Below are 72,089 nucleotides of genomic sequence, written 5' to 3'. Positions count from 1 at the left end.
AACAATGCACCCTTAACATGAATTACTCAAAAGACAATTCAAAATAAACTTCTTTAAAGCAAAAGATAAATGGCAATAAATAAAAGAAGTTTAAAGGAAGAGAGGAATGCAAACTTGATTTATACTGGTTCGGCCACTTCCCGCGCCTACGTCCAGTCCTCAAGAAACCCACTTGAGATTTTCCACTCTCTTTGTAAAACTCCTTTTACAAAGTCTGAACCACACAGGGACAACCCTTCCCTTGTGTTCAAGAATCCTCTACAATAAGAGACTCTCAGTCTCTTAATCCCTTTTCAGAAGTAAGAAGAAGAGAAGAAGAAATCTCTCTTAAAAAGGATAGATTGTACAATGAAGACCAATCAAAATTCCGTATTGAATATGCAAGTGGTTGACCAAGGAATCTTTTTGAGAAGATAAGACATTTCAGTTCAGAAAAACTCTCTTAATCTTTTGAGAGGATAAAACCATTTTGGGCAATGAAAAACTCTCTTTAAATTCGTGCTTCCAAGCCACCTTTGATGGCCATTCATGAACCATTTGAATAGATGTGACTCTTGGAAATTATTTTCCAAAAATCCCCTCTGGTAATCGATTACAAGACTAGTGTAAACGATTACAGGTTTTGAAATTTGAGTTAAAACGTTTAAAAAAAAAACTGCTGGTAATCAATTACCATCCGTGTGTAATCGATTACACTTTATAAATTTTGAAATTTCAAGTGACTGTTATAAACATTTTTAGCTGCTGGTAATCGATTACCAGAGAGCAAATCTCAATTTGAAATGATAGAATTCTTTGGTCAAACCTTTTGTTTTTCAATTTGGGAACTTCTTCCTAAGATTCTAGAGATCAACTTGATCATATATCTTGATTTTCTTGGATTCTTGTCTTGAATAAAACTTGGAAGCGCTTGATCCTTTGGCATCATCAAAACATCAAAACATCTTGCTTCTACATAGGAGTCATTTGACTTAATCCATCAATCCTTCAACTATTTCTCGTCCTTGGAAAAATTCTTTTTGCAAGAATCAACTGCTTCTTTCATTCTTCCTCACTACGAGGCTATGAAAACAAGACAACGATGGTTACCTCAAAGCCCTACACTGGGGCAATGAAAGGCACCATGCATGAACCTCAAGCGAACCTAAGGGCAGATTAGAAGTTCTCACCCAGTAGGTTCCCAGCTACAAGGTCATCAAACAAGACAACGATTGGTACCTCAAAGCCTTACACTGGGGCAATGAGGGGCATCGTGCATGAGCCTCAAGTGAACCTAGGGGCAGATTAGAAGTTCTCACCCAATAGGTTCCCTCCTACAAGGTCATGACGAAAGACAACGATTGGTACCTCAAAGCCTTACACTGGGGCAATGAGGGGCACCATGCATGAGCCTCAAGTGAACATAGGGGCCGATCAAAAGTTCTCACCCATCGATGTTTTTAACAAAAAAAGGGGGACAAACCCTAGGATTTCAATGGATTGATTAAACATCAAACGACTCCATTGCCGTCACTCCAAAATGGTCAAATGACTAAATCAAACAGAACAACACTCAGAGGGAGTTCTCGGAGAGATTTGCAAAAGATAGGATAAGGTTGCATGGACTATCACCTCTTTCAAAAGGACAGTCAATTTGTGTTTTCCAAAAAAAAATTAAATCAAAATCAAAATCACAAAATAGGGAAGGAATGTCATGAACATTGTACAACTTTCTATTGCATTGCATTGTTTCATATGAAGTCCGCATTTACCAAATTTCACGACAAAGGTTGCATGCATCTGCATCCCTAAAAATCATGTTAACTGCATAGATTTCCTACATCTAATGTCCAAATCTTATGGATTTGGGATGACCAGCCCTCTCGATGAGTCGATCTCTTGCTTTCTCATAAGGGTGGACCCTTGGGTACTTGTACCTATCACCTTTAGAGGACTACACGTCCTCGCCAACAGAGGGCTGCACGCCCTCATCTTCAGAGGACTACACGTCCTTGCCTTGAGAGGACTACACGTCCTCACCATCAGAGGGCTGCACGCCCTCACCTCCAGAGGACCACACGTCCTCGCCTTGAGAGGGCTACCCGCCCTCGCCTTGGGTACTAGTTACCCTCACTTCCAGAGGGCTACACGCCCTCGCCATCATAGGACTGCATGTCCTCACCTTCAGAGGGCTACACGCCCTCGCCATTAGAGGACCACACGTCCTCACCTTCAGAGGGCTACACGCCCTCACCTTTAGAGGACCACACGTCCTCACCTTCAGAGGGCTACACGCCCTCGCCATCAGAGGACTGCATGTCCTCACCTTCAGAGGGCTACACGCCCTCGCCATCAGAGGACTGCATGTCCTCACCTTCAGAGGGCTACACGCCCTCGCCATCAGAGGACTGCATGTCCTCACCTTCGTAGGGCTACACGCCCTCACCTTTAGAGGATCACACGTCCTCACCTTCAGAGGGCTACACGCCCTCGCCGTCAAAGGACTGCATGTCCTCACCTTCGTAGGGCTACACGCCCTCACCTTGAGAGGACTACACGTCCTCGCCAACAGAGGGCTGCACGCCCTCACCTTGAGAGGACTACACGTCCTCGCCAACAGAGGGCTGCACGCCCTCACCTTGAGAGGACTACACGTCCTCGCCAACAGAGGGCTGCACGCCCTCACCTTGAGGAGGACTACACGCCCTCGCCATCAGAGGACTGCATGTCCTCACCTTCGTAGGGCTACACGCCCTCACCTTTAGAGGACTACACGTCCTCGCCAACAGAGGGCTGCACGCCCTCACCTTAGGAGGACTACACGTCCTCGCCAACAGAGGGCTGCACGCCCTCACCTTGAGGAGGACTACACGTCCTCGCCAATAGAGGGTTGCACGCCCTCACCTTGAGAGGACTGCATGTCCTCGCCAACAGAGGGCTGCACGCCCTCACCTTCAGAGGACTACACATCCTCGCCTTGAGAGGGCTGCACGCCCTCACCTTCGGAGGGCTACGTGTCCTCATTTTCAGTGTGCTCCACATCCACACCTTAAGAGAATTTAAGGTCCTCTGTCCTTAAATGCTTAACCGAGACTTGCACTCCCGGTTAAGGGGCCAGTAGTTTCCTTTTAACGGTTCCTGGGCCACCCCCTGATATTGGAGGAGGGCCAACTGTGCGAGCACAACCAGAGAGGGAGGCTATCACACAGCTACTATGCATACCGGGGCAAGATTTCACCCGTGCCGCTGCAAAGAGACGAGTGCGGATCATGCGCACTAACATGACCACTCTTACACAGATATAGATGACATTTCTACTTAGCAACATTCTGCCCAGCGACCGCAATGCCAATCTCCCCCTGCAAAAGTATCAGTTGGTCTGTGTCGTCCCGACGTGGGTAAGTATGCATATGGTTCAACTGATTTCTGATACCATCTATTGTTTGCAGGGATCGTACCCACAAAGACACCCAGTGGACCTGAAGAAGTCCAACAGGGCCCTGGGGTTTCCAGCTCTGGTTACGGGCCTATGTCGGCCCTACAGGGCGCCCGTTCCCCCCAGCAAGTTCATGTCTTCGTGGCATAGGTAAGTACGCACCTCCCCCCATCTAATTTCGGATGTCATCTATTGTTTGCAGGGATCGTGCCCGCAAAACACTCTGTGGACCCGGAGAAGTCCAACAGGGTCTTGGGGTTGCCAGCTCTGATTACGGGCCTCTGTCGATTCTACGGGGTGCCTGTCGCCCCCAGCAAGGTCATCAGGCCCCCTATTAACCGGGCTTTCATCAAGAAGTACTGCGCCCCCAGGCAGGCGCAGGGCGAAACACCACAGCAGCATTGGGATGGCCGGTAGCTGGCAATAGACACATCGCCACCACCTCTAGAGTTCACCTCAGCTCATCCACAAAAAGGTTAGAGCGTTGCCTACAACACATGGCCGACCAGCAGGCTACCAAGTCCAAAGCCAAAGATAAGCAAAAGTACTAGGTCCGTGACAAACAAGTCATCAGGCGTCCAGCTCAAGACGTTAAAGAAGCGCTACTAGGAGGCAACCTAGTAACTTTTAAATTTCTCCTTGCTATTTGATCACCTTTTGTTTCTCAAGTCTTATTGGCACACACCTAGTTGCTCATGATCCTAAGAATTTAAATAAAATGAGCACAAGCTCGAAAGGTAGTCATACCTCACAAAATATATGTATGCGTGTTTAGGTAGTGAAAGATACCTTAGATATGCATGTATGTAGCAAAAAGATACCTCACAAAATATATATATGTATGTTTAGGTAGCAAGATACCTTGGATATGCATGTATATAGCAAAAATACCTCACAAAAATATACACATGTTTAGGTAGCAAAATACCTCATGAAAAAAAAAACAACAAAAACAAACGAGAAAAAGAAATGAATAATGATGAAAAAAAAAGAGAAAAAAGAAAAATAAGTTGTCTAGCTGAAAAACCGACATGCTTTTGAAAAGAAATGATTTCCAACTTTTCTTTGAAAAAAATTCATTGATCATAACCAATTTTTGGAAAATGTGGCTACACCTGAAGGGTGAATGCTGTGAAATTTCCCCGGATGCCCGAAATGGACTCGGATGAATGCACAAATTGATAAAAGAACATATTTTGGAAACATTGGGTTGAAATAAAGGAAATGAATCCTGAGCCCTAGCATCACATGACCATAAAAATTTGACACTTGAGCGTCCACATAGGTGCATGCATGACCAGTTTTGCATAAAATTTCCAAATCATCATTTTTGCATTTGTGTCATGGAAATAATGTGGGGCATCCCTTTTATCCTTGAACCAAACCAAACCCTGACATGTATCATGTCTAGCCATTCTACAAGCTTTGAGCCAAAATCCTGACTCACCATAAACCTTGACCCAGGGTGAGAATGCCAATCCTTACCCTCGGAAGCAAAAAGAAAAGAAGAGAAGGAAAATTTCCAATCAAAGGAAAAAGGAGAAGGAAAATTTCCAATCAAAGAGGAAGCAAAAAAGGAGAGAAGGAAAATTTCCAATCAAAGGAAAAAAGAGAGGAAAGGAAATTCCCAATCAAAGAGTGGGAGAAAGCAAAAAGAAAAGAAAGAAAATTCCCAATCAAAGAATGGGAGAAAGAAAAAAAGAGAAGTAAAAAAGAAGAAAGCTCCTGGTCAAAGAAACCAGAAGAAATGTGCCGAGAGGTCCTTGGACCAAACGATATCTGAACAATACAGAATTGTCACCAAATGAACAAAAGAAAGAAAAGGAAACCATGACCTAAAAGTGGTCTTCTCCCTTTGATTACCAACCAAAATCCTGTGCGCTAGCGACTTTTTCGCCCCGCACTACACAAAAACAGAAAAGGAAAAAGCCAACCAAAAATCAAAAGCCAAAAACACACAAAAGCCGAAAAACCCACCAAAAGAACCCATTTCCAAGGGAAGTCCTATTGATCCATGATCACACGTGTAATCTTTGATTTGATAGGAAATAATTCGCAAAGTCAAGTCGTGACATATCTATGGTTCGGAACTAGGATAAACCACTTACCTGTGCGAGATTGATACACTTTGAGTGGATTTCTTCTATTTTTGTCGAACCCAGTGTTTCCTCTAAATGGTCATTTAGAAACGAAATGCTGACATCCAAAATCTCATTTATGGTTATGGGGGGTTTCATCAGCAGACTCTCCTTCCCCGGTAGACGCATTGTTTTTCACTCAAAAAAGCATATGCTGCTCTAATCAGTTGGAATATTTGCCTCTTTACTAAAGCATGTTTGCATTTTAGTGGAGAAAACACCAAGACTTTTTTAAGTCTCACAAGTTATCCAGAACTACGTAGGTCTGAGTTCCTCATTGGAGGATACGTAGGAGCAAGAGCCTTGCTTTTGTCGACCACACCACCTTTTGCTGTCATGACCCAAGAGCTGGTAACCCGCGGAGACACCTTACGGTTATCCGCACCTCGTCATTCAGTGACCCCAAGTGTGATTGATGAGCAAAGGCCAGTGTGGTCATTTGCACCCTTTCCGGAGATGTTGACATCTTCCGGTCGAGACTTTTTCAAGTCTCACAAGTTATCTAGAACTACGTAGGTCTGAGTTCCTCATTGAAGGATACGTAGGAGCAAGAGCCTTGCTTTTGTCGGCCGCCCCACAAGATCTGTCATACTGACCCTGAGGTCATGTGACATGCGGAGACAAAATTTGGTCATTCCGCACCCCTTTGCCATTCAGACACAGTCGTGTCCGATGGTACGCAGAGACAAAATTTGGTCATTCTGCACCCTTTGTCATCCAGAGGCGGCGGGCCCGATGACATGCGGAGACAAAATTTGGTCATTCCGCACCCCTTTGCCATTCAGACATAGCCGTGTCCGATGGCACGCAAAGACAAAATTTGGTCATTCTGCACCCTTTGTCATCCAGAGGCGGCGGCCCGATGACATGCGGAGACAAAATTTGGTCATTTCGCACCCCTTTGCCATTCAGACACAGTCGTGTCCGATGGTACGCAGAGACAAAATTTGGTCATTCTGCACCCTTTGTCATTCAGAGGCGGCGGGCCCGATGACATGCGGAGACAAAATTTGGTCATTCCGCACCCCTTTGCCATTCAGACACAGTCGTGTCCGATGGCGCGCAGAGACAAAATTTGGTCATTCTGAACCCTTTGTCATTCAGACACAATCGTGTCCGATGGCGCGCAGAGACAAAGTTTGGTCATTCTGCACCCTTTGTCATCCAGAGGCGGCGGGCCCGATGACACGCGGAGGTTTACATCATCTTCCGCACTCACAAGATCTGTCATACTGACTTTTGAGTCACGCTGACGGGCGGATATACCCGAGTGGTTATCCGTATAAACATTCTTTTGCTATCTGTAAGACAGAACGCTTGATAGCATGCAGAGACTGACGTCGTCTTCTGCACCTTTTGTTCCCTCGGGAACAACAAGTCATTTGCATGTGGAGATTTTATGGTCACCCGCGACTCTCGTCAAATCGAGAGGAACGAAATTAGTGTCTTATCTTTACTTTCCTTTTATCTCATATAAAAGACAAGTAAAGAGGGGCAACTGTCATACCCTAATTTCGTCCGGGGACCTTTGCTTGATGACATGCGACTTTTCTTTGGTCCTTGTGACGTGCTTGGCACCCATCATTAGGCAATTTGTGAAATTCCAGGACATGCCAGAAAACCAAAAAATATTGATGCACAATCCGTAAGTTTCCGTGACACACCGGAAATCAAATGGAGGCATCGTTGCATAATTAAGTGAGGTTCCGTAACATTCCGTAAGTCAAAAAGGGGGTGATTATGTAATCCGCAAGAATCCGTAACATTACGGAAAGAAAACAAGTATCCTTACGAAATTCGTAAGTTTCCGTAACAATACGAAAAAAGAATCACCAAAAAAAAAGCAGAGGGGGTGTACTTAGTAAAAATGGGGGTGCAAATAGCACCCAGGCCCACTTGGGCCCTCCAGAAGATTCCTCCAGAAGGCTGTTGCTTCTGGAGGAAGCAACCTTGCTCGCCTGGGCGAGCTGGGCGGCAAGCATCTCCCCTATTTTGCTATAAATAGGGGAGGAAGTGAAGAAGAAAAGGGTTCAGCCCCTTAGGCACTTCTCTCTCTTTCGAATTTGCTTGGAAAAATTTTTTCTGTGAAGAAAATCTAAGCCGAGGCGCTTCCGAAACGTTTTCATAACATTTTCCGTGAAGAATTTCGCAAAGGTTTCAACCGTTCTTCGACGTTCTTCATTCGTTCTTCATCGTTCTTCGATCTTCAACGGGTAAGTACCTTGAACCAAGCTTTTCGATTCATTCTATGTACCCATGGTGGTCCACATTGTGTTTCGTGTATTTTTATTCTCATTTCATTTACTTTTTATACCCCCTGTATGATCCGTAAACTTTGGTTAAAATAAATTCTGACCGTTCGGTCGTGCCGTAACCACGTTGGAAATCAAAAAGAGATAAAATAATAATATAATAACAAAAATATACCTTTTAGTAAAATAAAGCGGAAAATCAACCGGACATTTTCTCTTTGGGATTTCTCATTCTTAACCGAATTGACTAATAACTAAGGTGAAACTAAGGCTAAAATCAACTCGCCTAGTCAAGCTTGTCCACAAAAATAGGTTTTTGAAGTTTGTCATTTCAATTTCTCACTAAGTAAAATGGATCATTTTCAAGGTCCAACGCCTTAAAATGATCACCTCTTAAAGTAAAAAAGAATCACTTGATAAGAAAGAACTACGTAGGTCTGATTTCCTCATCGCAATTGAGGAATATGTAGGAGCAAAGGGAAACACCCTTGTCGACCACAAAAAGAGAAAAATATAAAAAGGGTATAAAGGATATAAGGACTTAAAAGGGAACATAAAAAATCAAGGTCATGTTTGCACATTCGATTAAAGGCTGCCGTCCCTTGGGACGGACGTGTGGGGTGCTAATACCTTCCCTGTGCGTAAATACAACTCCCGAACCTTTCACTTAAAAGTTCGTAGATCGCGTCTTTTCCGGTTTTTCCGACGTTTTCCTCAAATAAACGTTGGTGGCGACTCCGCGCGTATTCCTTTCGTGGAACACGCATCCCGCGAGTCACGCGTCGCCCTCCCGCCGAAGGGTAGGTTGCGACACACATCAACAGATGTGACTCTTCATTTTGAATTTTGAAAATCTTAACGTTTTAAAACCACTGGTAATCAATTACTATAATCTGGTAATCGATTACCAGAGAGTAAAAATCTTTGGTAATGATTTTGTGAAAACTTGTGCTACTCAATGTTTTGAAAAACTTTTTTAATACTTATCTTGATTAAGTCTTCTCTTGATTCTTGAATCTTTGAGTCTTGGATCTTGATCTTGATTATTCTTGAATCTTGAATCTTGAATCTTGATTCTTGAAATCAAATTTTCTTTTGATCCTTGAAGTGTTCTTGACTCAATCTTGAACTCAATCTTGAATGTCATCATCTTTGTTATCATGAAGTGATCTTGACTTTTGAGCTTTTTGTCATCATCTTTTTTATCATCAAAACTCCTTGAATCAATCTTGATTCATCATGAAGCTTGCTTCTGCAATCTCCCCCTTTTTTATGATGACAACTCTGAAATCAAAAAACACACACACACACTTTTTCCTAGTTGATCACTCACATAAATTTCCATTCTCCCCCTTTGTTTTTGAGTTTATGATTCATTTGAAATTAAGTTAATTACTTATTTGAGTTCTTGATTTATTCCCTATTTCTCTCCCCCTTTGGCATCAACAAAAAGCCAAAATGCGTAACAAGTATAAGACAAACATTTACTATTAATCATTCACAAAGCATACATTGAAGAATATAAACCAATCATGAAGCAAGAAACACTAAATTATATAAAAACCACATAGTCATATAATATAATTCATAATTGTTCATTCAAACCATGCAAATAAAGAAATACTAAATTATCCAAATGTCATAATAATATAGATTATTTGGATAAGTCACTAGCATCTAACAGTCCTAATTCTCTTCTAATGTTGTAGAAGGTATCTTTACTTAGTGGTTTTGTGAAAATGTCTGCAAGTTGATTTTTAGTATCTACAAATTCTAAAACAACATCACCTTTTAGAACATGATCTCTAATAAAATGATGTCTAATTTCTATATGCTTGGTTCTAGAGTGAAGAACTGGATTTTTAGATATGTTTATGGCACTTGTGTTATCACATTTTATAGGAATGTGATCTAATACTATTCCATAATCAGATAGTTGTTGTTTCATCCACAGAATCTATACACAACAACTACCAACAGAAATATATTATGCTTCTGCTGTGGATAATGCTACACTATTTTGTTTGTTGCTATTCCAAGAAACAAGAGCGGACCCTATGAATTGACATGTGTCACTAGTACTTTTCCTACTAGATTGCATAAAGAATTCTTAGGGTACCATAATCCTAAATTAACTGTTCCTAATAGATATCTTATGATTCTTTTTATTGCCATTAAATGTGTAAACTTTAGATTTGATTGAAATGTTGCACACATGCATACACTAAACATAATATCTGGCCTACTTGCAGATAAGTAAAGTAGAGATCCAATCATACCTGTATATTTCTTTGGATAAACAGGTTAACCAGATTAATCTTTGTCAAGATAACAACTGGTGTTCATAGGGGTAGCCAAGTGTTTTGAGTTTTCCATTCCAAATCTCTTAATGAGTTCTTTGCAATACTTTTCTTGGTTCACAAAGATTCCATCATTTGTTTGTTTGATTTGTAATCCAAGAAAGTAATTGTTAGACAAGTGGCCTCAGATATCTTAAGAAGGGGGGTTGAATTAAGATATTCCAAACTACTTCCCCAATTAAAAAGCTATTTCACTTTTTATTCAAGTTATGAATTCCCTTAATGACAATCTTCTTAAATATTGATTCAAATAAAACAATTTGAATATGAATATAAAGCAATAATAAATAAAGGAGATTAAGGGAAGAGAAAGTGCAAACTCAGATTTATACTGGTTCGGCCACACCCTTGTGCCTACGTCCAGTCCCCAAGCAACCCGCTTGAGAGTTCCACTATCTTGTAAATTCCTTTTACAAGTTCTAAACACACAAGGACAATCCTTCCTTTGTGTTTAGAATTCCTTTACAACAAGAGACTCACAGTCTCTTAATCCCTTAGAGAATGAGGAGAAGAAGAAGAATAAATCTCTCTAGAAAGAGATGGATTTTACAGATTGAGTACTCAAATAATTCCTTAATGAATTGCAATTGAATTGGCCAAGGAATTCTTAAGAGGATAAAATGATTTTGCTCTTTGAGAGAATAAACACTTGTTGTTCTAAAAAACTCTGAGCAAATTCGTGTTTAAGTCACATATATATAGACCATTGGTGGTCATGAATAAAGCCTTTGAAAAGTTGTGACTCTTAGAATTATTTTTCTGAAAATCTTATCTGGTAATCGATTACAGTAATTGTGTAATCGATTATAGCTTTTAAAATTTGAATTAAAACGTTTACTAACTGCTGGTAATCAATTACCAAAATTGTGTAATCGATTACACAGTCTAAACTTTCGAATTCAAATTTTAGTAGCTGTTATAAAATATATTTGGCCACTGGTAATCAATTACATCCTCTGGTAATCGATTACCAGAGAGTAAAACCTTTGTAAAACACTTTTTAATTTAAATTACTTGGCCAAACCTTTTGCTAATTCAATTAGGAATTCCCTTCCTAATATACTAGTGATCATCTTGATGCTGTGACTTGTAATCTTGAAGTATTGTCTTGAATTTAATCTTGAAAAGCCCATTTACATCAATTGCATCATATCATCATGATCATCATCAAAACATCAAAAGCAATTGCATCTACAGTAATTTAACTCACCCATCATGGACATCTCAAACTCACTTTGCATATCAATAGAAAACTCCTTGCACAAAGATTCATTAGTAGATCCAAAAATTATATCATCAACATAAATTTGTACCAACAAGATTGTTAGACAAATGGCATCAGTTATCTTAAGAAGGGGGGGTTGAATTAAGATAACAAGAACTATTCCCCAATTTAAAATTTCGCTCTCTCTTTTTAGATTAACAATGCACCCTTAACATGAATTACTCAAAAGATAATTCAGAATAAACTTATTTAAAGGAAAAAGATAAATAGCAATAAATAAAAGAAGTTTAAGGGAAGAGAGAAATGCAAACTTGATTTATACTGGTTCGGTCACTTCCTGTGCCTACGTCCAGTCCTCAAGCAACCCACTTGAGATTTTCCACTCTCTTTGTAAAATCCTTTTACAAAGTCTGAATCACACAGGGACAACCCTTCCCTTGTGTTCAGGAATCCTTTACAACAAGAGACCCTCAGTCTTTTAACCCTTTTCAGAAGTAAAAAGAAAAGAAGATGAAATCTCTCTTGAAAGAGACAGATTGTACAATGAAGATCAATCACAATTCCTTATTTCAATATGCAAGTGTTTGACCAAGGAATTCTTTGAGAGGATAAGACATTTCAATTTAGAAAAACTCTCTTAATCTTTTGAGAGGATAAAACTTTTTGGGCTATCAAAAACTCTCTCTTTATTCGTGTTTCCAAGTCACATATAAATAGACCTTTGATGGCCATTCATAAAACATTTGAATAGATGTGACTCTTGAAAGTTATTTTCTGAAAATCTCCTCTGGTAATCGATTACAATAATTGTGTAATCGATTACAGGCTTTAATATTTGAATTAAAACATTTATTAACTGCTGGTAATCGATTACCAATATGGTGTAATCAATTACACAGTCTAAAATTTGAATTCAAATATTTAGTAGCTGTTGTAAACCATTTTTGGCCACTGGTAATCGATTACATCCTCTGGTAATCGATTACCAGAGAGTAAATCTCTTGAAAAACACTTTTTAACTCAAATTACTTGGCCAAACCTTTTGCTAAATCAATTACGAATTCCCTTCCTAAAATACTAGTGATCATCTTGATGTTGTGGCTTGTATTCTTGAATCATTGTCTTGAATTTAAACTTGAAAAGCCCATTTGCATCATTTGCATCAAATCATCATGATCATCATCAAAACACCAAAGTCATTTGCTTCTACAAAGATATCATTATCCTTCTTTTTTATGAATAAGGTGGTATCTACTTTCCCTCGAGTGAAATTCTTTTCTAATAGGAATTTACTTAATCTTTCATACCAAGCCCTAGGTGCTTATTTTAAGCCATAAAGTGCCTTCTTTAATCTATAGACATGGTCTAATTTTTGTGAGTCTTCAAACCCAGGAGGTTGTTCCACATATACCTCCTCTTGAATCAGACCATTTAAGAAAGCACTCTAGACATCCATTTGATATAGTTTAAAATTCATAATAGATGCATATGCTAATAGCATCCTAATGGCTTCTAATCTAGCTACAGGTGAAAAATTTTCTTCATAGTCTATACCTTCTTCTTGGTTATATCCTTTTGCTACAAGTCTAGCTTTATTTCTAATTACTATACCATTTTCATGCAATTTATTTCTAAATACCCACTTAGTTCCTATGATTGGATAATCTAAAGGTTTTTGAACTAATTCCTATACATCATTTCTTTCAAATTGATTTAATTCTTCTTGCATAGCCACTATCCAATGGTCATCTATAATAGTTTCCTTAAAGTTTTTAGGTTCTATTAATGAAACAAATTCCATATTATTGCATAAATCTTTGAGAGAGTGTCTAGTTTTTACCCCTTTTGAGATATCACCGATGATGTTGTCAAGAGGATGATTTCTTGAAGTTTTCCATTCTTTGGGAAGATTATCATTTTCTTGTGCTGTGTCGACTTGATCATCCTTGTTTTCATCATGTCTCTTTCTTTTTAAATTTCTTTCTTCATGTTGTGTATCTTCCAAAGAATCTGCAATATCATCAAGAAACACCTCTCTCGGGGAGGTAATATTAGTTTCATCAAAAGTAACATCTATTGATTCCTCAATTGTCATGGTTCTTTTGTTGTATATTCTAAATGCTTTACTATGTAAGGAATACCCAAGGAAGATACCCTCATCTGCCTTAGCATCAAACTTTCCTAGTCTCTCTTTACCATTGTTTAGAACAAAACATTTACATCCAAAAACATGTAAATGAGAAATGTTTGGTTTTCTATTGTTAAAAAGTTCATATGGGGTTTTCTTAAGAATGGGTCTGATTAAGGCTTTGTTCATAATATAACATGCGGTGTTAACCGCTTCTGCCTAAAAGTATTTTGGAAGTGGTGTGTCATTTAAAAGAGTTCTAGTAATTTCTTCTAGGGCTCTATTTTTCCTTTCTACTACTCCAGTTTGTTGGGGTGTCCTAGGTGCAGAAAAGTTGCGTTCTATGCCATATTCATCACAAAACATTTCAAAATGATTGTTTTCAAATTCACCTCCATGATCACTTCTTATGGAGATAATTTTGAGATTCTTTTTGTTTTGAATGACTTTGGCAAGTCTTCTAAATGCATGAAATGCATCATTTTTATGAGTAAGAAATATAGTCCAAGTATATCTAGAATAGTCATCAACAATTACTAATGCATACTAACTTCCACCAAAACTCATGACTCTAGATGGTCCAAACAAATCCATGTGCAATAATTGTAATGGTTGAGTGGTAGAAACAATATTTTTAGATTTAAAAGACACTTTTGTTTGTTTACCTTTTTGGCAGGCATCACATAACTTATCTTTTTCAAATTTTAATTTTGGTAAACCAATAACTAGATCTTTTGAAATTAATCTATTTAGATGATCCATGTTAATATGAGCAATTCTCTTATGCCATAACCATGGATCACAATCTTTACTTAAAAGGCATCTATCATTTTCAGATTTTTGTTTTAAATCAATCATGTAAACATTATTTTCTCTAAAACCTATATGCTCAATATCTTTGTCATGCTCATGCTTGATAACACCTTTTTCAGAATCAAAAGATACTTTATATCCTCTATCACATAATTGACTAACACTTAATAGACTATGCTTCAAACCTTCAACAAGCAACACATTTTCAATAGGAGTAGAAGAATTCATAACTATTTTACCGATTCCAATAATTTTGCCTTTGTTGTTGTCACCATATGTAACGTGTCCACTTTTCTTAGGAGAAATGATTGTAAATTTGGATACATCTCCCATCATATGCTTGGAACATCTACTATCGATATACCACTTCTTCCTTACAAAATTTTCTTTGTTGTTTTCATGAGATTTTCTCATGAGACACAAGTTGGCTTGGTCTTCATCATAATCTTGAAATGATTTCAGATTTGACATGTTCCTGAAAATACTTTTGAAAAACAAAGAATTTAAAGAGGCCATGAATCTTGAAGTTGTTAAACTTTCTCTAAGATACCTGCTCTGATACCACTTGTTGGATCAAGTGGCCTCAGAATAATTAAGAAGGGGGAGTTGAATTAATTATTCCAAAACCTTTACTAATTAAAAATTTACTCTTCTTAGGATTTTACTATGTTGTTAAGAAAATAAAGAATAGAAAAGAAACTTAACCAAAAGTAAAAGGGGAAATTAAAGTGCACAACGGAAACTGAAAGAGTAGGGAAGAAGAAGACAAACACACAAGAGTTTTATACTGGTTCGGCAACAACCCGTGCCTACATCCAGTCCCCAAGCGACCTGCGGTCCTTGAGATTTCTTTTCAACCTTGTAAAAATCCTTTTACAAGCAAATATCGACAAGGGATGTACCCTCCCTTGTTCTCTTTGAACAACCTAGTGGATGTACCCTCCACTAGAACTGATCCACAAGAGATGTACCATCTCTTGTTCTCAGTCAACAACCCAAGTAGATGTACCATCTACTTGTACCACAAAGGATGTACCCTCGAATGTGTTAAGACAAAGTTCTCAGGCGGTTAGTCCTTTGAAACTTTGTGAAGGGGGAAACAAAAGAATTCTCAGGCGGTTAGTCCTTTGAAATCTTTTGTTTATGGGAAAGGGAAGAATCAAAAGAATTCTCAAACTGTGTCGTTTTGAATTCTTTGACAAGGGAGAACGGAGACACAAAAGAATTCAAGCGGTTAGTCCTTCGTTCTTTTGGAAAAGGGAGAAGAGAGATACAAAAAGAATTCAGGCGGTTAGTCCTTGGCGAATTATTTTTGGCAAAGGGAGAAGAGAATGAAAAAGATGAATAGCACAAGTTTTTTATCAAAGAACATTTCTTGAAAGAAAAATTTTTGAACAAAAACTTTTAGAAAGATAAAGAGAAATGAAACCAGAAAGTTCTGTTGAAAGAAATGAAAGAAGATGTTGAAAGATAGATTGAAAGATAGAATGATTGAAATAGATTATTGATATGAATGTAATTGTTGATCTTTTGTTTCATGCCAAGGTCACATATTTATAGTTTCTTGATGAATCAAGTCAAAACTTGTAACTCTTGGCAATTTCTTTAAAAACAAATCACTTAAAAACATATGGCTTTTGAAAGAATCTTCAGAAATAAGTCACTTGAAGAAATGTGACTTTTGGAAATGAATTTTTTGAAATCAGTCACTGGTAATCGATTATCATAAAGGTGTAATCGGTTACACATCAACAGATGTGACTCTTCATTTTGAATTTTGAAAATCTTAACGTTTTAAAACCACTGGTAATCGATTACTATAATCTGGTAATCGATTACCAAAGAGTTTTACTCTTTGGTAATGATTTTGTGAAAACTTCTTGTGCTACTCAATGTTTTGAAAAACTTTTTAATACTTATCTTGATTAAGTCTTCTCTTGATTCTTGAATCTTTGAGTCTTGGATCTTGATCTTGATTATTCTTGAATCTTGAATCTTGATTCTTCATTCTTGAAATCAAATTTTCTTTTGATCCTTGAAGTGTTCTTGACTCAATCTTGAATGTCATCATCTTTGTTATCATGAAGTGATCTTGACTTTTGAGCTTTTTGTCATCATCTTTGTTATCATCAAAACTCCTTGAATCAATCTTGATTCATCATGAAGCTTGCTTCTATAATAGTATGAGTTCTTGTGTTGTCCCAGTGATTTTGGTCCCTAAAAAGGATGGGACATGGCTGTAGAAGCAAGCTTCATGATGATGAATCAAGATTGAGTCATGGAGTTTTGATGATGCCAAAGAATCAAGAGTCAAGCAAATTCCAAAGATTCAAGAATGAAGCTCCAAGAATCAAGATCAAGATTCAAGACTCAAGATTCAATAATCAAGAGAGGACTCAATTAAGATAATTATTAAAAAGTTTTTTCAAAAACTGAGTAGCACATGAATTTTTCTCAAAACCTTTTACCAAAGAGTTTTTACTCTCTGGTAATCGATTACTAGATTATTGTAATCGATTACCAGTAGCAAAATGGTTTTCAAAAAGCTTAAAAACTGAATTTATAACGTTCCAATTAATTTCAAAATGCTGTAATCGATTACAAGTATTTGGTAATCGATTACCAGTGTGTTTGAACGTTGAAATTCAAATTCAAATGTGAAGAGTCACATCCTTTCACATAAAAGCTTTGTGTAATCGATTACACTTATTTGGTAATCAACTACCAGTGACTGTTTCTGAATAAATCAAAAGATGTAACTCTTCAAAAGGTTTTTGACTTTTTCAAATTGGTTTTAAGTTTTTCTAAAAGTTATAACTCTTCTAAATGGTTCTCTTGGCCAAACCTGAAGAGTCTATAAATGCTAGGCTTTGATTTGCTTTCCAATACACTTTTTACACTTATTCATACAATCCTTTACAAGCCTTGAATCTCTTTGAACTTCTTCTTCTTCTTTGTACCAAAAGCTTTCAGAAGTTTTCTGGTTTTCTAAACCTTGAAAACTTGTGCTATTCATTTTTTCATTCTCTTCTCCCTTTGCCAAAAAGAATTCGCCAAGGACTAACCGCCTGAATTCTTTTTGTGTCTCTCTTCTCCCTTTTCCAAAAGAACAAAGGACTAACCGCCTGAATTTTTTTGTGTCTCCCTTCTCCCTTGTCAAAGAATTCAAAATGACACAGTCTGATAATTCTTTTGATTCTTCCCTTTCCCTAATACAAAAGTGTTCAAAGGACTAACCGCCTGAGAATTCTTTTGTTTCCCCATTCACAAAGTATCAAAGGTTTAACAGTCTGAGATCTTTGTCTTAACACATTGGAGGGTACATCCTTTGTGGTACAAGTAGAGGGTACATCTACTTGGGTTTGACTGAGAACAAGAGAGGGTACATCTCTTGTGGATCAGTTCTAGTGTAGGGTACATCCACTAGGGTTTCAAAGAGAACAAGGGAGGGTATATCCCTTGTGGATCTTTGCTTGTAAAACTCTTGTGTGTTTGTCTCCTTCTTCCCTACTCTTTTACTTTCCGCTGTGCATTTTAATTTCCGCTTATACTTTCTGTTAAGTTTCTCTTCTACTCCTTATTCTCTTAACAACTTAGTAAAAGCCTTAGAAGAGTAATTTTTTAATTAGTAAAGGTTTAGGAATAATTAATTCAACCCCCCCCCCCCCCCCCGTTCTTAATTATTCTGAGGCCACTCGATCCAACAATGACGCACGTGTTCCGATTGTAGAGTCCTTAATAACATCACCATTAAATATAGGCATCCTATACCCAGGCTTGATGAATTTCATGGTGCATGTTACTTCTCTAAAATCGATTTAAAAAGTGGATACAATCAAATTAGGATTAGAGAAGGGGATGAATGGAAAACTGCTTTTAGAACAAAATATGGTTTATATGAATGGTTGGGTATGCCTTTTGGCCTAACTAACGCTCCTAGCACTTTCATGAGATTAATGAACCATATCTTGAGAGAGTTCATAGGAAAGTTCATTGTGGTGTACTTTGATGATATTATTATCTATAGCACTTCACTTGATTTGCATATTGATCATTTAAAATTTGTCCTGTGTGTGCCTAGAGAAGAACAATTGTATGCCAATCTTGAAAAATGCATCTTTTGTACTAACCATGTTGTGTTTCTTGGATTTGTTGTAAGTTCAAAAGGAGTGCAATTTGGTGAGGAGAAGGTTAGGGCTATTCAAGAATGGCCTACACCTAAGTCTGTGACCGAGGTGAGGAGTTTTCATGGCTTAGCAAGTTTTTATAGATGATTTGTGAAGGATTTTAGCACGTTGGCAGCACCACTCAATGAAGTGCTCAAGAAAAATGTTGGTTTCAAATGGGAAGAGAAACAAGAAGAAGCTTTCAATGTTTTAAGCATAAGCTAACTAATGCCCCCATACTTGCGTTGCCAAACTTTCAAAAAATCTTTTGAAATTGAGTGTGATGCTTCAAATATTGGGATTGGGGCTGTTTTGATGCAAGAAGGTCATCCAATTGCTTATTTTAGTGAAAAGTTAAGTTGTCCTACCCTTAACTATTCAACTTATGATAAGGAGTTGTATGCCTTAGTACGGGCTTTGAAAACATGGCAACACTACCTTTATCCCAAGGAATTTTTCATTCATAGTGACCATGAGTCCCTCAAATATATCAAGGGGCAAGGAAAGCTTAACAAAAGTGATGGAAGCTTGCTTGTGGAGCTTCTACGGAGGCTGGATCTTTGAGCTTCAATGAGGTCCTTTAATGGTGGTTTTCCACCATGGAGATGCAGCAGAAGACAAAGGAGAAGAGGTGAGAGGAGGCGCCATCCACTAGGGAATAAGCCATGGAAGAAGGAGCTTCACCACCAAGATGAGTCTTGGATAAGAAGCTTGGAGAGGATGCTTCAATGGAGGAAAAGAAAGAGGGAGAGAAAGAGAGAGGGGGGAGCACGAAATTGAAGGAAGAAAAAAAAAGGGAGAGAAGTTGAACTTTGAGTTATGTCTCACAAGACTCTCATTCATCAAAGTTAAAACAAGTGTTACACATGCTTCTATTTATAGACTAGGTAGCTTCCTTGAGAAACTTTCTTAAGAAAACTTCCTTGAGAAGCTTCTTTGAGAAAACTTCCTTGAGAAGCTAGAGCTTAGCTACACACACCCTTATAAAAACTAAGCTCACCTCCTTGAGAAGCTTCCTTGAGAAGCTAGAGCTTAGCTACACACACCCATCTAAAAACTAAGCTCACCTCCTTGACAAAATACATGAAAATACAAAAAAAGTCCCTACTACAAAGACTACTCAAAATGCCCTGAAATACAAGGCTAAAACCCTATACTACTAGAATGGCCAAAATACAAGGCCCAAAAGAAGGAAAAACCTATTCTAATATTTACAAAGAAGAGAGGACCCAACCTTGGTCCATGGGCTCAGAAATCTACCCTGGGATTCATGAGAACCCCAAGGCCTTCTTTAGTAGCTCTAGCCCAAGCCTCTTGGAGTCTTCTATCCAATACCCTTGGGGGGTAGGATTGCATCATCCCCTCCACCTTGGAAAGGATTTGACCTCAAATCCCGAGGTTTTTCATACTCTGGGCTCCTTCCCTCGACACCTGTAAAAAGAATAAAAACATATGTATTAGTGGTGTTGGGTATGTTAGAGTTGGGTAAGGTTTGAAAACTCCTTTCATGGACATCTTTCCATGAGGGAACATGGTTCCTCACCAACTCAATGAGTGGTGCTACAAGTATAGAAAAATATGGGACAAACCTTTTGTAAAAGTTTGTTAAGTCATGGCAGCCCCAGATTTCCCTTATATTTGGTGGAGTGGGCCAATCAGGAATGACCTTTATTCTCTTAGGGTCCGTGGGAACCCCTTGATCACTATTTAAAAAATTAAGGAATGTAATGCAATAAAGCGTACCTTTTTCTGTATTTTAATGTTGATTATTCCTACAAAAAAATATGACAAACCTAAGGTGTCCCATATGAGCACCTAAGTTTGTATTAAAACCAAAAATAAGAACAAACCTACCTAATGAGTCCCTATGTACATGAATCATGAAGACGTTGGGTGCATGAATGATTTTACAAAAGAGGGTTGCAACACTCAACAAATTCATCATATCACTTATTGTAGGGATTTGGTGCCTAATAATACCTATTTTGGGCACCAACAAAGCACAAGGATTTAAGCTCTTACGAACCAAACCCTCATCCAACAACTCCTTTACTTGAGGAATAACCTCAAGCCCAAGAGGTGTGGCAATGCTAACAAGTGTCTTTTTACAAAGGAGAAGATGTGGAGGTTGTCTAAGAGGGGAAGTTTCTTTAATATTTGTCTTTATTTCAAAATGACTTTCCTTCTTAACTAACCTCTTGGAGGAGACACTTACCTCCTTACACTCCTCATTAACCATTACAGGTTGTCCTTCTTCTTGGGGGTAGATTTCTTCACTAGACTCTTCCCCTTTTGCTTCTTCACTTTCACTAGAGGAAGGTGATGTAGTAGCCTCATCTTGGCTACTATAAATGTCTTGGCTCCTCATAATCATGGTTTTTGTGGTGGGGCATTGAGAAGTAATGTGTCCTCTTCCAAGACATTTAAAGCACTTTATAGAGCTAGTATTCTCTTGCATACTAGCCTTAGGGGCTTGCTTTTCTATTGTCTTCCCCTTATCATCTTTGGGCTTAGAAGGTGTCACCCCTAAGATGCCTTGACCTTGGTCTTTCTTTGGATAAGAGTGAGAGCCATAAGATTTTGATGTAGACTTCTTTTTAAGTTGTTGCTCTACCCTTATTTCCCAAACTAAGTTAGCCTCTGCATTGTCCTTCCCATGGAAGTATGGGAGGTTAATGTTAGCCTCTTGAGGCTTTCTTTCCTTTTCTCTTCTATGGGAGTGAGGTCTAAGATGTGACCTATGCCTTCCTTCATAATAGTCACGAAGTTCTTCACTTAGGCTCTTGCAAGAGTTATGACTACTATAGGAGGCATGTTTTTCTCTTTTCATTTCTTTCATTATTTTTCTTCTTTCTTCCTCTCTTATTTTCTTTCTTTCATCTTGACTTATTTCTTCCACTCTTTTTTTTCCTTTTTCTTTTCTCTCTTGTTTTTCTTTCCATAACTTGAGGGAACTCAACTCATCTAAGATTCTAGCTAAAGGGTCTTTATGACAAGTACCCTCGCCATTAACACTAGATGAATGATGACTCATGTTGGTTCCTAAGTTGTGGTTCTTTCTTGTTTGAGGTTTGAAAACAAAAGGTAAAAGAAACTATGGTTGAAACTAGCCAAAATAAACACTAAAAAAGGTGTGAAAGATAAGGGAAAAAACTAATTGGTAAAATGCAAGCTATCTAGGTGGTTTGACAATGGAAGGTAAAGGAAATAAGCTATGAAAGTAAGCAAGAAAAGTAAACTAGGTGAATCCTAAGAGTGTTTGGATGACTACATTCAAGGTTCCCAACAAAACACTCACTATCCTAAGGAAAAATTGCCTAAAATTATTACACACAAATGGAAGTTTGGTAACCTATTGGAGGCTCCCAACACACTTCCAATGAAAGGCCTTTTTGTTACAAAACTTGAAAGCAATGAAGGTAAGTAAATTTAAAATTACAAAATTACAAAACGGTCCTCAATTTTGGTGGTTGTTCTCTTTTTGGTGATTCACTCAATTTGGAGTGCTTCTTAGTCCAATAGCTCTTAAGGTGGTTGGCCCCTTTCTTCTTGACTCAAATTCTTCAAGGGATGGCACCAATCCTCCTTCCAATTCCCTATATGGCAACCCACAAACAAGGAAACAAAGAGACAAGCAATAACCAAAGACAAAAAAAAATGAAATGAAAGCTAAACCAATGGAATTTTAACAAGCCAATTTTTCAAGGATTACTCAACAATTAAAGCAATGAAAAGGACATAGAAGCAAGCTAGGACTCAAAGAGAAACTTAGAATGGCTCTAGAATAGAGTAAAAAAACTATAAAAAAAATGACTCAACAAACCTCTAGCTTTGCCACTTGTTTTCACAGTAATTTTCAATTGAAATTTCGGAACTAAGACTAGTATAACATAGGCACCAATTATAGAATAAATTTTGAGCCAAAACAACAAGCACACTTCCCTTTCACTTTTTTTTCCTGGATACTGATTTTTCTGCCAACTTGTGTGATTTTTATTATCTTTTCCTTTTATCCAAATCACTTGGTTCTTTTTTTATAACTTTTTCCAGATGTCTAGCAAATTCATTAAAAATTTCAGCTCAAAATTCGAAGTAACCAATTCTCAGTAATTTTTACAAGTTTGTATGTCCAAGCTGCCAGCACCAGCGATTTTTTTTTTAAGCATGGTATATTGATTGCCTTGGGCTTACTTTCAACCTTCCTATGTATGTTGAACTCACTAGGATTGTTTACCACAGTTTTAGGAGTTCAATATTCACTTAGGATCAACATTTCAGCCAGCAATTCAATCACCAAAACTCAAATTCACAATAGACACAATCAAAAGGAAACCTAAAAGTTCAAGAAAAGATTCTCAATCAAAGACTCTCTAAGAATTTTGCATGAACATGTTAAGGACTAATTAACATGAAATATTTGACTCAAATCAAATAATAAGCTAAATTAATTTCATACACTCATGAACAAATGAGTTAGACAAAGAAACAAGAAAAAAAAATTCAGCACAACATAAGAAATCTTATGTGACAAGTTTCATGACTAGACATGACTTCTATGACAAAACTGCAATAGGTGAACAAGTCACTCTAGATTTTTGAGATTTTCTTCTACTTTAATATTTTTGTAAGAATTTTATGGTTTAGGTTTCAGCCACAAAAAATAACAAGACAAAACTCAAAGGAACCTAAACTCAACACAATTCATGGTTCAAGAACAAGAACAAGAAATTTGAACCATAGAAAATCAAATCTAGCTTCTATAGCAAGTTTAATTGGTGGAAACTCTAAAGAATCATGTTAAAAACATTTATCACAAGACATGTGAGGAGATACATGGAGAAAAAAATGAAGAAACAACAATGGAAGAGAAGGAAAAGCAAAAAAATTAATGGAGGTTTAAGGAGCACCTACTTGAAGTTCTTGTGCTCTGATTACCACTTGATGTAATCTTGCTTGTGTAGCTTCTATGGAGGCTGGATCTTTGAGCTTCAATGAGGTCCTTTAATGGTGATTTTCCACCATGGAGATGCAGCGGAAGACAAAGGAGAAGAGGTGAGAGGAGGCGCCATCCTCTAGGAAATAAGCCATGGAAGAAGGAGCTTCACCACCAAGATGAGCCTTGGATAAGAAGCTTGGAGAGGATGGTTCAATGGAGGAAAAGAAAGAGGGAGAGAAAGAGAGGGGGGGGGGAGCAAGAAATTGAAGGAAGAAAAAAAAGGGAGAGAAGTTGAACTTTTAGTTGTGTCTCACAAGACTCTCATTCATCAAAGTTACAACAAGTGTTACACATGCTTCTATTTATAGACTAGGTAGCTTCCTTGAGAAGCTTTCTTAAGAAAACTTCATTGAGAAGCTTTCTTAAGAAAACTTCCTTGAGAAGTTTCTTTGAGAAAACTTTCTTGAGAAGCTAGAGCTTATCTACACACACCCTTCTAAAAACTAAGCTCACCTCCTTAAGAAGCTAGAGCTTAGCTACACACACCCATCTAAAAACTAAGCTCACCTCCTTGACAAAATACATGAAAATACAAAAAAAAGTCTCTACAACAAAGACTACTCAAAATGCCTTGAAATACAAGGCTAAAACCCTATAGTACTAGAATGGCCAAAATACAAGGCCCAAAAGAAGGAAAAACCTATTCTAATATTTACAAAGAAGAGTGGATCCAACCTTGACCCATGGGCTCAAAAATCTACCCTAAGGTTCATGAGAACCCTAGGGCCTTCTTTAGTAGCTCTAGCCCAAGCCTCTTGGAGTCTTCTATCCAATATCCTTGGGGGGTAGGATTGCATCAAAAAGGCATGCGAAGTGGGTGGAATTCCTAGAGCAATTCCCTAATGTTATCAAACATAAAAAGGGAAAAGGTAATATTGTAGCCGATGCTCTTTCTCGGCATCATGCATTAATTTCTATGCTTGAAACAAAATTGATTGGTCTTGAATGTTTGAAAAGAATGTATGAAAATGATGAAACTTTTGGAGAAATTTTTAAAAATTGTGAAAAATTTTCAGAAAATGGTTTCTTTAGACATGAAGGCTTTCTTTTCAAAGAAAACAAATTGTGTGTGCCTAAATGTTCTACAAGAAACTTGCTTGTTTGTGAAGCACATGATGGAGGTTTAATGGGGCATTTTGGGGTCCAAAAGACTCTAGAAACATTGCAAGAACATTTTATTGGCCTCATATGAAAAAGGATGTGAAGAAATTTTGTGAACATTGCATTGTATGTAAAAAGGCAAAGTCAAAGGTAAAGCCTCATGGATTGTATACTCCATTACCAATTCCGGAGTATCCTTGGATTGATTTATCCATGGATTTTGTTTTGGGGCTGCCAAAAACAATCAGTGGTAGAGATTCCATTTTTGTGGTCATTGATAGGTTTTCTAAAATGGCTCATTTTATTCCATGTAAAAAAGTTGATGATGCTTCCCATGTGGCTGATTTGTTTTTCAAGGAGATTGTGAGACTCCATGCTTTGCCAAGGAGCATTGTTAGTGATAGGGACTCTAAGTTCCTAAGCCATTTTTGGAGGACTTTGTGGGGCAAGTTGGGCACTAAATTGTTATTTTCAACCACTTGTCACCCACAAACCGATGGGCAAACGGAAGTTGTTAATAGGACATTGGGAACTTTGCTTAGGATAGTTTTGAGGAAGAACTTAAAAACTTGGGAAGCTTGTTTACCCCATGTTGAGTTTGCTTACAATAGAGTTGTTCATAGCACTACTAATTGTTCTCCTTTTGAAGTTGTTTATGGTTTTAACCCACTAACTCCTCTTGATCTTTTGCCTATGCCTAATGTTTCTGTTTTTAAGCATAAAGAAGGTCAAGCAAAGGCGGACTATGTGAAGAAGCTTCATGAGGGAGTCAAAGATCAAATTAAGAGGAAAAATAAAAGCTATGCTAAACAAGCCAACAAAGGGAGAAAGAAGGTTGTCTTTGAACCCGGAGATTGGGTTTAGGTGCACATGAGAAAAGAAAGGTTTCTGGAACAAAGGAAATCAAAGCTTCAACCAAGGGGAGATGGACCATTTCAAGTGCTTGAAAGAATCAATGACAATGCTTACAAAGTTGAGCTACCCGGTGAGTATAATGTTAGTTCCACCTTCAATGTCTCTGACTTAACTCTTTTTTATGCAGATGGAGAATTCAATTTGAGGACAAATCCTTCTCAAGAGGGAGAGAATGATGAGGACATGACCAAGAGCAAGGGCAAGGATCCACTTGATGGACTTGGAGGACCTATGACAAGGGCTAGAGCAAGGAAAGCCAAGGAAGCTCTTCAACAAGTGATGTCCATACTATTTGAATACAAGCCCAAGTTTCAAGGAGAAAAGTCCAAGGTTGTGAGTTGTATCATGGCCCAAATGGCACCACTTTGTCTGAATTTTAGAGTGTAGTTTGTCTAAATAATGGCCCAATCCTTGTAAAGTTGTCTGACCAAAAATATGTTTTGGGTTAATCAACTAAAAGGGATTTAGTCAGGTTTAGTTCAAGTTGTAATAAGGGTCCAATTGGTAACCTAGGCATCAGCCTTTTGGGAGATCAAATGGTGGCTGACTTGATGGCTATTGCGGGTGACTTTTGGTTGCCACAATTTCAGTTACACTCAGCCATTAAGTTCTTTTAATTCCTTAGGTTAATGGCATTAAGTTCTTTTAATTCTAGGTTAGTGGATCATTACTAAAATCTGATGTAAAGCTTCTATATAAGCTGAACCATTTTATCAATAAACATAAGTTGAGTTTTATTCAGAAAATTAGAGTTTATCTCTTTTATCTTAGTGAGAGTGATTCTCCTAAGTTCTTGAGTGATTCAAGAACACCCTAGCTATATCAAAGGACATTCACAACCTTTTTGTGTTGCTCTCGCTGGAAAGAGTGATTATTTCCTTCTTTTCATCTTCAACCTTGTTCTATCAACCACAATTCCAAAAAATCCACTTCTGCCCAGAATTATTCCGTGGCCATAACTCCCATTTTACGCACTCAAATTAAGTGATTCTTGAGCCTAAATTGAATTTAAAAATGAGATCTTTCACCTCATTTTGGAATCACCTCATTTGGAGCCCTGTAGCTTGAGTTATTGCCATATCTATATTTTTGTCCAGTCACCACTTAACCTACGTTTTTTTTTCATTTCATTCTTCCATTTTATGCCAAGAACCACCTTATTAAGGCCCACGAAATTAGCCACCGCCCAACCCTTAAATCTTGCCAATTTTCCATCCTTTCCTTAATCAATTTCCGCATTTTCCATCAAGGTTTAATCCTAGACGATCCTAAGTTAGCCTTTGTGCAATGAAGGTTCATATCAGTGATCAAGTCCTCGTACCTATTATTGTTCAAGACACAACTCCAGTAATAGAAGACAATGTTCAAACTATTGACATTGTTCCAGAACAAGACAACAATGAGGTTCTCCCTCAAATACCTTTAGAGCAACGTCAAGAAGTGCATTAAGGAGATCCATTAGAGAGAAGAGAAGTGCAATCTCAAATGATTATATTATACTTCTCGAAGAACATGAGGATGGCGTTGGTTTGACAGAGGATGATCCAGTCAACTTTTTTCAAGCTATGCGCAGTTCTAACTCTCAAAAATGGATTGACACCATGAAGGATGAGATGAAGTCTATGAAAGACAATGAAGTTTGGGATCTAGTTGAATTACATGAAGGTGTGAAACCTATTGGTTGTAAATGGATATTTAAAAGCAAGAAGGATTCAAAGGGTAATATCGAGAGATATAAGGCTGCAACGGAACCTATTAGAACTTTTAGATTACAATTAAAAACTACATCTTATTTGAATTTATTTGAGACTTTTGTTGTACCTTCTTTTAGACAAAATTTGATTTCTATTTCTAGTTTGGACAAATTTGGATTTTCTTGTTCATTTAGAAATAATAAAGTTATTCTCTACCTAAATTCAAATATGGTTGGTTCTGGTTCTTTAATTGATAATCTTTACATGCTTGATGTTGTTAGTTCCTATAATGAAATACTGCAAATAAGTTCACGTGGTACAAAATGAAAGTTGAATGAGAATTCAACCACCTTATGGCATAAGCGTTTAGGCCATATCTCTAAACAGAGAATTCAAAGACTTGTGTTGGATGAAATTCTTGACCCTTTGGATTTATCGGATTTTGAGGTCTGTGTTGAATGCATAAAGGAAAAACCAACAAACATAAGAAAATTAGGTGCCGAAAGAGCTAAAGAAATCTTAGAACTAGTGCATACAAACATTTGTGGTCCCTTAATTTTATTAAATTAGTTAATTAAATCTTATTTAAAAGATGAGGAAGTACAAACTAAGATACCAGACTTGTGCTAATTAACATAATTTTGTGCTACTCTATTTTGAAACTGCTAGTGTTTTAACTTTTTACTTTTGTTTTAAAACTTGTGGTTGCTTTAGAATTTTAATATGTAATTGTGTATTTTTTTGGCTTAATTATCAATATGGTTCCTAATTTTTAAAAAAAGATTCAATTTGATTTCTAAATTTTTAAAAGATTCAATTTGGTAATTTCCATCCAATTAAACTAACATCATTAGGATCATGGTTATCAAACTTTCGAGTTAACTCGCTAACTCTTACGAGTTTACGAGTCCACTTGTCCTTTGTGAGTTGACTCTTGAGTAAACTCTTTTTTTAGTAGACTTTGGGCAAACTCTATAAACTCTAAATAAACTCGGTAGACTCTCGAGTTTATCACCGAGTCAACGAGTTAACAAGTTAAAAAAATTAGACCAAAATGTAAGTCATTTTTTTAGTTTTTTGTCTTTATAATTCATCATACCTTTATTTAGTATATTATTCTCAAATACAAAATTCTCAACTTTAATAATATCAAACCCTTATTCTCTAATAACATCAAACTCTCGATGAGAATGATCTACCACTACTATAACTTCTGCAAGTTATTATCTAGTAGTTATGTATTATAACTAGACTTGGTTATTTAAATATTCTGAACATTATGATTTACTATTTTACTTTATTATATTGTTAAAATGTTTAATTAGTATGTTATTTATAGATACTTTGTTATTATTTTTATATGAAGTAGACTCTTACGAGTCTACGAGTTGAGTCACGAGTCGAGTCGGAACTCTCACGAGTCTGCGTAAACTCTCGAGTTTGATAACCTTGATTAGGATTGAGAATTACAAACAGTTTTTATCGATCATTAGATTTATTATTATTTTAAAAAATAAAACATCACTAAATCTGAGAATTTATTTACGAATTTTTTATTTATTGGTCCATGTTCCTCCTCTTCGTCGTCTCCATCCCTATCACGTTGCACTTCCTTTGATCTCTCTCTCTTACTCTTTTCTCTTCTCATCTCATAACTAAGCATAATGAATCGTGTTTCTTTCACTTTCACTGCTAAGGAAATTCCTGTCTTGGAGAGCATTGTCGGCAAAATAAATGGTTTTCTATTGTATTATTGTATATGTATATGTCTCTCTCCAAGGTTGATTTGAATGTTGTTGACTGATTTTAATGTTTATTTTTATGCAGGATTATTAGTGATAATCTCTATTTTTATGTATGTTATTGTGATGAAGGAAAGTCAAGACGAAACAATTAAGGGGTGTTCGATTTGGTTGTTTTCTATTTTCATTTTCACTGAAAATATAAAATGTTGATAGAAATGTGTTTGGTTGAATTTTTGTTTTCATTTTCAGTGAATATTTTCTAAAACGAACCAAAAACTAGAAACAATAAAATCTCATTTTCAGTTGAAACCAGGAACCTCATTTTGGATAAAATGAAAACGCGGTGGCAAGAAATATAATTTTAAGCAAATCTAAAAATATATTTCCTTTTGAAAAACGTATTTAGTGTTTTTATTTCTTGAAAGTAGAAAACAAAAAGTCAAACCAAACATGTTTTCAGAATTTTAATCTTTAGAAAATGAAAATAATTTTCAGAAAATGAAAACAGAAAATAAAAATAAAAATGGAATACACCCTTAGAGGCTCAATGAACAAACCTGATAGCGTGCTACGTGTCAGAGGATCTGTTCCTTGACAATTAGGACAATTCTTACGTCACTGGATTCCTTTCCTTCCCCCGCGGCCCTAAACACTACCGTCACTACTGCTGTTTCCAGCGTGGCTACATGTGGTTAAGTAAAAAAGAAAATTCTCGAGAAATACTCAGATCGAGTGAAGTTTTATTTATTTTTAAATAATAATAAATATAATGACAATTAAAAATTACCACTATTCGTAAAAAAAAAAAAAAAAAAAACCGCTGAAATTCACAATTCTAACACGATTAGTTTAATTGGACGTAAATAACCCACATGATTTATTTTAAAAAAATAAAAATCAAATTAAATTTTTAAAAAATTTAAGAACCAAATTAAATCTTTTAAAATAATAAGAGAAATGAGGATAATTTAGTCTTCTAAATTTGTATAATTTAAATATATTTTAATTTGTAATCCAAAAATTTAAAACACCCAAAATTTTGAAACGGAGGGAACGATTTTTCTTTTTTCATTTTCTAGCTCCTTTCAACACAAGCACACCTACTCAAATTTTATTTTAATTTTTTATCAGTAAATATTAGTTATTAATTTACTCATTTTTGTTAGCAAAAATGAACTTAAAATCTCTCATCTCCTTTTCTCCCTTCACCAAGTCAATCTTATATTTGGTTGCATACTCAAATTGCCAACACCGAAGGAATTGTTTGAAAAATTTGGAAAGCATACCCGTGTTAGCTTGTTATCTCATGCTCGACTTTCTCGACTAGAAGCACGGCATCCAATATTATAATTAAAATCTATTACATTTAATCTAAAATTCTATGATTAAGTAGAGGAGATCTGGTGCTTTGAAAGTTGCACTTGCCGACGACCCAAAGAGAATGCTGTAACTATCCAAAACAAACAAACCTACAGACAAGGGAAAAGAAACACATCAGTCTTACCCATATAAAATACTACCTCTGGTCTTTACTATGATTTAAATTAAAAATAAGTTGGAGTCGAATCTAAAATCTCCTGTATTATTTTCACAAAAATCTCCTTCATGAAAGTCGGCTTTAAAATAACATGACTGTAAGAGAAACATCTGTATAATGTTTGATAGTTTAGTTAATTGAACCTTATAACAAGGATAGGAGGTAGTGTAAAAGATAAAAGAGAAAAATATTTATTAACAACGAGTAATGATAAATATTTGAGCCAATGGGTTGACATTTTCATGAATCAGGGTAGTAATATTTGAGAGGAAGATGGATAGTATGATAAGTTTAAACATACAGGGAGGCCATAAAGGGGAACTGTTGATGGGTTCCCGTTGAGAGTACCAAAAAGCATTTTGTACATTCCAGCTGCTGCAGCATCTCCAAGTCTTTGAACCAAGACATCTATGCATACCTGTGTCAGCATGTTGTAAATCAAGTGTTGCCTCCAAAAAAATATAGGCCATTGAGTAACTCAATTTCAATTGTTAGTTCATTTTATGTACCTACTAGGAAATATCCAATAAATATAAAAGAGTTAAATATGTTTTTTTATTTCCAATAAATATCTAATTTTTTTGTTTTTGTTTGTTTCCTAATAATTTTTTTTTGCATTAAATCCCTAATAAAACAACAATTTTATTTTTGATCCTTGACATTTTATTTTAGTCCCTAATAAATTAACGAATTTTGTGCTTGTTCTCTTATAATTTTTTTTTCATTTGTAATTAGTCAGGACAAACAAAATTCGCTAATTTACCAGGAAACAAACACAAAATTCACTAATTTATCAGAGACAAACAAAATATCAAGGATCAAAGACAAATGTTTTATTAAGAACTCAACATAAAAAAAAATTATCAGAAAATAAACGTTAAAATTGAGTATTTATTAGAAATAAAAATATATTTAAGCAAATATAAAAGGTCTAATAATGTCACTATCAGAAGAGTAGCACATGATCGCGCTTCTACAAGCCCAAGACACTACCCACGACGATTAAAGGAGGAAAGGAAACAGAAGATGGTCGTACTTTGGCTTTATACTTCTCATCCTCTGAAACAACAGTAAACAAAAGTTCTCTTCCAGGCCTTGTCACAACATATGTAACAACCTGCAATGTTGTCAAACATGATCATGAATACAAAAAAGTGTGACAATAGTTAATTTAATAAACAAGTTTCTGTTTTATATCATGAGTAGCAGATCACAGTCATGAATTTCTCCAAAAGATGAATGCAATATGTAATATATTGTTGAGAGAAAGGAAAGAAATGCATATAATGAATGTAAGAAGTGCAAAAATACAAATTCCTAATTACTTTATTTAAATGGTACAATGAACCTACATATTTATAAAATAATACACGTTTCTAACATTTTCAGGTCACATGCGTCAAGGAACTCTCGTTCAGTTAAAACATCCGTCAGTTAATCATTTGCATTAATAAAAGGATTAAATATGTTTTTCACATTTGTAATATATTCATTTTCACTTTACTATCTAAAAAATATTTTTTTACTTATTTTATTACTTTATATTTTCAAACTTTTATTTTTGATCCCAGTATTAGTCTAACACATCATTTAATGAATCGAGACTAACGACATATTTCAAAAGCAAAAGATTGAAAACGTCAGGTAATAAAATAAAATAAAAATATATTTTAGATAATAAACTGAAAAAAATATATATATTACAAGTATGAAAAATATATTTAAAAATTAATAAAACTAATGCGAATGTCTCTGGACAGGATCTTTTTCTGAAGTGACAATATACCTCATCAATATATTTGGTCCTCATGGCAAATGGGATTGGAGGCAATTATATCATACAATGAACCTATACATATTCTAAATCTACTTTCACAATACACATTTCTAGATATGTTGTTAATTACTGAAATCTATTAAAGGAACCAATATTTGCAAGTCATAATAACCTTTCTCAGCGTCTCACAAATGGCAACCACCACCCATTTTGGCCAAACAGCTAGAGCGACTAAATTTAAGAGGCCAACGAAAGGTGCTGAGCATATAGCTGTAGTCACCCCAGCAACAGTAAGAATGCGTCCCTGTACTAGTAAAGAAAAATATATACATGGTTAACATTAGTAACATGCATCATCATTAATACTAACATCAAAGAATAAAACCTACGACGAATCTTTTTTCATCATTATTGTTAATAATACTATTACCTTTTCAAAATGATTACTTCAACTAATGTAGCAACAGATATACTATAGTCATCGGAAATGATTTTCCTATTATTCATTGTTTATGTAAATAGTTGTTATTCCTTCATTCATATAAAATAAACAAATGCTGAGCGCAATTCCCTCAAGCAAATTTATAGAAATCTCCAAGTCTTTCAACATTTTCATGTTGGTAATTATGAGAAAATAAGAAGCGAACTTTTCCTGAATGGGCTAGAGTGAGTTTCACCACTCAGCTGAATTCTATTTCTAATCGTAAGGATTACAAAGATAATCAATGCCAACTAACAATTTTTACGAGAGAAATTAAGTTATCACTAAATCCTAAGATGCATTGAACCTAGCTATACTTTTAGGCTACTTGGAAAGAGAAACAACATTAATTGCAGTTATTTCCTAAAGGCTTAAATGTGTTTAACCTCTCAAATTTGAGTCATTTTGGTTTTAGTCCTCCTAATTTTAAGTTACTTTTTTTAGTCCCTGAAATCTAAAAAAGGCTCTTTTTAGTTGTTTGCGGAATGTGAGGCAAACAAGGAATAAGAGATTTGCAATTTATTAACTATAACAGTCTTTTACTGTATTGTTTTGTCAAAGTAGACACACCTCATGTTATTTATAATATGAAAAAGGAATCACTATTGATTATAAGATCTTGATTAATAGAAAATAGAATATTCTAATAATAACTTTTCTTCGTCCGTGTAAAATAACCTAGAGTGATACTTATTTTGGGACAGAGGGAGTACAATTTATTGTTTTACATGTAATAGTCATATAGTACAATGGTTCAAATTTTGAGGTATTCCAAGGTTTTCCCTTAAAGCATTTTGTATATGTAGAGACCATGTAGAGACATTATTGCTTATATGATTATTGAGCTGGATCTCCTGGTGATAAAAGGTCGACCTCTATATAATGTTTGAAAAACAGAAACATAGAGAAAGGCAAAAAACACCTTTTGTCTCAAGACCTCAGAGATGCCAGTTTATATAGTATTATTACATTGATTACAAATAAATATAGGAGATAGCGTTTCCTCTAAATCAGAGATACAATTACCATATAACATTAAATGAAAAGATTATTGCTTGATATTCAACACTCCCCTCAAGCTGGAGCATATAAATCATATGCACCAAGTTTGTTACATATGTAGTTAACCCATGGACCCCTCAAGGCTTTGGTAAAAACATCTGCCAATTAATCACAAGAATGAACAAATCTAGTGATGATGCCACCTGACTCTATTTTTTGTCTAACAAAATGACAGTCCACTTCAATATGCTTGTCCTTTCATGAAAAACAGGATTTGATGCAGTATGTAGAGCTTCCTGATTATCACAAATCAGGGTCAATTGTGCAGCTTCTTCAAACTTGAGCTCTCTAATAAGTTGTTTCAACCAAATCAGCTCACATGTTGCTAGAGCCATTGCTTTATATTCAGCTTCAGCACTAGATCTTACCACCATATTTTAAATTTCAGCTTAAAACCAATTGACACTAAGTAAAGTTGTCCAACAAATATATAAGTTGTACCCCAAGAACTGAGGCAGACGATGTGGGACTTCTTAACACTTTGTCTTCATCGGTAAGTCCTTTTTCGGGAGCACCTTTGATGTATTTCAAGATCCGTATAACTGCATCCCAACGATCTTGGCAGGGAGAATTCAAGAACTGGCTCACCACACTGACTACAAATGCTATGTCAGGATGTGTGACTGAGATAATTTAGTTTCCCAACTAACCTTCGGTATCTTGTGTTAGCAAAGGCTCCCCTTGATCGGGTATTGTTGGAAATCAGAATTAAAAATTCTTATTCTAGTACCAATTATGGTTTATAGGGATATTATCTTTGATTTAGAAGAAACAAAATATCCTCTATTTATGTATAATTAATGTAATTATCCTATATAAACAAGCATCCGTTGTGTACTCTAACACACAGTTTACACTCAAATATCCCTCTATATTTTCTCTCATTTTACATTGTATGAGAGCTAGGTTGAGGGAATAACGAAAACCGTCTCCCTTCTAGTCATCGCACTTATTCCGATGACCTGCATCAGTTTTTCGATGATCCTTTATCTTTTTCCGGCAACATTTCCAATCACCATCGACTGCCATCATTTTCCAGCGACCCACTATCACCGGTGAGACCTTTTGCTCACCACCTTTCTTCCGATGGACCTTAACCTCGCGGTATCTTTTCTAGCGATTTTTTCTTCTTTTCTAGTGAATTTTTCGGCCACCTCCACTGTCAGTCGACCACCGTTCCTACCGACGACCCCACAGTTTGGATCACTGGTCGCCCAACCTGCATGTTTCCAGAAACCGCTTCCCCATCCGGCATTTCACGCGCTCTTTCCTTGATGGGCCAAACAGCATCTGCGTGTCATCGTCCTCCAGCGCATGACGGTGCCTTTGCCGCCGCACTTCCACCTCTGGCGATACCCGTTCCTCACGCACCTACCCCTACAGTTTGGGGGGCCATTCTAACCACATTTGACATTGTCTCTTTTGTAACCCTTTTGTTTTTCCATCTTCTTTCATTTGTTGTAGGTACTGTTTGTTTGTCATTTTCCTGCACTCATGGCTACTTCAGGTTCTTGTGAAAATTTTGGCCAGCGGTTTGCCACTGCCTCCTACTTGTCGTTCATTTTTCAGCAAACAATTTATGTCACCTATCCCACCAACATCTCTTTTTCAACGTGTTTTTCGGCAACCTCCTTCAGAGAGCTCCGCCTGATTGGGTATTGTTGGAATCATAATTAATATACTGATTCTAGTATTAATTCGGTTTATAGGGATATTATTTTTGATTTAGAGGAAACAAAATATCCTCTATTTATGTATAATTAATGTAATTATTCTATATAAACACTCCACTATGTACTCTGACACAGTCTACACTCAAATATCCCTCTATATTTCCTCTCATTTTACAGGTACCAATTTGACACTAGGGTCCGTAGGAGTGTCTACAAGCTTAGCATTCATAAGGCCAATTTCTTTCAGGATGTCAAGCACATACTTACCGTGGGAGATCACTACACCATCCTTGGACCAAGCAACTTCTATGCCTAAGAAATATGAAAGTTTCCCAACATCCTTAGTCTGGAATTGACAAAAAAGGTATTGCTTGAGTTGTGCTATGCCATGCTGGTGTCCTCCAATGATAGCAATGTCATCTACATACACAACGAGGTAGATACATCCTTGTGGGGAACGGCAATAAAAACTAACTGGTCAGCTTCACTACGAACCAACCCAAACTATTGTACAATAGTACAAAATCTGGCAAACCATGCTCTCGAAGATTGTTTAAGTTCGTAGAGGGATCTGCGAAGTCGGCAAACCATGGTAGAGGACTCTCCCTGAGCAACAAAACCATGTGGTTGCTCAATGTAAACTTCCTCCTCAAGATCTCCATGCAGAAAATCATTTTTAGTATCAAGTTGGAAGAAAGGCCAATGACGAATGGCTGCAATAATAACAATATGATAGAGTCCATCTTGGGCGCAGGTGAGAATGTGTCATAGTTGTCCTATCCAAACACCTGAGCGTAGCCCTTTGCCACCAATTGAGCTTTAAAACGATCAATCTTGCCATCGGGTCCAACTTTAAGGTTGTATAACCCACGACATCCAACTGGGGTTTTCCCAAGGGAGGAGAGGACCCAAATGACAGGTAACATTGCTTTGGAGAGCACACATCTTATCACTCATTGCCTGTCTCCATTTTGGGTGGGATAAAGCTTCACTTGTAGCGTGAGGATAAGACACAGGACATAAAAGAAAGGCAAATATAAAGTGAAGGAGAAAGACAATGATAACTCAAAGCAACATAATGAGAAGATGGGTTACATGTGGAATGTGTACCTTTGCGAAGAGCAATAGGTAAATCAAGGTTAGATGGAGGGTCAGGATCCAGTAAGGTGATTGGAGCCAGGGAAGATTCGATCATGGTCTTAGTCTCAATTGTAGGAGTAGGCCCAATTGCCACTGGTGATCAAGGACGTTTGCGATATACCTCAAATGGCCAATTCTGAGGAGGATGCTCTAATGAGTGTTCTTGTCACACAAAGGGAAGATGGGAAGAAGAGCAGTAAAAGTATGTCCAAGAGGGACAGATTGCTCAATATCATTGGAAGTAGAAACAGACTCAAAGTATGGCACTCACTCAAAGAAAGACGCATCAGCAGAGATAAAATAGAGATTGAGTGTAGGAGAAAAACACCCATGGGCATTGTCACTGCGAAGATTTCTTATAGGAATCCCAAACTGGGGTTGAATTTCTTTATAAAACTGCTTAAAAATGGAAAATATTTCAGATCTATTTCTCATTAAAAAATAGTCATGTGCAGCGACTGAAATTATCTATGAATGTAACAAAATATTTGAAACCAGAGGGGGTTATTATTTGAGACGAACCCCAAACATCAAAATGAACTAAAGCAAAAGGGGACGTAGCCCGTTTATTGACACGATCAGGAAAAGACTGACAAGTGTGTTTTCCTAACTGACACTACTCACAATTGAAAGAAGACAACTTGGACAAACTAGGTACCAACTTCTGAAGAATAGGAAGACCAGGATGTCCCAACTGAACAAGTATGGTAAGTGGAGATGTTGCGGCAAAACACGCTTGTGGCGAGGCTGATAGGTAATATAGACCATGAGACTCACATTCGGTGCCAATCATCCATCTTGAACTCCGGTCCTACAAGGTAATGGTATCTTCAGTGAATGTTATCAAGCAATCATGGGATTAGGTGAGGCGATGAACAAAAAGAAGATTAAAGGGACAATCAGGTACAAATAAAATAGACTCAACAGTAAGGGTAGGGGATGGGTGTTGTCGATTCCCTGTGTTTGGGAACCGTTTGTAGAGGTAATAAATAGGTAAATTTCCGGTCATGGAAAGGGAAGAGAAAAGAGAGTGGTTACCAAATATGTGATCAGATGCACTAGAATCAAGCACCCAAGGACCTGGAGTAGGAGACTGAGATACAGGCAAATGAATTACAAAAGCAGTGGCACCAAAGTTTTGACGGCTCTAAAACCACTGGAGAAAATCATCATATATTGCTGGGGTTACTCATGGTTGCTCAGTAGTTGGAGGTTTATTAGTTGTTGAGGAATTGGCCACATTAGTAGGATGAGTAGGCTTGTAATCAGGAGGCTTGCCTTTTAGTTTCCAGCAATGATTAGTATTGTAATTATCCTTATGGCAATGCTCACACCACCTATGTCGATTCTTCGAGTTGGAATTTCCATTGAGACTGTGACAACCCACTGCTCGGAGGGGCAAGGGCATAAGTATCACCTACCGAAGCCAAAGATGAGGCTCTAGTATGTTTGGGTGGAACCCGTAGAAGAGCAGAAGATGCCTAGTCATAGTAGGAACTATCGAAGACCCTAAAATTTGGTCACGGGTAGCAGAGTACTCCGGAGGCAAGCCATAAAGGGCAAATGTCATAAAGAAAGTGAGGTTTTCAAGGAGTAGCAAAAGGAGGAGATTCTGCCATTGAAGGATCTTTTTGGCTTTGGATACCAAATTAGAGAAGGATAATCGAAAAGAGAAAGAGAGAGAGAATTTGTGAGAAGGATATTATTTTCCCAACTGTTTTCAGTTACACTGTAGTTTATATAGAACTGTGTGACTTGCAGAGCAAGCAACACAAACTTGTAGAAGAAGATTCTAAGGCTTGCACAACAAGCTTCTAGTTAGTTAGGTGCCAGCTGTCAAGGAAAATTGGATAACTAACTTACATACTCTGAACCAAGTACAATACTCACATAACTCTTGACCACTAATCCAAAGGAGAATGTCAGAAGCCCATGTAGAGTAATTGGAACCATCAAACTTCTTCATGGATAGTGTGAAGTTTGAAAGTAGGGCCTCAAGTTTAGATGTTTCAGTAGCTTCGGTAGACGCCATAGGACACACAAACAGAACCGGCAACAACAAAGAACGATACAGCGAAAGTTCAGATAACAAAGGGAGTGCAAGCAATGCAACTCTGATGGCCACTAAACTCCGGGGGTTAGGTCCCAAGGAGGGGGCGTCGACGGTGTGGAAAACACTGCTTGAATAGAGCCTACACACGCTGGCAGTACACATCTGAGCGTGGCTGTTTGGCGCATGGTCAAAACGTGTGTGAGGGCATGTCCATGTCCAGAAAAGGATGTCATCAATGGTGTTGTGTAGATTGGCGAACTGTGATTCTGACGATGGTGTCGGTGCCGGAAAAAGTCGTGGGACGACGGTGGCAGTTCGTCGGAAATTTCTCAAGGAACAGTGTCGACAAACTGAAATGTGAACCAGAGAGAAAAGGCTCATGGATCGCAAAAAAAAACTCCTCTGGGGACAGTGGGTCCTCCGGGCAAGCACGGTTTTAGAGGCTGCCTTTCGTAGAGGCTCTAGATACCATGCTTGAAGAACAGAAACATAGAGAACGGCAAAAAAACACCGTGTGTCTAGAGACCTCACGAAAGCCAGTTTATATAGTATTTGCATTGATTACAAATAAATAAAGGAGACAATGTTTCCTCTAAATCAAAGATACAGTTTCCATATAACATTAAATGGAAAGATTATGGCTTGATATTCAATAGTGTTCTTACTGGAGGGGGGGGGGGGGGGGGGGGGGACCTTATCTCATGGAAAAGAAAAAAGCACATCATAGCAACAAGACACTTGGACTTGGGGAGGGGATTCAAGTGGGAAGTATTCAGTGGGAAATGCTTATATACTTCTCAACAGAGTCTTCTCATCTGTGACTCAGGATGAAGTGTTTAAAGCAATATGGAAATTAAAAATCCCATGTAAAGCCTCAATCTATGCTTGGAGATGAATTCGGGATAGATTGCCTTCAAGGAATAATTTAAGAAGAGGCACGGAAATCAATGATGCTAGCTGGCCTTTTTGCAGAAGTCATGAGGAAGATGCCTCTCATTTATTTTTCAGTTGTGATGAAGTCTTGCCATTGTGGTAGGAGTAGATGTCATGGATAAATACTATGGGGGCATTTTCAAAAACTCCGAAAAACCATTTCCTTCAATTTTCTAATTGTAATTCTGATGGTTTTAGGGGTCAACGATGGCAGAGTTGGTGGATCGCACTCAGTTGGTGTACTTGGCATCATCGGAATAGGATTGTATTTCAAAATGAAAGCTTTAATGGCCATAAATTGATGGAGGTTATTCTTCTGCTGGACCTAGTTTAAAAACCTGGAAAGAGGATTTGATATCCCATTTCACTCATGGTCTAGCAGTATTAGGGATGGTTTTTGTACTCAGGGGAATAGTATATAAAATGTACAGTTTTGAGGGAGGGTAGTTACCTAGCTAATAGCCAGATCTTTGGTTCTCTAATACCTATTCTGTATATCGTATTAGCTAACCATAGGTCTGCTCTCGTTGATGCTACGCTGTTTGTAAATCAGTACCACTTGTACTGCTTTCATTATATATATATATATATATAAAATATCTACTTTTGCCGATCAAAAAAAAAAATAGCTGCTATATCAAGTACTAAAGCAGAACATTGAACTATGGCTCTTACAGTTGAACTAATGTGTGAACTCATTACTTCATCATAGCAAATTTGAACCTACCTCTTGTGAACTTCAATGATCAAGTGTATGATCTCCCCTCACCAAGTCTTTCTGAGCTCCAAGAATTACATGTGTATAAAGTTAGGTGCTTGTGATATATATTGAGGGAGAGTGTTGGTGGCATTACTTGTTTAGATGGCTTCTTTAATAGTTTAATTAATGTATCAATGGAATTGTAAATACAAGTTGTAATAATTACTTCATGTATATCTAAGCAGCATGCTGAGTGGAATTTTAGAAAAGCAAACTCAGAAATCTCTACTAAGCCTCTCGGCCTTTTCAATTATTATTATTAGAAAGAGGTTTGAACTCAACTCTGAAAGAAAGATGAATATACCATGTGGAATAACAGTCATTTTGAGAAGAACTTACCGTCAAGGACAGTTGTCCAACAAGAATAAAAACAGCAATGAAGCTATTTATCTGGGCAAACAATTTTCTTCTTCCAAGAGAGCTGGTAACTGTAGTGGCAATCACGCTCACTTTCTGCAATCACAGACTCCAAACTTCAGAGGAAATATGATGTACAGACATGTGGGTGCTCCAAAAAACCAACTTAAATCATGCAGCAACAAAGATAACATTGAAAATTAATTATTCAATACATACATATGTTTGTTTAAGAAGTATTAATGAAACTGATAGAATCGGAACAGAATTGAAGAGAAAATAGGGATCCTTTTGTAAGTGTATATACTCTGTAAGTAAACTCTATCTGTTAGAGTTAACACCTATTAGTTAGTACAGCTGTCAGTTAGTTACAATAGATAATCTGTTAGAATTATAGATAATAGATAATCTGTTACTATTAGAGATAATAGATAATTAGAGTTTGTTAGAGTCTCTGACTATAAGTATCTGGTAGTGCTCAGAGATTCAATTGGCCAATCACATTTTCTGTTATCATGTCAATAATATCAGTTTATCAACATCGTATCTAGAGCTTTCTGATCCATTTCATGGCTTCCGCAACCGGTGGCGATGGTGAGGAGGTTCCGGTGACAGGAACTCCAACTCCAGTCACCTCTGTACCAATGAACCAAGACCTTCCTCCTTCATCTCTGTCTATGATGAATTTCTCGCAACAAATCACTGAAAAGCTCAATGACAATAATTTTTTGCTGTGGAAACAGCAAATTGACAATTTATATTGGTCCCAATTTGGTTTTGGTGGTCTAGAAGGCAAACAGTGGTCTCTAGATCAAGTATTGAGGCTGAGTAAAGGAGCCTTGCAGCTGCTACAGCTGATATTTTGTGGATTCGGACTTTACTCAGTGAACTTGCAGTTCCTCATCTCACTCTTATGGTGCTGTGATAATTCCAGTGCTGTGCAGATGGCTCATAATCCAGTTCTTCATGCTAAAACTAAGCATATGGAGTTGGATCTCTTCTTTGTCAGAGAAAAAGTCCTGTCCAAGAAGCTGATTGTTCAACATATTCCTGGCTATGATCAGTGGGCTGATTTGCTCACTAAACCTTTGTGGTCTGCTAGATTTTCTTTTTTAAGTTCCAAACTTAATGTTTCTGAGCTCCCTTTGGTTTCTCAGTCTCATTAAGTTTGCAGGGGAGTGAGTGTATACTCTGTAAGTTAACTCTATCTGTTAGAGTTAACCCCTGCTAGTTAGTACAGCTGCCAGTTAGTTACAATAGATAATCAGTTAGAATTAGAGATAATAGATAATTAGAGTTTGTTAGAGTCTATGACTATAAGTATCTGTTAGTGCTCAGAGATTCAATTGACCAATCACATTTTCTGTTATGATATCAATAATATCAGTTTATCAACACTTTTATTAAAATAAGAGAAAAAAGTTATACACTGACAGTGTAAAATTTTTTACACAGACATCCAATCACAACCCACCATGTATGGGAAGTTTGTTGACTTTTAAAATAATTATCTTAAATTAATTCAAGCGGTGATTAGTGATTGGATGACAGTGTAAAACTACTTTACATTGTCAGTACATAGACATTAAACTCTTAAAATCAACAGAACTGACCCGCCCTCTCTAATTGACAGTGTAAAACTACTTTATGTTAGAGCTGTTTAGAATAAAAGGGTTTTAGTATGTGTACGGGCTTGGCCCAAGAGCTTGTATATGCTTAACCTAGTATTATAAATATGAGGGTAGCTACACATTGTAGTACACCTAATTACAGTTTACTCATGCATCTCCCTCCCTTATTTCTTTCTACAAGAACAAAATAGAGTTGCCAAAAAAGACAGTTCTTGACCAGATCGAACCCTAGGAAAATCAATTTGCTTCGGGGACAGAGACCAGACCAGCGCAACTGGGAAAGAGATGAGGCTCGTGCAACTAGGACAAGGATGGGGCCAATGCATCTGGGATAAGAACGGGGTGATATGAATCTATCAAGGTCCAAAAATTTCAAAGAATCTTTGCAACGGATGGAAGGCTCATTTATAAGAGCAAGATCTAAATGAAGCAAAAACGGTTTTCAAAGCTTAATCATGAGGGTGAAAGCTATAGAAGGTTTAATTAAATTATAGTCAATCCAAAAATTGTTTCATTTCCACAATTTGAAGATAAATTCGGGAAACTTTAAGACAAAATTTTGAAGAGCACAATGAGCCCAATAATTTATACTCCAGATGCAAATGTGGGCTAGAGTTTGTTTGGATTGATTACTTAGCTAATTTGGGCTAAATATGGAGCTGTAAAAGGAGTTTTGGGTCAAAAATCATTCAAATTAAGGAGCTTGGGCTATCAACTATACATGGGCTGGTTGTATTTATGCTTAACTATAGAGTGCTTTTATGACCAGCTGATATATTTGGACGAATTTTAGGGTGCCATTTCATTTACTTTGGTTTAATAAGGGTCTTTTATGCTTGGGGATAATAACGTATTCAGCTGTTACATATTAAACAAGCTGATTAGTGTGAGTTTAATTGAGTCTTCTCATTAGCCTAGTTAATGTACTGTTACATAGTATTTAATGTCTAGTAATTAACTAGGCCAGCACTAACACTATATATAGACAAAGCTCATTGTATCCAAACCAAGTTGAATGACATTGAGTATTCTGAAAATTCAGACAAGTGAGAATTTTCTCTTTGGTTCTTTCAGAACTTTTCTAACTTATCAAGGTTTGATCATCCTTTTGGTGTCTCCAACACTTAGGGTCCTCGTTTCTTGTACTCAAGGGTTAAAGTGGATAACCAAACCTAATTGTTAGCTTTCTAGGGGTGGGTATAATTCAAGTGCTTGCGGGTTCAAAGGTTCTAAGCCTTCTTGGGTTCACATCACGGGGCCAGTGCATTTGGGATAAGGGTTGGGACCAGTGCATCTGGGACTATGCCAATCATTCGACCACTTTCAAGAAGTATGATCAAGATATATAATTCTTTCCATTATGCTTTTCTGAGGTTATACTGGGTGTGAGATTATGTTTGATATTATTCTTAATATTGTATTTATTATTAGAATATTATATTTCCTATTAATCAATAAGTGATTGATCTTGTAATTAATATTGATTCCCTTTTCCATATTTATAAATAGCATGAGGTGTGGTCTACATTGACACACATTACATAGTAAATAACACTGTTACACTAGGAGTTTCAGAGATTGAAAAAATAGGAGCAGAACTCAACATTTTGCTGTAACAGGAAAGGTAAAGCCCCAAGTGGTATATGCAGACCCACTACCCAAACAAGGGTGAAACAGTACTACACGATGAACAGTGATGGTGAACAGTATCAACGCCGCAAATAGTGAACAGCACTGGAAATTTGTTCACAAGAGAAGACAGGCAGAGCGAGATGGAACCTGCTTTGATACCATCTTGAAGATAAAGATAGTTGAAGAAAGAGATTTTTGTGAATTGCTGAGTGTAAGAAGCACTCAGCAGTACTCTTATTTATACTCATTTCAGATTAATTTACATTAATGAGCAATAATGGGAAATGTAACTCCCCAGAATACTATTAGACACTATACATGAATCAAGATAAAGATAGTTGAAGAAAGAGATTTTTGTGAATTGCTGAGTGTAAGAAGCACTCAGCAGTACTCTTATTTATAATCATTTCAGATTAATTTTAATTAATGAGCAATAATGGGAAATGTAACTCCCCAGAATACTATTAGACACTATACATGAATCTGGATATTCCACTATCTTCGACATTAATTCCATTCCAATATCCTAGACCTAGACATTAATTCCATAGAATATAAACAGTTTCCAACAATTCCAAAAAATCCTAGATAAATCCTAATTAAACGCAAACCTTAATCGAATATAATTTTCCTCAAAATAGATATCTTATCACAGATAAAATCCATAAAAATAAGGTAAGATATCTTATCAGAGATTAAATCCCTAAGATAAGAGAAGATAAAATCTGAAATAACATAATCATCACCAAATCCATATCAATAAAAAAAATCCTAAGTTTTATTGCAAACCTAAGATAGTTGAGGTAAGAGCTCCCTCTGAAATATGTTTAGAAGTCTTTGATCTTTTTCTTTTACTACCCTTCTTTTTCATCAAATCCGCTATTTTACCAATCTAAGTTCCAATGTTAGTGGGTAGATTTCCTCTCTTGCTTTTTAGAAATATGAGAGAGAGAGAGAGAGGTAGAGAGAGAAACAGAGGGTGGGAAAGGGCTAGGAGTGGTGGTGAGGAGAGAGCGAGTGGCACTGTGAGCTTTCACGAGGACCCACGACGGACATCTGCCGGAAAAAGGAATGGACAACAGCAAGGCTACATTAGAGAAAATTGGCGGGACAAGAATGATGTATCGACATTCTACTTCACACGGTTCACAGAGGACACTACAGAGAAGGAGTTATGGTACCATTTCAAGAGGTGGGGTAATGTGAGGGAGATATTTATCTCTAAGCAGAAAAACAAGAACGGCAGGAGATTCGGATTCGCAAGGTTCAGAGGTGTGAAGGATGCGCACAAACTAGCAAAAGAAATGGACAGGATGGTCATCGGCGGCCTGAAATTGTACGTCAACATTCCTAGGTCCTGGGGAGAAACATCAATATTCAACAACAAGGTGGAGACAAACCCATGTAGCACCAGCCTCGACCTCATATGCGGCAGTGGTGTCTGGAAATAAGCGACGAGATGGGCAAGTAAGGGGAACACACATCGAAAAAGGCCAAGTACACTCCATGTCTTCCCTCCACCTCGATATTTCACTGACAAAGAAAAAATGGTTCAGTGACGCCTGGGTAGGGCGCCTCCGAAACCTTGCGCGTTTTGACAAACTCGAAGATGATCCTTTGTGGGATTTCGGAGCTGATATCACCCCGAAGTATATGGGGGACGACATGGTGTTGCTTCTCGGGCTCACGGACGATGAGGCAGAAAGAATGAAGAAAGAGGCTTCCGAGGGAGAAGAGACAATGTTCTATTCATTGGAGAAGTGGTCTCCAGGGCTTCGTCCGGGCCATAGACTAACTTGGGTCCAGTGTTGGGGGATCCCGTTGCTAGCCCTGGAGAAGACGCACATTCAGAAGGTCGTTGCTGTGTTTGGGGATTTGGTCGATGTAGACGACGACATCGACGCAGCTTGAAGGGTAGACAGAGCACGCGTTCTCATATGCACCCCCTGGAGACCCACAATCCAACACACTGTACGTGTGTATGTAGGAGAGGAGGCTTATGATGTTCAGGTTGTGGAGGAATGCAGCCAAAGCGTTGAATCGTGTCACTGTCGTCGAACGAGCGTTACCTGGTCATCGGAGGAGGTTGACTCCGATGACAGTAGCATCGGAACACCGGTGTCATCAAGCAGACGTGCACCATCCCACCCCCATGTCGAAGTCGCAACCATGCAGTCGCCAGACACGACTGAGCGACGGCGGTTCTGTCCCACCGCTGGGGGTGTCGACGATGTCGCGAGCTTGGAGCCGCTAAACATGGCTGATCAATGGCGGACCTCTTTTGATTCCACGGTCGGGAAAGACGCTGAGGCCCTAAACATGCAGACCCCAAACACCGACGAACGCCGACGACCATGCTCCGACCTCGCTAACGGGGCTTCGGGTTTACCTACTAGTCCGACAACAGTGAATGGACCGTTGGGTACCAGCCTTGACCCGCGGGTAAAGACCCACGTAGCGACAACAGGCCCAACGGCCACAGGAGCAGATTTGGGCAATGACAAGGAGGAGTGTCAGGGGCAGGGATCAGAGGCTGCGAGTGCAGTACAAGATTGGTGCAAAGAGGGTGGGGCGCAGGCCATCAGAAAAGAGGATCAGACCACGGAGGAGCAGGGTATACATGAAAAAGGAATTTTGGTAGATGAAGAGAAAGGTTAAAGGCAGAATGTAGAGCCTATCCTTTATCTAACAGGAGGCACGTGCTGTGAAATTCCAGAAGAGGGAGAAAAGTCAACATTTATAAAAAATGATGATGTGGCAGCGGTAAAGTTTTTGAATGTGAGGGACTCACGTGATGTGCACACACATGTGAGAACGGATAGCAGGGGTATGGGCCTTTCTATTCATACACCCCATAAACAAAATGGAGCTAGCAGTAACAGCCCACAAACATCCACTAACGAACCCAGCAACACCTGGAGGGTATATTCCCGAACGAGGAGGTGCCAACAGCAACAGCATCTGGGATCTCTAAATGAGTCTACCATTGAAACATCCCCACAAATAAAAATATTGACCAGACAGCAACAACCCGTGAGGAGCCAAGATACCAGGGGAGCTGACTGCAGTGGGTATATATCCAACAAAGCTTGCTCCCAAATGCCACAGAAAAAGGTGATTGACAAGAGCGGGAAGAGTCAACTAGAGGAGGCAGCAGACATTTGGAACATGGCTCAAGAGTTGGGGGCAACAACAGACATAGAGCAGGGAGTGGTAATCAATAAAATAAAGGAAATGGAGGAAAGAGATAGGAAGGAGGCTGAGAGATTGGGAGATAGAAGTCATACCCCATGAATATTATCTCCTACAACGTTAGGGGCCTAGGAAGGGGGGTCAAGTGGGCTGCAATTCGAAGAATGATTAAGAGAGAACACATTGATATGATTTGTATCCAAGAGACAAAGGAGTCTATAGATAAGTCTTTGTCAAGCATTGTGGGGGGATTCCGATGTGAGATGGGAAGCGCAGCCTGCAAACAACACAGCAGGAGGGATTTTGTGTATGTGGAGCGAAGAAAATTTCAAATTACAAGACAAAGCCATTGGAGGAGGTTTCATTTATCTGAGAGGTCAATGGCTTAAGGAGAACCAGCAAGTTCACATCGTCTGCATTTATTCACCATGTGATATCCAGCATAAAAGATTACTATGGGAAACTATTAAGCAGTTGAGAAATCCACTCAATGGGGGACTATGGTGTATCTTGGGTGACTTCAACAATGTAAGGGATCCAGCAGAAAGGATGGGGAACTGTTACAGAGGGGACGGAGATAGCAGCATTAAGGAGTTTAACGATTGGATTGATGACTTGGAGGTAGAGGATGCGCCATGGGTGGGAAGAAAATTTACCTGGTTCAGACCGAACGGGTCCGCTAAAAGCAAGCTTGACAGATTTCTAGTATCTCACGAATGGATTGTTAAATGGCCTGACACCACCCAATCCACCTTGGATAGGAATTTCTCTGATCACTACCCTATCTTGCTGAGGTCAAGATTCATTGACTGGGGACCTAAACCTTTTAGGGTTCTGGATTGCTGGTTTCAGGATAGCTCTTTTAAAAGAATTGTTCATGACTGCTGGACGTCTACGCAGATTGGAGGGTGGGGTGGTTATGTGCTTAAAGAGAAGATAAAACGCCTCAAAAGAAGATTAAAGGAGTGGAATAAGGAGCACTTTGGGGACACTTTTAAGAAGGTCAAGCAGATTCAGGAGGAGCTTAGTAGGCTGGAAGAGAATTCTATTGATAGACATCTGTCTCCCTTGGAGGTCTCGTATAGAAAGCAGCTTCAAGAAGCTTTGTGGTCAGCCGCTCAGTCTCACGAGTCCCTTCTTAGACAGAAAGCTAGATCCAAGAGGATTAAGGAAGGTGATTGTAATTCAAGGTTTTTCCATTTGATGATGAATGTGACTCGCAGGAACAACCTATTGAAAGGGGTTATGATTGACGAATTATGGGTGGATGAACCTCAAAAAGTGATGGAGGAGGTGAGATCGTTCTTCCTACAGAGATTCCAGGAATCTGACCTACATAGACCCACTTTGGATGGGATCAGTTTCCAAACTCTCAATCATCAGCAGAATGATATGTTGCTTGGGAGTTTTCGAGAGGAGGAAGTAAGAAAGGCTGTGTGGGACTGTGGGAGTGACAAAAGCCCAGGTCCTGATGGTCTCAACTTTAAGTTCATTAAGCATTTTTGGCATATCATGAAGCCTGAAGTCCTCCGCTTCCTGGACGAGTTCTTTGCTAATGGCCGCTTTCCTAAGGGATGTAATGCTTCTTTCATCGCATTAATTCCTAAGAAGGTTGATCCACAAGTCCTGAATGACTATAGGCCCATTTCACTGATAGGCTGCGTCTATAAGATTGTGAGCAAGTTGTTGGCAAACAGATTGAAGAAGGTGTTGCCATCCATTATAGATGAACGACAATCTGCTTTTATAGGTGGCAGGCACATGTTACACAGTGTCATTATAGCAAATGAAGTGGTGGAGGAAGCTAAGAGAAGTCACAAACCTTGCCTTGTGTTCAAAGTAGACTATGAGAAGGCATATGACTCAGTGTCATGGGAATTTTTGAAATACATGATGAGAAGGTTGGGGTTTTACCCTAAATGGATTCAATGGATTGAGGGGTGCATATCATCTGCGTCTGTATCCATATTGGTGAACGGGAAGTCCATCGGCTGAATTTATCCCACAAAGAGGCCTTAGACAAGGTGACCCACTAGCGCCTCTTCTCTTTAATATTGTTGCTGAAGGACTAAATGGTTTGATGAGACAAGCTGTGCAGAAAAGCATTTTTAGAGGGTACCCAGTGGGGAGCCAAGAAGTCAGCATTAGTCTGTTACAATATGCAGATGATACTATATTTTTTGGGGAAGCCTCAATGGAGAATATTAAGGCAATTAAATCAATTTTGAGGACCTTTGAACTTGCCTCAGGTCTCAAAATTAATTTTGCTAAAAGCAGTTTTGGTTCCATTGGTATGTCGGAATCATGGAAGCGAAATGCAGCTGATTTCTTGAACTATAGCCTGCTGCCCATTCCTTTTGTTTACCTTGGGATCCCCATTGGGGACAACCCGAGAAGATGTCAGTTGTGGGATCCTATCCTTAAAAAGTGTGAGAGGAAGCTATCAAAGTGGAAGCAGAGACACGTATCGTTTGGGGGGAGAGTCACACTTATACAATCAATCCTAACCTCTATTCCTATATATTTTCTTTCTTTTTTCAGGATTCCTAGAAGGGTGGTAGAAAGATTGGAGGGCATTCAGCGTAGATTTCTATGGGGAGGAGGACCTGATCAACACAAAATTTCTTGGGTCAAATGGGAGATTGTATGTCTTCCAAAAGAAAAAGGGGGCTAGGGATCAAGGACATAAACAGTTTCAACCTCGCTTTGCTTGGGAAATGGAAGTAGAGCATGTTCCAAAATCATTCAGGCCTTTGGGCTAGAGTGTTGGAGTCGAAGTGTGGAGGCTGGAGGAATTTAGATGAAGCATCACGGGACTCAAATGACTCTATATGGTGGAGGGATCTGAAATTGGCTATTCATCATCCGCATCAAGAGACGGCCCTTCATAGCGGAGTGATGTGGAAGGTGGGATGTGGCGATCGAATCAAGTTTTGGGAAGATAGGTGGATAGATGGTGAGACAGCATTACTAGCCAAATACCCGAGGCTATATCTCAATTCATGTCAAAAGAATCATCTTATCCAGCAAATGGGAGTCCATTCAGACATAGGATGGGAATGGGATTTCAAATGGAGGAGACATTTGTTTGACAGCGAGGTACCTATGGCTGACAGTTTTCTAAATGACGTGGGATGCATCCGGATCCAACCTAGCAGCAGGGATGACTGGATTTGGCAACTAGACCCAAGTGGCCAGTACACCGTAAAAAGCGCCTATGTTGCATTGAGGGGAAATATAACAGAGGGGGATGATTGTGCAGACTTTGAAGACTTGTGGAAGCTAAGGATACCATCTAAAGTTGCAGTTTTCGTATGGAGATTACTTCGGGACAGATTGCCAACCAAGGTAAATTTGCGTAGGAGGCACGTGGAAATTAATGACTTACAATGTCCATTTTGTAGGAGCACGGAGGAGGATGCAGCACATATATTTTTACATTGCAGCAAAATTACACCTATATGGGGGGAATCTATGTCTTGGGTGAGCATTCTTAGTGTGTTCCCGCAGCTCCCAAGGCAACATTTTTCACAACATGTGATCGATAAGGCGGAAGGAACTCGAAGTAATAGATGGAGGTTATGGTGGGTGGCTTTTACCTGATCTGTGTGGCAGCTGAGGAACAAGATTATATTCTCGAATGGCACATTCGACGACAACAAACTGACGGAGGATGCATTATTTTTACTATGGTCATGGCTTAGAAATTTTGAAAAAGACTTTGTAGTTCATTACAACCAATGGTCATCTAACCTTAGAGATGCTTTTGTAATTAGCTGAGGGCAGAAGTTATAGTTACTGTGTTTATATCAATCTGTCTTCCAGTTTTGGTTCCTCCGAGACTGCTGTGTAGTCTGTCTTGGGAACCATTCCACTGGCTTTTTATTGTAATCACAGTACCTCTGGTACTTGGTTTTCATATATATATATATACTTATCTTTGCTGACCAAAAAAAAAGAAAGCTCCCTCACTATGAAGAGCACATACATGGAAAAGGATCTAGAAACATTATTTAATGCGTGACTCTTTTTTCAACATAAACATTAAGAAGAAAAATGGGAGTATAAGAAAACAAGGATGTAAGGAAAACAAAATTAAAACCAAAATCATAAACAAAAGTGCAACACAGGTCTGCCACCCCTCTAAATATTTTAAACAGAAATACTCAAGCAGACAACAAGACAATGAAAACAAATAATCATAATCATTATTTAATAATTTAGAATCCTAAATATACTACTAGTGTTCTATGTATAAGCATATTATATGTCGACTTGAAATAGTTGTGCACGACAAGATAAAGTAAAAAAGAAAACCAAGGGAAGATGTTAACTAATGATATAAAACAGGCAGGATTGAACCAAAATATTCATCAATTGAATCAACACTTCTTAGATTTGGCTTTTACTTTGCAAAGTCTTTCAAAGAATTTGACGAAGAGCAAATATTACAGTAGATTTTCAGTAAGCAATAGCATTTTATATATCTTCACAAGTGAATGCACTCTTTAACACACTACTATTTGAATAAAATTTATTGAAAACTACAGAATTATGAGTGGAACTCACCATATTTTGTGATTTTCAATAAATTTCAGCCAATAATAGTGTGTTGCTAGCATTACTCATCTACACAATTCCCCACATATTCTAATCATTCAGGTAAACTAGAAATACTGACTAAAGATCGTATCACAGGACAGAAGATTACCTAACCTGAAAATAGAAGAATGAAGAGACAACTGCACTCAGCCAGATGAACAATGACACATGCAAAAGGTAGGTTGATGACAATATAAGCCAGAGTCCTTCAAGTATGGGCCAAAACGGAAGCTTCACTAAAGTAGATGACTTTGGAAATCCTCTTGGAGTATGTTCAGTCTTCTGAATCTCATCAGTCTTGTTTTCATTTTTGGAATCAGATTTTCTAAATTCAAAATAAATAAATAAATATGATTTTATCCCTCATGTTGCCTTGCACTATACATTAAATTACCTATTTAACTAAAACCTAAAACAAATAATTTAATGAAGTACACAAGATTCCCCCGTATTTAACAGCACTCTCTCTCGCTGTGTGTGTTTGACATCAGTCCCTATCTATCTATCCATGCTTCTAAGAACAATTTTTGCTTTATAATTTTTTTCTGTTGACAATAAGAAATAAATTACACATTTATTGTATATTGATATTGATTTCATTTAGAGGAAATTCAATCTCCTCTAATTTGTGTAACTATTATTATCAGTCTATATAAACCCGCACCGTAATGTCATCCAAACATGTGGTTTCAGTCTAATATGTCTCTGATTTTGCCGGGTAGACCCACTGCCCCTCTGTCTCGCCGAACTCCTTCCAGCGACTATTTACCCTTTTCTGACTGCCACTCCAACGACCTTTCCAGCCAGTGACCCCACCACCAGCATTGCCATCCACCAAACTACACAACGGTGGGGACGGCAACCCCATTGGAGTTCCCATGCACCTAACCATTGTGCGCCAAACACCAATTGAGCTCCCCATTATTCCAACATGTGCGGTCGCCGTTCAGGCTGCGCCTCCAGTCCTCCACCAGATGTCACCTCTCCATTGCGCCCCTACCCCTGAAGTTTAGGATCATTCCGACTTGATTTGACGGTGCCTCTTTTGTAACCCCTTATTTTCAGATTCTTTTTTTTATATATTATTGTAGGTACTGTTTGTCCATTTTTGCACTCCAATGGCCTCTGCTGGTACCCAGCCGCCTAAGTAGACTCTCCCATCTTCTCTAATTTTCTACCCACTGTTGAGAAATTAGATGGTGACAACTACTGTACCTGGGCCTCCAATGGCACTTTGTGGATTATTGGTCTTGGGTACAAAGACCATCTCACCAGTGATTCCACACCTGCCATTGAGTGTGCACATTGGGAGAAAATTGATGCCCAACTATGCAGCGCCATCAAGTCCACCTTACACCATGCACTCAAGCCCATTTTTCGACCACATGGCACTTGTGAATCAGTTTGGACCAAGGCATGCTCTGTTTCCACTAATCACACTTGTTTACACTAATCAGCACTAAGTCACAAATTCGCCTGGGCGAGCTACAACTCGCCTAGGCGAATTTCTCAGCAACTCTTGGATTTTTTCTATAAATAGCCATGTTTAGGAAGTTAAAAGGAATCCAACAGAGTCTTTAGTACAGAGAAAAACAAGAGAGAGCCAGGAAGAAGAAGGAGAAAAGGAAATGTGAAGTCGAGGCGCTGCAGAGTTGTGACTGTGGATCACTTCCTTCGTCATTTCTCTTGTTAGTCTTGTGCTCTGCGCAATGATCGGTTAATTTTTCTTAAGGATTGGATGTAATCTTTGTACCCTCATGTATCTCTTTTGATATTGTATATGTATGAATATTTTCTACCCATTATTGGTAATTTCATTAGTGTCATGGAATTGGATTTTAAGTGAGACTGAAAAGTAATCTTAGAATTTGAACTGAATGATTTTACATTTTACGTCATGTTGTTAGGAATAAAGCATAACGTTTTGATTACAAAAAGCACGAGAATATAATTGTAATACTAGGATATTTATTACATATGCGAGGGATCGATATTTAGTAAATATTCTTAGGTTCCAAGTGCGAGAGATTGACTTGGGATAACTTAATGTGTGCATCAATAATGTTGAAAAATGATTTTTATATGTTAATCTTATTAGGATACTAAGAGTATAAACGATGAAATTCAATCCCATGTTTTCTTGAATTAATTTAAGTCGTTTCCGTAATTTACGTATTTTCGACGAACTGAATTTTGTTATTTTCGTGTTTCTGTTATTTTAGTGTTTCCATTATTCCCGTAATTCCGTTATTTTCACTATTTTTTTACTTTAAAGTTGTCTTTAGTTAATCAAACCAAAACCAATGACATTCGATTAAATTTGTACATAACTATTGAATTGATAACCTTTATCCGAATGAAGTAAGTAAACTCAAGTCCCTGTGGAGACGAACTCTTTTATAAATGTGAAACCTACAACGACAATTGGTATGCTTGCCAAAAGTCTTAACAGGTACCAGATGAGACGGTAGAGGCCTAGCCAAACTCTTCCCCGTTGTTTTCTCCTTTATTGGATCCAGACCTGCCCCAAAACCTTGGCTAGCCCATCTCTTTACATAAAGGTATTCGTTCTACTCGTAATTCTTCTCCTCATTGAGTTATCATTGTCTCTCTCCTTTGCATTATACATGCATTTCTTCTGTCTTTTGTGTTTATTCCTAACTCTCCAAGTGAAGCCTTATCTCACCCTGAGTGGCAGCAAGCAATGATCGATGAGATGTGTGCACTCTAAAGCAGTGGTACTTGGGAGCTGATCCCTCTTCCACCTAGCAAAACTATTGTTGGGTGTCAATGGCTGTACATCGTCAAGTCTTGATGGGAAGAAATAAATCACTTCAAGGCTTGCTTGGTCGCCAAATTGAATAGCATTAAACTGACAGCTCTCCAATGGCTATAATCGCATCCAAAGACTTCTTTTATCCATGGCAATTCTTCACCATTGGCCACTATTTCAGTTGGATATTAAAAACGCATTCTTACATGACGACCTTGAGGAAGAAGTGTATATAGAGCAACCACCTAGATTTGTTGCTTAGGGGGGGGAGGGGGGGGGGTCTTCTACCATGGTTTAGCAACTTCGCAAGTGTATGGACTTAAATAGTCACCTCATGCCTGGTTTGACCGTTTTCACACTGTTGTACAGTAGTTTGGAATGAGTATGACCTGTAGTGAAGCCGATCACTCTATTTTCTATTGTCGTTCTACTTAGGGGTGCATCTACCTTATTATATATGTAGATGCTATTGTCATTATAGGTAGTGAGCTTGGCATTGTTCACATGAAGCAATATCTATCCAGCAAGTTTCAAACTAAAGACTTTGGCAAACTTCAGTACTTCCTAGGTATCAAGGTTGGTCAATCTAAGTATGGCTTGGTGATCTCCTAGAGAAAATATGCTTTTGGCATATTAGAAGAAACTATCCTTTTGAATGCCAAACTAGTAGACACTCTGATGCATCCTAGCATCAAACTGATACCCAATCAGGGGGAGCCATTGTCAGATCTTAGCAGATATAGAAGGCTGGTTGGTTGGTTTTAGTGTTTGCAATAAGTTTAGTATGCCAATTCTTGAATTCACCTTGCCAAGATCATTGGGTTGCAGTAATCCGCATTCTGAAGTATATTAAGAATGCTCCAGGCAAAGGTCTCATTGATGAGGAAAAAGGGCATGTTCACATTGTTGATTATTCTAATGCTGATTGAGCTAGGCCACCTAGTGATTGATGATCCACCTCAGGGTATTGTGTGCTAATCAAAGGGAATTTGATATCCTAGAAAAGCTTGCAGCAAAATGTTGAGGTAGAATACAGAGCCATAAATTTAGTGACTTTGCAAACTCATGGCTGAAGCAGATACTGTGAATGTATGTATACATGATTTTGATGATGTCAAAAGAAGAATCAAACAAGGCTCATTTTGCTTCAAGATTAATACAAGATTGTTTCAACAAACAAAGCCTTGATTCAAGATTTCTTCAAGATCAAGTCTTGCCTCAAAATGAAAAGATTTCAAGTCATCCAAGGCACATGTAATCGATTACCAATACATGTAATCGATTGCCAAGGCACATGAAAGTGTGTAATCGATTACACATCATATGTAATCGATTACCAGAGACTCTGAACATTGGGAATTCAAATTTTAAATGAAGAGTCACAATTGTTCAAGAAAAATAATTGTGTAATCGATTACACTAATTCTGTAATCGATTACCAGAGAGGATTTTCAAGGAATATCGCCAACAGTCACATCTTATCATTTGGATTTTGAATGACCATCAAAGGCCTATATATATGTGTGACTTGGGACGAAATTGCAGAGAGTTTTGCTAGTCCAGAATGTCTTATCCTCTCAAAAGAAAATGAGAGAGATTCCAAGAGAACTTCATTGTCAAATGCTCTCTTAAAAACTCTTGGGCAAACACTTGCAAATCCATTAAGAGTTCATCCATGGATCTTCATTGTGATATTCTTCTCTTGAAGAGAAAATTTTTCTTCCATTCTTCTTATTCAATGAGATTGGTTAAGAGACTGTGAGTCTCTTGTTGTAAAGCATCTGAACACAAGGGATGGGTTGTTCCTGTGTGGTTCAGACTTTGTAATGGATTTTACAAAGATAGTGAAAATCTCAAGTGGGTTGCTTGAGTACTGAACGTAGGCACAAGGGTGTGGCCAAACCAGTGTAAAACTATGTTTGCATTCTCTCTTCCTTTATCTCATTTATGTTATTACAATCAATTTTGTCTTGCATGTTTAAAGAACATTATTAAATTGATTGTTGTTGCTTCTTCTGCATTCTAAGCCTATCCCTCTTAAGTTATTGAGGCCACAAGGTCCAACAAATACTAAGAGAACTGAAGAGTCCGGACAAATGACAATGACATGTGAGGCAGCATTGCATATTGTTTCTAATCCAGTCTTCTATGTGAAGACAAAACATATTGAGGTGGACTACCACTTCATTAGGAAAACGATTGAGTTAGGAGAAACTACAACAAGTTTTGTTAACTTTAGTGACTAACAGGCCAACATCTTCACTAAGTCTTTGGGGGGGACCTAGGATTGACTATATTTGTAACAAGTTGGGTGCATATACTTGAATTTAAGTGTGAGGAAATTTCACTCACAAGACTTGTGATATTCATGTTTCAGCTTACAATTTATAGAGTACAAAGCATAAGAGAGAGAAAGGGGGAAAGGACAGCCTAGCCTAGTCTATGTGACAGCCTAGTCTAGTCTATGTCTGCTGACTTCTAAAACAAGGAAAAAATATTTAGTAATGATGCATACAAATCTAATTCAAAAACCCCAAAAGATATTCAACACATGATCTATACTCTCCAGCTTGAGGGGAAGTGTTGAGAATCAAAAATAAATTACACATTTATTGTATTGATTTGATAGGATTTGATTTAGAGGAAACTCAACCTCCTTTAATTGTGTTAATTATTACTATCAATCTATATAAAAGATTGAGTTAGGAGAAATTACAATAAGTTTTGTCAACTCTAGTGATCCGTTGACCAACATCTTCACTAAGTCTTTGATGTAACATCCCTGATTGTTAACTTCTCGACGGCTCGCACTCTACGATACTTCACTCGGCAGCACTTCACTTAACATCTTTATTAGTTAGAATCCTCCACCAATCAAAACCTTCCGTAGGTAGCCATTTTCAAAACCTTGACAATCAGCTCTGCCTACTTCTAGGATCAATGACTGACCCTACAAACCAATACAAGATTTTTCAGCATGCTTTATCCTCACTCACATGCTTTCTAGGAAACTTCCTAGAAGGTCACCCATCCCGAAATCACTCCAATCCTAGCACGCTTAACTATGAAGTTCTTAAGTGATGGGCTACCGAAAATTAGATGCTCTTGTTGGTATAGGTAGTATCAATTAAGTTCGCTAGAGAGACGGTGGCCACTTGAATAGTGGCAGTGGATGGCCGGAAAATGAAGCAGATTCGCCGATAAATTGCGGCTTGTAGAAGGGCTCATCGAAAGACAGGCAACGAGTGAAAGGGCTCACCATGGGACAGTGGGTCACCGAAAAAGTGACGGTGGCCAATGGTGACCAAAAAAGTTGTCGAGAAAGGAGAAAAGGGTTGTTGGAAGATGGATGACGAGCAAAAACGTCCACCGGGATTTGGAAAGGGCGACAACTAGAGAGGTCCACCAGAATGCAGAAAAAAGTGGAAGAACAATCGCTAGAAAAGGTGCAGCAAGTATAAAAGCCACCAAAAATTGGAAAAAGAATGATAGAAGAAAGGCAGTGAGCAAAAAGGCTCACCATTGTCCCCGATAAGGGACGGTTTTTCTTTATTCCCTCAACCTAGCTCTAGATACCATGTAAAATGAGAAAATATAGAGGGATAATAGACTGAAACCGTGTATCAAAGTACACAACAGATGCTCTATTATATAGTTGTCATTAAAAACAATACTGATAATGAGAGCATATTCAGTTTCTTCTAAATCAGATATGCTTCCTATAAATCAGATCCTAATAAATCTATACATTAAATATATATATATATATATATATATATATATATATATATATATATATATATATATATATATATATATTTATAAATATATTTTAAATATTATAGACTACTTTACAATATTATAATTTATAAATAGTATAATACATGATTCATAATAAATAAATAAAAAATAAAACGTTCCCCAATTATAAGACTATTTAGGATGGAGCGTGGGTCAATTTTGTGGTTGTTTTAAATTTTGAGAATTTATATACATCTCACAAATCATTTAGGGATGGCCACCACACCATCCAGGATTGATAACCTATGTCGTCTACAGAACCAAAAAAGGTTTAAGTAATGTGCTACGGCCAGTACCTAAGGATGTAAAAGGATTCAGAGAGCCCACGAAGGTTTGTGAGATTGTGAGTGGATAAACAAACCTCTAGCCCAGCTATTGAAGAAGTATAATTTTAGTGGGGAAAAGAAGATCAAGAGGCTTTTGCCACATTATGGTCTGGAATGACTATGCTTCCATCATACTCAGAGTTGCTGATGTTGAAAACTTCTATTGGGGAAACTGATGCTTCTATGGTAGGGGGATGTTCTGTTTTATGAAGAGAGGCCGGTAGCTTTTCTCTACCATAGTGTTAGGGGTTATCACAGCAAGCTCAAACCAACTAGCTTTATAAGATGGAATTGACGACAACTGGCATGGCTCTTCTGAAATGGAGAGACTGATTGATGGGAGTGGTCATGGTTGTTTCCCCAACAGAGAAAGTGCACAGTTCATAAATTATCATAAATCAGAATGCCCCCAACCTACCCTCACCTCCTATATAAGCTGATTTCATACTACCAAAAAATAGGCCACAAAGGAAGTCAGGAATATGGTGATTTACAATTACAACCAGACTTTACTGTTCACTTCCCTGTAACCAGATTTAAGGGAATGATTCATAACAAATATCTAGTTTTAGATGTAGAATATTTCTTAAAGGTTAATTCATTCATTCACCAAGTATTAAAATGAGGTATATGCCATCCGAAACTTATCTGTTGCAATTGATATAACTACAAAGAAAAGAAAACATAGAATGACCTAATGGGAGACAATTGTTCTTCAACATGAGATGTAACATGATTTATCCCTCTTGATGTTTGTGCCGCAAGTTCCATCAACAACGCAGCAAACAAAAGCAAGACTGTGAAAGACATGATTACTTTATGGCAAAGCAAAAATATATCAGAAAGGATTGTTTAGGGCAAATGCAAACTTACATGGGCCAACAAAAGCCATTCCAATGGCAAACAATGACCCAAAAAGTTGTCCAAGGGTGGCACCAGCACCAATAAACCCGAATAATCTTGAACCTGACTGAACTCAAAGTATGTTAGGCCCAGAATAATCCAGACAAACAAAAATGATATAGCTGCAAACAAACCTCACTGTCCATCACATCAGTTACCCTTGCCCAAGTTGAAGAAATTGTAATTAGATTAAGCAAAGCAACCTTCATAAAATAACATAAACTAGTGTCACAAAAATGTCATTTGAAACAAGCAAACAGCAGAATGAAATCAAACTAGTATCTAAACATGGAAAATAAAATTATCAATCATACCCAAAGAAACAATCCTATCCGGACAGAAATATAGAACCATCCATGGTTATCCCAACCAAATGAAGATGTAAGACTACCATGGGCACCAATTTTCCCTTCTTCCTTTGAGGGAAAGGTCAAAGGTGTGGATCCCTAGGAACATAAAACCCAATTTAACACAATCAAAAACAAATAATTCTGAAATTAGCCAACAATATAGACTGCAACAAACAACTTCAAGTTATACTATTATCTTACTGTGATATTGGACTTTGAATATCCAGCTGATGAAGAGTGCCATAGAATAAAGAACAATATGAGGGATACACTAAAGAACCTGTGTATCAAAAACAAAGCCTGGAATTTCAAGAAGCACCATTACAAAAATTTCATCATAAAAATATGACAGATGGCATTGACAATTATGGCACAAGCGCGGTGACTATAATAAAAAAAGAGTATACATACCAAAGAAACAGCTGAATATGATAAATAAGGAAAACTAATGACAAACGACAAAAAATAACTTATGAACATATTATAGAAAACAAAACTCACTAAAAGTATCACAAACATAAGGTTGATGCCATAAGCTTCACAACACAAATTTGCTAGAAAATAGAAATTATCATGCAACAATTTTATTTTTTTTGATCAGCCAAAAATATAATATATTCATTAATAAGTACCAGAGGTACTAAATCGCTACAGATTTTTATAAGTACAAATCATAGCTGGTTCTCTAACAGGCCTTGAGATTACACAAGCTGAAAGAACTACATTAGGGTAATAGTGCAGAACTGTATCTAATTCCCTATGTTGGTGTCCGAAGAAAACCATCTTTGATATTTGAAGACAACTGATTGAAATGAGATGTGAAATTCTTTTCTAAGTTTCTGAGCCATGTCCATAGCAAAAACACTGCATCGTCCATTATTTTATGAGCATTGAAAACAGCAGTGGAGAAAATGATGCTATTTCTATGCTTCCAAATTGTATAAGTCAGTGCTAACCACCAGGACTGCCATCATGCAACAATTAATTGGCACAAAACAAGACAAAGAAACAGAGATAGAAGAAAAAAATAGAATCACAAAGATTCATAAAGGAACGAGGTTCACAAAGATTCGTAAAGGAATGAGGTTTAATTGCACTTTTGTCCATCTACAGTCTACAATGGCCTATGTGCAATTTTGGTACCTCAATATTTTTTACCCAAATCAACTATGCCAACTTTTCTATTGAAACAAATCAAGTACTTCTATCAATCTACCATTCAATTGTTAAGGGAAATAACTAACTTGACACCCAATTTTGAAATATGGCATAATATGTTGAGTTGGTACATGGTCATCAGAAAGGAACCACTATGTCAAGCCAGGATTAAAATGGACAAAATAAATTAATAAAATAATCAAAAGGAAATAAATGGATCGTACATTGTAATCCAATGTTGGAAAGTTTCCGTAATTGTGATCACCCCTGGCCCACCTTAATGGCATCCTATCGGAGTTGGCTGCCAATGTCTCAGAAATGGCAACCTAAAAGGCTACCAAGGCTGAGTGAATGTCATATTGTGCAACCATTAGAACATCGAGTCTTAGGATTAGGGTGTTGAGATCCCACATCAACTAAAGATAAGACCTAAGTAGTGCTTATAAGGTTTGGGCAATCCCCCCCCGTACAAGCCAATTTTGTAGGGTTGAGTTAGGCCCTAAGCCCAAATTTTAAGATCCAAAAGTTGACAACGAGTCCTTTTAGTTGAGAAATATTTGACTTAGTAACATGCTAATAAACATTTGAAAATCGTCTCATGTCAATTATTTCTGTCAAAAATTGGACGATGGTGATGGAAGGACTTATTTGTTTTAAGGACCAAAAGGCAATTAAGCCAAACAAAGAGGAGTAAAAAATGGTAGGAAAGAACAAGAAAAAGAGAAGAAATAATGACCAAAGAGAACAAAGAAAGAGGAGGCACAAATGGCCAAAGAGGTAACCTAAATAAATTGAAGGCTAGAAAAGTAGGGAGGAAAGGACATTTAGATGGGTTGTTCGGTGAATATGGATCTCATTTACCACATATAGTAGACACCATAGTTCAGTTTTGCAGTGCAAAAGTCATGGTGTTAGTTCAGTTTTGCAAAACCGAAGTCATGCAGGACATTCAGGCACCTTATAAAAAGGCTAGACATGACAAACCACCTAAGTAGATCTAGGGAATACAGCTGAATTACATGAAAAGATTGTGAGCAGACTTGAATGGAATTGGTCATCGGGTAGACTCAAGCTAAATTGTGTAAACTCACGAGTCCATGGGCAAATCTAAGTGTGCTGGTTCATGTTAATTTGGCCCAAAATGCAGCACTTTCAGCCTAAAACACTAGGGAAACCTTCAGACTTGAAGCTCACCCAAAATCCAAATCAATCTGATCATCCATTGATTCATTCTAGTCAATTTCAAAGCACAGGTTACTTGCTATTGCCCTCAATGTCAAAGCTCAGGTTGTTTGTCATATGCACTATCAAAGTTGCAGCCTTCACCCTTCTTGCTGATTCTGTTAGGCAAAGCTCCATCCATATTCTGGTTCTACTAATTCACCTCTTGAATCTTGATTGCCTTACAAGTTCTCTTGCTTGACTTTGGTTGAATGGATAACTGTCTGTACTGTGTTCTATGTTTTTTTTAACGGCCAAAAGTATCATATATTAGATAAGGATAGTACCAGAAGTACTACAAAGATACAAAAAGAAAGCCATAGGCTGAGGATATAAAGAAAAACTACACAAGCTTCCCCAACTAGAGACCTTACAAAAAACCACCCATCCTTCCCAGACTAGGAGAAGGCAAAGGACATAGATGATGACCATTGATTAAACGGAATGACAAAGTCCTTTTCCCACCCCGTCAACCAAGACCAGGTAAGATAAATTGCATCACCCACCAACTTAGAAATAGCAAACTGTTGATTTTTAAAAATCATGGCGTTCCTATAGTTCCAAATAGAAACTGTGGCTGCTACCCACCAAACCTTCCACTTTCTATTAATAGCTTGCGAAGCAGCCAAAGAGAGGTGCTGAATGAAGTGATCCACAGGCCTACAATGCATGACTCTAGCTTCCTTGACCCAAGAGGTAAATTCCCACCACAGTGGCATAATCTTATTGCAAGAAAAGAAGAGATGAGAGGCAGATTCCACTTGGCTTTGGCAAAAGGTACAGAGGTCACTATCAAGCGCGACTTGCCGTCTAGATAAGTTATCCTTAGTCGGGAGTCTATCCCACAGGAGTCTCCAAGCAAAGGAAAGGGCTTTCGGAGGAGCTTTGATATCCCATAACTGACTGAAAGCTTGATTCTGGTATACTGTTGATTGAGCTTCTCTAATAAAATGGTAAGCACTGGATGTAGAAAAAGTTCCTTTTGGATCAGCACCCCATACCCACTGGTCCTTGAAAGTTGCATTAGGAGATAAGGCTGAAACCTGGTCGATAAAGTCTGAAGCACTGACCAACTCGTGATCAAAAAGATTCCTCCTCCAAGAGAAATTCCACTGCCATCCTGCTTCTCCAAAGGACCCCAAGTTTCCCACTATCTCAGCTTTATGAGAAGATATTTGATACAAATCAGGATATCTTTCTCTTAGAGTTCTTCCATCACCCATCCAAGAATCTTCCCAAAATAAAATTTGGTCACCACTGCCCAGTTTCCATATAATCTGATTGAGAACCCCATCCATACTGCTGTGAAGCATTACAGTCTTCAAGTCAGACCACCAAGCATTACTGTGTTCTATGTTGATTGGTATATTGTATGGTATTGTGATTTGATTGAGGTAGATGATTGCTGTGTTTTGTACTGTTTTTTGGCATAGCTCATTCTAATAAACTTATGATTTGCTGTGTTGATTGCTGTGTTTTGGCATAGCTAATCCTAATGAACTTATCATTTGGTCACTTTATGTATGATTTTAACGTGTTATTATCGTAATAGTCTGTAATTCTCATTTGTTTTAGTATGAAGGTGCAGTATGTGCATTGTGTCTGCATGATTGTGTTGCCATCTATGAAGCACGAACTTTGACATGGACACCGGACATAGACACACACTTGGACATGGCTAATGTCTAAAATATAGGACACAAGACACTGCAAACACACAGAGAGAGACTCTAATGAAATAAAATAATGAGTAAACATATAATAAAATATTTAAATTGATGGTATATTTATCTTTCTAAACCAACATTATATGTTTTTTCAAGTGTCAGAATTGTGTAAAAGTATCCACTTAAGTGTTCAAGCCAGCAAAAAGTCATTTTTAAATTGAAAACTTCATAAGAAGTGTCCAAAAGTGTCGGGGTGGTGTCAGAAATGTGTTCGTGCTTTATAGGTTGTCATTTATAAGTCTAATGGCATTTAGCCACTAGTTTAAGATTAAAAAAACGGCTAAATGAATTATCAAAATTGAAAATCGACTGTTATTATGGGCACAAAAATAAAGAATTCTAAAAAATTCAATGTTACCTTGCCTTTGGAAAGGTTAGGTAGAGAGAATATGAGAGAAGAAAAGGGTGCAGCAATGAGGGTGAGCACCAGGGACCCCACAAATAGACCCGGCAGATTTGATAACCCCAATGAGATGGCACCCTCATCGCGCAACGGAAGAACTACGAAATACGCACTCAAAATCTGCAACAAATAGCCAAAAAAAAAAGGGGTATGAAGAAAAAAGAAACGGAAGGGGCAAAACATTCTCAGTCATTGAGCAGAGAAAAGAAAACTCACGAAGAAGAAGCAGAAGAAGGAATGGAGCAAAGCAGAGGTCTCGTGCGGGTGCACCGTAACGAACAAGGAGACGACTGCATCAAACGTAAACCTTCCCATCGCGTTTGCGTTTCGAATCGGAGCAAATGGAGATTGGAGACACACCAAGCATTGTTAGCCAGCCCCCAGGTCAAAATCTTGATTATAACGACAAGGAATATTCTAAAAATATATATTAGACAATACTAATTTCTTACGAATTTTTGTTCTATTTTTTTAAATATATAATTTTAGTTTTTTTATTTTTTTTAACTGATATATTTTATCATTTATTTTTTGAAAAATTATTATTTTAATTTTCATATTTTTTTAATTGAGATATTTCGTCTCTCATTTAAAAAAAAAATATAATTTTAATCCTATTAGTCAATTTCAGACTTATTGACAATATATTTTTATTTTTTTTATAAATTAAACTTGTTAGCAATTAAATAATTTAAGAAAATAGTTATTACTATAAAATAAACAAATAATTGTCATTCAACGTTTACAAAATATATAGATCAACATTTGAAATTAGTTACAAGGATTTAAATTGTGAATTTTTTAAAAATATGATATGAAATGTCTCAATTAAAAATGAAGGATTAAAATCGTAAACTTTTTAAAAGTGAATAACAAAATGTCTCAATTAAAAAATAGGGAACTAAAATTATAAATTCGAAAAAAATATGAGAACAAAAATTACATTTTAACCTAATATTAATTATATGAGCAAGATACATGAGCGTCCATCTATCTATCTAGTCTCCTGGCCCCTGACTATAAGACTCTTACAATTAATTTATATCTTTCAAGAAGAATAATTAATTTAGTTAATTACATTAAATTATTCAATTATTTGTATTATCTTTCCAAAATTAACATTTTTTATCTCTTTATTCACTTAATTGTTTCTTACTAATATTTGGAGAGAAAGAATAATTGAGTAAGTGTTTGTAGGAAAAAAACAATTAATGCATCTAAAAATTAAAGAATTGTCTTATAAAAAGAAAAAAATAAATTTCTAAGAAAAGTTTTATAATTTGGAACAGATGAAGTATCTATCTATATCTAGTATACCAGATAGATATTTAATTAGGGCACCTCATTTGTAACATCCCTAATTTTTTACTTCTTGTCAACTCTCACACTACGGCACTTCACGCAATGACATTTCATTCAACTTCCTTGTTGGTTAGAACCCTCCACTGGTGATAACCCTTCATAGGTAGCCTTTTTTAAGACCTCGATAATCTGATTTCATGATCAATGACTGTCCCTACAAACCAACATGATATTTTTCAATGTGTTCACATGTTTTCTATGAAACATCTTGAAGGACATTCAAAAGAAGAATGCAGTGTCTTGAAGGATAAGATCAAAGACCTTATCATGCTAGGCCTTTTAAAAGATTTTGTCCATAAACCTCAAACATATCAATCTAATAATGGGTACAAGCAAGGGAAAAGAGCGAGACGGTAACAATCATTCACAAATCAAGAGACAGAGAAGTTGAAGACGCTCTAAGGAAAGAGATGAAAAGTACATCGACAAGTTGAGACGTATCATTGACACCATTGCAAGGGGATTCATGGATGATGAGCAACAACTTCGACACGAAAGAGACCCTTACAACAAGTACGGTCGGTCAACATGGTTTCTCCACACAAAGCGTCGGACATGTTGTCAATTACATTCACCTTGGTTGACTTTAAAAGCAATCAACCCAATTCAAGATGATATCATGGTTATTAGTGTCGAAATCACTAACTGCATAGTCAGAACAACACTCGTCGACCAAGGAAGCTCTGTTGACATCTTATTCTGGAATACCTTCAAAAGGATGGGGATTACTGAGTTCAAGATCCTCCCACACGATGACCCCTATTTGGCTGTGTCGGAGAAAGGGTTGGGACGAAAGGAAGTATTTGGTTGTATACCAAGTTTGACCATCAAGGATCATTATAAAAAGACTTAAAGATACGTTTTCTTATAATACACACCCATACCTCATATAACATCTTACTCAGTCGCCCCTCGTTGAGCGTTTTCGGGGCAATTGTCTCCGCCCCTCACCTCGCCATGAAGTTCCCTTCAGACACCAAAGCCATCATAATCGTGCATGTCGACCAAAGGCTAGCCAAAGAATGTTACATGGCAAGCCTCAAGCTTGGCCTTCTCATAAAGGATGAACGTCATCAAGGCGTGCACTATGTGGAGATTGTGGCAGAAATCGAGGGTTTGGAAGGGTTAGATCTTGATCCAAGGACTAAAGATGATAGTAGAGTTAAACCTATGGAAGAAACATGAACCTTTCAGTTCGACCTTAAGGAAGGACAAGCCACCCAATTAGGAAGTCAACTTTCGAGTGATGATAGAAGCAATATGCAACAAATCATTAGAGAACATATCGATCTGTTTGCATGGTCTGCAACCAATATGCTAGGAGTAGACTCGGCTTCCCACTGTCATAGGTTATCCATATGTAAAAATGCCAAGATTATAACACAAAGAAAAAGAAAGATGTTGAGCAGTCTGACAGGAAGTTTCCAAACTGATGGTCGCACAATTTATTAGAGAGATAGACTACACTACTCATCTTTTGAATGTGGTTATGGTTAAAAGGTTGAACTAAAAATGAAGAATGTGCATGAATTACACTGGTTTGAATTGGGCCTGTCCAAAAGATGTTTATCCCTTCCCCAACATTGATTGATTGGTGGATGGGGCAACAAGGCACAAAATCTTGAGCTTCTTGGATGCCTGCTTAGGCTATATTCAAATAAGGATGGACCCAACTAATGAAGACAAGACACCATTCATCATTGAATTAGCAAAATACTAATACAAGGTGATGCCCTTCAGACTCAAGAAAATTAGGGCAACATATGAGCGCCTAATGGATAAAGTGTTCGGTGCACAACTGGGTTGGAATTTAGATGTATACGTGGACAACATGGTAGTCAAGTTCGATGACTTGTGAACACACGTCTAGGACCAGAAAGAAATGTTTGGTCAACTCTGAAAACATAACATGAGGTTGAATCCCGAAAAGTGTGTCTTTGATGTTGAAGGTGTCAAATTCTTGGGATCCATGCTAACACATAGAGGGATACATGTCAAGCTATCATGGAAATGAGAAGTCCTAAAAACGTAAAAGAAGCTCAAAGACTAGCTAGCAAGATAGTCTCCCTATCCAGATTTTTGCTTAGAATTTCCAAAAGGCTTAGCCAATCATGAATCTCCTCAAGAAGACTAAAAAATTCACCTGGCTGAAGAATGAAAATAGACTTTTCAAAAACTAAAGGAAACTCTTGCCACCCCCCCCCCCTATGTTGCCAAAACCTAACACTAGCAAGAGGTTGATATTCTACCTCTCAATATCTGCCAAAGCCATTAGCATTGTACTCATACAAGAGAAGTGTAGCGAGTTGAAACCGACTTACTTTGTTAGTTGAGTACTACAAGACCCAGAAACAAGGTATCAAGTCATGGAAAAAGTGGCTTTGGTGCTAGTCAATGTTGCCCTTCACCTTTGGCAATATTTTCAAAGTCACAAAATTATTGTTCAAACTAATTGTTCGATAGCTAAAGTGTTATGCAAGCTTGAACTAGCTGGAAGAATGATGGCTTGGTCCATCGAATTGTCCAAATATGAGCTTAATTATGAACTAAGAGGCATTATCTAGGCCCAAGGCTTAGCTGACTTTGTAAATGAGTTCCACCCCCTACAACCACAATTCCAGCATGAATGGTGGACCTTGCATGTGGACAACTCCTCTAATCAACATGGAAGTGGAGCTAGGATCATTTTGAAGGGACCCAACCACATAACTTTAGGATAATCACTACACTTTGATTTTCAAAGCCAGATGTAATCAGGTCAAATACAAAGCTCACCTAGAAAGCTTAAGATTGGCTAAAGAAGTTGGAGGTCGTAGGGTTAACTACCAAAGTGACTCCAAGATCGCTTCCAAATAGATAAACAAAGTCAACGAGTTGGCAAGGACCCTCAACTACTAAAGTATCATTTGAGAAGCTTAAAGAAAAGGTCAATGAAATCCAAGTAATGCATATCAATCGAGACATCAATGACAAAGTCCATAAGTTGGGAAGGCTAGCAACTTTACCTTGCCCAGGACAGTTGAAGACTTTCATACTTCACATGTTCCTCGTACCCAACGTTTCAAGCAATGAATGTTTACAAATTGAAAAAGAAGACTCCACTGGATGGAAAAAAGACATAACTGGGTACTTGAGGAATGAAACTCTTTTAGCAGACAGAAAGAAGGCAAAAAAGATAAGAACCCAGACTGCATGGTATATCATCATAGCTGGAGAGTTATACCGACGGGGTTTCTCCTCATCTTTGCTCAAGTGTTTAGATAAAGAGCAAGCCAACTAAGTCATCCAAGAACTCTAAAAGGGCATTTGCAATATGCATTTTGGAAATAAATCAATGGCAACATGAGTGCTAAGACCTGGATACTACTTGCCAACTTTGAGAATTGACTACTCAAACTTTGTAAAGAAATGCATCCAATGTTAAAAGCATGACAATATGATCCATCGATTAGTCAAAGAGTTACATTCCATCACCTCCCTATGGTCGTTTGCTATTTGGGCAATGAATATTTTAGGACCCTTTCTTAAAGCCCCAAGACAAAGGAAATTCTTGCTAGTAGTCGTTGATTACTTCACAAAGTGGGTGGAAGCCAAAACCCTTAGCAACCATCATGACCCAAAATGTCCAAAAGTTCCTTTGGAAGAATATCATTACCTATTTTGACATTCCAAACACTATGGTCATAGATAATGGTTTACAATTCACAGAACAGAAGCTTAACGAGTTTATGAATGACCTTAACAACAAACATATGGTGATATTCATAGAACACCCTCAGACAAATGAGCAAGCTGAAGCAACCAATAAAGTAATCCTAGGAGAATTGAAAAATGGTTGGTTAGGGCAAAAGGAAGATGGGTCGAGGAGTTCATTGTGGTCCTATGGGCATATTTTTGCACCCTTTAGTCCACCACCCAAGAAACGCCTTTTCGGCTAACTTATGGGACAAATGCTATGGTCCCAATGGAGTTAGGGGAAATCTCACTCCGAAGGCATAATTTTATAGAAGCTGAAAATAATGAAGCTTTGTAGGTAAACTTGGACCTCATCGAACAAGTGCGGGAGGACACAATCATCATGATCGAATCTTGTAAACAACATATGGCCTAGTGGTTTAACTTTAAGTTAACCCTTTGACAGTTCAAAGAAGGAGACTTAGTTTAGAGAACACATAGAGAAGCCTGAAAGGATTTGTCGGATGGTAAGCTAGCTGCCAACTGAGAATGACCCGTTAGAATTCAACATAATCTACAAAATGGAGATCACAAGCTAGAAGAGTTATCAGGAAAGGTCATTTTAAGGACTTGGAATTCCACACACTTGAAGTTCTATTTCAGTTAAAGTCCTTGTAACAAGTGGGGTACTTTTTTTCCTACCTCGGCTTTTTATTCCTTTAAAAATATGAAAAGGTTTTTGCCGATAAGGATTTAATGAGGCACACTTCGGCAACACACCATCAATAAAATCTTTTCTCGTCCATACATTATATTTTTATATCAAGAATTACATCTATTAGTTCCCTCCCGAATATCCTTTTCAAATAAGGTTGAACTTAAAGAATTACATTAATCAGTTCCCTCCTGAATACCCTATTCGGCTAAAGTTTAACTTTAAGAATTACATTTATCAGCTCTTTCCTAAATACCCCATTCGGCTAAGGTTGAACTTAAAGAATTACATTATTTAGTTCCTTCCCGAATACCCTATTTGGCTAAGGCTGAACTTAATGAATTACATTATTTGGTTCCCTCCCAAATACCCATTTTGGCTAAGGTTAAGGTAAACCATTACTTTAGTCAGTTTGCTATTAAAGTATCTGATTGATGAAAAGTAAAGTGGTAAAATCAAATCAAACAATTCCTTCGAGACGAATATTGCATTCAATCTGGTTAACATACTTATTGGCTACAACTACTATGCATACTCGACTATTGTGGCGTCCCTAAATAATGACTGGTTTAATAGTAATGATTTAAATAGCAAAAACCATGGGAATTTTTTTTCTTTTTCTTTTTCATTTCTCTCTCTTTTTCACAGTAATTAAGTTCAGAAGGAAAATTATCACTATAGAGTCCTGAATGGCCAGTTCACAACTTTATTCGGAGTCATTTCTTTCTGATCACTCATAACCTCTAAACTATTTTGCTCTTTCAAAAAGAAAAGTATGCCAACCATTACTTTAGGTCGTCACGTAAAAATAATAAAATAAAATGCGGTCGGTGAACTCTCTTTCAAATAAAGTTTGTTAACACTTTCTTTTCAAATAACAAGATTAAACATAATTACATTCGTCATCTAAAACTGTCCAAAATATGGGAGTTTGCAAAATACATAGTGACATCCAGAGCAAAGGTATCCACTGTGGTGGCTTCAGCCACATATATACAATCATCAAAATTCCTATACAATAGGTCTACCCGTTCAAAAATCAAAAGAGTAAACCTAACAGTCTGTACTAGATACACCCACCCCCCAAAAGTATATAAACCTAGTCTAAGGAGCCGTCTGCTATGATGAAGAGTCTCCACTAGTCACTATCCCTCTAGGGTCGCTCTCCTCCGTAGAGTCTGCCTTAGATGCTGACATGACGTCCTCTGGAGAATCCACATCAGGTAGTGGGTCCTCATCACCCTCTGGAAAGTCAAGAGCATCCACAACAGGCTCGGGAGGTAACTCCTCTGGGTCCTCCTCAGGGTCTTCTTCAGATGACAACACCTCTATCACTTGGACTGGCTCCACTAGTCGATATGGAGTAGGTGTAGGTAGTATCCACTCCACAGTTCGCTGAAGCGTGCGTGCGGGTTCCTTTGGATGTACCAATGAAGTAGTCATGAGTCGAATCGTGCCACGGAATCGGCACCTCGCATTGCCTTCGAGGGTCTCCCAAACTCCCTCTAGGCACTCCATCTCCACTCGGTCATGTTTTAATTGCGCTGCCATCGCGATCTAAGAGAAATAAAAGAAAGGGGGTAGACTCTTTCACGAGAAATCTAACTACGGGTAACAGCACAATGCGTCCCATAACCGCTACATGTAGTTAAAAGGTATGCCTCAAGGGTTTTTCTTCTCTGGTAATCGATTACACAACATTGGTAATCGATTACCAGAGGCCAAACTCGAGTTACAACGCTTCAGAACATGAAAACCTGCAATATACACTGTGTAATCGATTACACATAACTGGTAATCGATTACCAGTGGTCTGTTACTTTGTGTAATCGATTACATAGCATTGGTAATCGATTACCAGAGGCCACCTCAACATTCTATCTCCATTTCTAAGCCT

At 37.7% G+C, this 72,089-nt stretch overlaps 1 protein-coding gene across 3 annotated transcripts; it reads right to left on the bottom strand.

Annotated features, from left to right (window-relative positions):
• Positions 1–30,143: 30,143 nt before the first annotated feature.
• On the bottom strand, positions 30,144–64,829 carry LOC114400001. Of its 3 annotated transcripts, none has more exons than XM_028362237.1 (13): positions 64,657–64,829; positions 64,396–64,560; positions 60,133–60,231; positions 59,896–60,027; positions 59,716–59,784; positions 59,552–59,648; positions 59,373–59,475; positions 51,893–52,103; positions 40,704–40,817; positions 32,435–32,566; positions 31,522–31,602; positions 30,787–30,903; positions 30,144–30,417 (listed from the first exon to the last, which is right to left on the bottom strand). In XM_028362237.1, exons 1-13 carry the CDS (start codon positions 64,753–64,755, stop codon positions 30,334–30,336), a joined length of 1,503 nt encoding a protein of 500 aa, XP_028218038.1. In that variant the 5' UTR covers positions 64,756–64,829; the 3' UTR covers positions 30,144–30,333. The 3 variants fall into 3 exon arrangements, with proteins under 3 accessions (XP_028218038.1, XP_028218040.1, XP_028218039.1); XM_028362239.1 differs by having other exon boundaries at positions 60,133–60,211; positions 64,657–64,799; XM_028362238.1 differs by having other exon boundaries at positions 64,401–64,560; positions 64,657–64,799.
• Between the last annotated feature and the right edge of the window lie 7,260 nt (positions 64,830–72,089).

This window comes from Glycine soja, chromosome 19, assembly GCF_004193775.1.
Source record: "Glycine soja cultivar W05 chromosome 19, ASM419377v2, whole genome shotgun sequence".
Classification (NCBI taxonomy): domain Eukaryota; kingdom Viridiplantae; phylum Streptophyta; class Magnoliopsida; order Fabales; family Fabaceae; genus Glycine; species Glycine soja.
This window is presented reverse-complemented; position numbering and strand designations above follow the sequence as displayed.

Bases quoted from the DNA above. Each gene is read 5' to 3' on its own strand.
- LOC114400001 (XM_028362237.1), bottom strand. From the start codon at position 64,755: ATGGGAAGGTTTACGTTTGATGCAGTCGTCTCCTTGTTCGTTACGGTG. The intron at 59,476-59,551 runs GTAAGTTTGCAT...TGTCTTTCACAG, and splicing joins AATGGCTTTTGTTGGCCCAT to TCTTGCTTTTGTTTGCTGCG. The intron at 52,104-59,372 runs GTCATTCTATGT...TTTTGAATTTAG, and splicing joins GAACAATTGTCTCCCATTAG to AAAATCTGATTCCAAAAATG.